This window comes from Octopus sinensis, linkage group LG3 (genome assembly GCF_006345805.1).
Source record: "Octopus sinensis linkage group LG3, ASM634580v1, whole genome shotgun sequence".
NCBI lineage: Eukaryota > Metazoa > Mollusca > Cephalopoda > Octopoda > Octopodidae > Octopus > Octopus sinensis.
This window is the reverse complement of record NC_042999.1, coordinates 11,444,732-11,516,820: the sequence shown is the minus strand read 5'-3', so window position 1 is coordinate 11,516,820 and position 72,089 is coordinate 11,444,732. Positions and strand designations below refer to the sequence as shown.

Genomic DNA, 72,089 nt, shown 5'->3' with positions numbered 1-72,089 from the left:
TATATGTATGTATATATATATTTATATATATGTATGAATATATATATATATAATATATATATATATATTATATATATATATATATATATATGCATATATTGTTTATTTACGAATCTGGTCTATAATCTTAGGCGTTCTGCAATATATTTTGCCTTGGAATTTGCAGTTTTCAAATGCTCCACATATAAAATAATGCACATTGAAAATTCCAATGCATGAAAGCTAAGATTAAGACAAAATACACAAATAATGAAAGTCTTTGTCCCCCAAATGTGGTGTTGAGTGTCCGTTCTCACTGTTTACTTTCACACACACACACACACCATGTCCCCTTTTTTTGTTCTTGCCTCTTACCCACTCGCATTCCTTTTTGCATTAACTTCCGTAAACAACCCTCATATTTCTTGATTAGCTTTTACTCTCCTCACACTTCAGTCTTAAGCTCTCTCTCCTCCATATTCTTCTTCTTCTTCTTCTTGCTAATGTAGTTAGGTCATTAGCAGATCAGTTTGTCATTGCAGCAACAATGATGTTTCTTCTTAATATCCTCATTCGGGGCCATTTTTCCATTCCCATAGCTCCATTCTTAAGTTTCACTTTCAAATTACTTTTTGTGTTATTCTATTATTACAGAACAGTTTTGTTGCAGCTTCAGAAATATTGGTAAATTTTCTATTCAGGTAGACATGGTTAGTGGAGAGTGTGTGTAAGAAAGAGGCAGAGTGTGTGTGTGTGTGTGTTGACTGTTTTGTTTTTTTGTTTTTTTTTTGTACATGGATGCATTTATTACAAATACACACAAACGACCCTGAAATGTCGTCAGATCTCTGAGATTGCAACCTGAACAGTATTTCGTGAATTGTTGAATGGAAAAGAATCAGTGGATGATCCCGATGCCATCGCACCATCAGCTTTCATCCTTCTTCCATCAATATTGATGAGACGTAAATACATTCACACAAACTGACACCAAAGAAGGTCTTTAGTCTTGTTAATCTTCCACCCACCCATCCAACCATGAACCACCCACAAAAAAATCACTTTTTTTTAACCAAATTCAAAGAAACAAACATCTGAAGCCTTTTTTTCTTCTTTTTCTCTGGGTTTTTTTTTTTTTTTGCATGCTGTTTTCTTTGGAAAGTTTTGAGAAAGTAAAATTAGATGTTTGTGTTTTGAGTTGCAACAACCGTAGTGAGAAGGCATTTTCTCTTGTTTGCTTCTTTCTCTCTTTCTTCTCTTTATTTATTTTATTATTTTATTTCATTTTTTTTTTCATCTGTTTTTCGTTGCATGGCTTTCATGCATTCAGTTTGCGAAATGAAATTTAGACTTTTGTGTTTGCATTTTATAGTTGTGTTGCCGAGAAAATTTAGATGACTTGGCCTTGGCTAGACCCTTGAAAGGGATCTCTCTTACAAAGGGCTGTTCCTTAGCGCTATGAGAGACATTTGTTTTCTAGTCCAAACAGCTAATTACAATTAAAATGTCTGTTGATTGAGTAAAACTGGTGGCAGTGTTTAGTTCAAAATATTGATTTTTGTTTCCAAGAAGCTGGGTGGGGGCAAAATTTAGTTACACATTATTATGATGGTTGAAAAGGTTTGTTCTATTATTATTATTATTTTCTATCTTTTCTTGAGTATAATCCTAAAGCGTTTTTCAATGTAGGGAGGTGGAAGTTTAGTTGTAAAGCTCAGCAATTTCATTTCCACTAAATGTGTGTTTGCATACACACACACACACACACACACGTAATCCTCATATTAGCATCCTTTCTCCTATGCTTGCATCAGTCAACTGGACTTCATTGAGGCAGTTTTTCTAGGGATGGATGCCTTTCCTGTAGCCAACCCTTGTTTGTTTCCAAGCAAGCTAATATTTTCTATGCTGTTATAGAAAAATGAACAAAGTGAATGTATACATACACATATATTTATACACACACAAGCCTATATATATATATAAACATGACTAATGACCCGAGATATTACTGGTATTTCATCTTCAAACCTTCTACACTCCTCCATGGCCAATTGAAACAATACAGTCTGTGCTTCTCGTCCCTCCATTTCCTGCTGCTTTATTCCTTCTCTTTCCGTTCCTTTCGCATTCATTTCTCTGTTAATCTCTTTTCTCTGGTTTTACTAAATCACACCCAATGGTGGGGTGGGGGTCAGGGCTTTGGGCGTTTTCGTTTTGTATTTCCTGTCATGGCAGCAGACACCATGCGTTTTGCCGTTACTTAACTTATTCAATCAACACCCAAAAGCAAAGATTAGGATTGACCATCTCCCCCCCCCCCATTCCCAATTAAACTAACGATTTCCTTTCAGTCGTTGAAGACTTTGCTGTTCACTGATTCAAAGAAAGACACATTGGAATGGTTTTTTGTTTTTTTTTTTTCTCTGATGCTTTTCCAGGCTCATATCGGAATTTTTTGATCTTCTGCTTGTTTCAGTCATCAGACCGCAGCCCATGCTGGGGCACTACCTTGAAGAATTTTAGTTGAACTAATTGACCCCAAGAGTTTTTTTTTCACTTTTTTAAAACCTGGTACTTCTTCTATCAGTCTCTTTTGCAAAACTGCTCAGTTATGAGGACATAAACACACACATATATATGCAATGGGCTTCTTTCAGTTTCCATCTCCCAGATCCACTCAGGTCTTGGTCAGCCCACTTCTAGAGTAGAAGCCTCTTCACCGAGGTGCCATGCAGTGGGATTGAAACCAGAACCATGTGAGGGGGAAGGAAACTTAAAGTTTTAAAATATTTTACTGGTTCTCTAATAATTTAGTTGGTTGTATCTCTTTAACCCAAACTAAGGGCAAAATTAGTAACCCCTGAGTAAACCCGCCTTTATGGATGAAGCTGCCAATGATCCTCACAACATCATCTTCCTTTCCTGAAACTCAATTCTTTCATTTAAAACAATGAAGATTGACTTTTGTTGTTGTTGTTGGTGGGGGGGGTCCTCTCACCCTCCACTCCTTCACCACCACCACCACACTTCATGTATAAAACCTGTGCCTTTTCAATTCTTATTTCAGACACAGTATATCCCTTAACCCTTAAACCGGCCCCTACATCCGACCCAAGTATTCTCCCTGTTTTATGTTGAAACCACCCAGATCCGGCCTCTCACACCTACCCTACAATGTCATTCTCAAAATAACCAATCATACCATCAAAATCTCAAAGCTACCAAGATAATGCATCATCATCATCATCATTTAACATCCGCTTTCCATGCTAGCATGGGTTGGACGATTTTGACTGAGGGCTGGCGAACCAGAAGGCTGCACCAGGCTCCAATCTCGATCTGGCAGAGTTTCTACAGCTGGATGCCCTTCCTAATGCCAACCACTCCGAGAGTGTAGTGGGTGCTTTTTATGTGCCACCTGCACAGAGGCCTTTGAAAGCAATGTGAATCTGTCCAGCCTCGTCCCATTCAAAAGAATCATCCGAGTGTTGCACGGTGGAATTGAGATTCTTTCCACCACCCCCTACAAAACCCCCAATTTATGTCTTGAGTGGGGGAATGCAGCACAGTGGTGAGAGGAGTGTTGCACTCATGATTAAAAGACCCTGGATGAAGGAGTGTGTTGTGTTCTTGAGCAGGACTCTCCATTTCATGTTGCTCCACTCAGCTGAGTTATACACAACCCTGCAACAGACCGGCTCCCTTGGGCAAGTAGATTCAGGCCAACCAGGGGCCTTGTGAGTGGATTTGGTCGACAGAAACTGAAAGAAGCCTGTCGTATTTATATGTGTGTTTGTGTTTATCTTGCACCATTGCTTGACAACCGGTGCTGGTGTGTTTATGTCCCTGTAACGTAGCAGCTCGGCAAAAGAGACTGATAGAATTAGTACCAGGCATCAAAAGAATAAAGCACTGGGTTCAATCCATTTGACTAAGAATTCTTTAATAAGGTGCCCCAGCGTGGCCACAGTCTAATGACAGAAACAAGTAAAAGACAAAATGACTACTAAATTGTCAAGCCAAATTAATTACCAATTAATGTCTGTTCATAAAAGCCTTTTTTTTTTTTTTAGTTAACGAATCTTGTTGATTGTTTGATTCCCTCATTTTGATTTAAAAGTCAATCATGTGAAACACTTTGAAAAAAAAGAAAGAACATCCCTCTTTCTCTTTCTCCCTTTAAATCTGGAACACAAACTGGTCAAATGAATGTTGTTCTGATTTTCTACTAAAATCTGCATTATCATAACAGATTCGCTGATTAATAATAATAATAATCTGTGAATTACATTGATAATTTGATATATATATATATCCAAATCTATATATATGTATGTGTGTATGCATATATAAATATATATATAAATTATATATATATATATATTTACCATGAAAAACACTTTTTTTAAAATTAAGACAAACCTTCAGATTTAATTAAATTGTATATTAATTACATAATTCTGTGATTTAAAACAAAGTCAAGAAACATTATTTTAATTAAATTTATAAGTTCATGGTAGATTATCTTGAAAAATTAAATTTCTTTTTTTTTTAATCCTAAAAGCAACTGAAACGAGTGAAAACTTTACTAAAAAGAAAACATTTGAAAGGCGAACAAAGCAATTCTCGATTTTTAAGTCTTAAAATGCGATCCATGGAGACAACCCTGTGTGGGCTCCATCATTTATTTGAAGGGAGTCACTTTTTCAAAGTTGGACACAGTAAAAGCTTAAACTTTTTCTTGTCTTTAAATTGAATTTGAAAAAAAAATCCACCAAAAACTTGGTTTTAAGTATAAACAAAAAAAAGACAAACACTTGAAAGATTTTACAATGAACTGAACAAGAAAGTAAAATATTTTTTCCAAATTCCTCTAATGTGTGTGATTAGAGAATAATGATTGATTCTATGTTGATTATTAATCAAAGGATGATGCTGACCCCTAAAACTGCTGCAAATATTTCTTTAAAGTGAGCCTCCTTTGATCTTTTATGTCTGATTCAATGATTTCTCCTCACCGATTTGCCTAATATTGTTAAACTCCCCAGGAAAACATCATCATCATCATCACCATCACCAGTATCCTTCATTTAACTGTTTTTGCTGTGAATCTATTCTGCCCCCCATCAGTTGACACCCAGTTTAGTATTTGTGTGGTTTGAACTTGTATCCCATCTTTTTGTCATCAGTTGTTGTTGTTGTTGTTATTAACCCCCCCACACACACATACCACACACAAATTGTAGTTAAATGTTTACAATGAGGAATCTAAACTATATTTTCAAAATGGCCAAGAAATTTCCTGTCAAAACTAAAAGAAAAGAAACTATTTTTTATTTTTACGATATATTTACTGTCTAAAAAGTAAACTCATTCTGAATGGACCCACCTTATTTTATATTTTTCTCTCTCACCCACATTTGTGTCTTGTCAACTTTTAATTACGAAAATTATGCCAGCAAAAACTCCTCTTCCTCTTCCTCTCCCCCACTTCTGCAGTAATTAAACGAAATGGTTTGAAAAAACAACTTTGTGTAAAACGAAAGTATTTTGTAGAAAAGTTACTGCCATTCACCTTCAACAAATAAAAAGAAACATTGGAATATGTTTACAGAGATGTGTGTCTGTGTGTCTGTTCAGTGAAAAGAAGAAACAAAATACAAGTCAAAACATGAGCAGATATTTTTTTCTAGAACAGTCCAGAGATAATTCTACATCGGTGGTCGTCTTAATTTGAAACTAACTTAATTAGTGTCATGCATAAAACTCTTGGCCATTTAGTCACTTTGTAAATTCTGTTAATTAAAAACTTGCTTATTGATAGGATCAGCAAAAAGAAAAAAGCATTCAACCCAGCAAGAGGTAAATATTATTTAATGGATTCATGAGATAAACATGAGCTACTTCAAGTTTCATGTTTGGATTGTGCAGTAATTTGACGCATATTTTAAATTTTATCTCATGACCTTTTTTTTTCCTTTCTTTAAATCTGTTCTTCATGACTTGAATTCTCTTTGCATTCCTATTTCTTGATAATTGGTAAAGTATTCGTGAAAACCATTTTGTATAGATGTACGTGTGTGTGTGTGTGTGTGTGTAAAATATACAGACTTCTTTCAGCAAATTCTTAAAATGATCGAAGACCAATATACAAACCACCCCACCCCACCCCACCCTCACCACTGCTAATTGCCTTATAACCAGAACTAATTGTTTCAGTTTATTGTATGTTAATTATTCATCTCCCTTCTGCTTTTAACAAGAAAGGGGAGTGGGGAGAAAGGGAGAGGAGTTTCTTCATTTTGAACTTTAAAAACTGCAGGCATTGCCACATACGGACAGTCTGAAGAACTCCCTGCTCTCGTGTTTTGTATGTTCTTTCACTTCAAAACCAATAATGGTCATTAAATTCTTTATTTCAGCAAGCAAGACTTTGAAACTGATGTACCATGGGATTTTTGTTTTTGATATCTATATATATTGTGTGTGTGTGTGTGTGTGTATGTATGCGTGAATTTGTGTGTGTGTGTGTGTGTGTTATGGTGTGTCATTGAAACCCTTGGAGACTGGCTTTGGATGTGGTAACACCCCTTGACCCCCACCTCAGAATGGAAAAACAAAAGTTTTTAAAAAATACAACACAACTTATTCTGGATTTGCCAGAAAACAGTGCCTTTTCACTGCTGCTTTACAGAAACGAAAAAGAAGAAGAAAAACCCTAAAAAAATAACAAAAGAAAAATAAAACAAATTAGACTATTTGAAACATTTTTATTCCATAAATTATACAAAAAAAAACCCAAAACAAAATGAATATAAAAAAGACATCCACTCATTCGTTAGTGGCAAACCAGTGCTGGACATTAATTAAAAAAAGAAAAGCCTTAATTCATTCACCTTTTACTTAACATTTTTTTTTTTTAATCCCTTTCATTTCATTCTAAATTCTGTCATCATCACCCACCCTCCCACCTACAAATAAAATGATTTTTGCATTGCTTAACCCCACCCACCACACAAACCCCTTCTCAGATCCTTTATCGATTTCATAAAAGCTGCCCCCCCCACATCCTCTTTTTCTTTACACACACACGTACATATATATATATATATAGGTAGGTATATGTATATATATATATATATATGTGACTGGTTCGGCCAACACTGGCCACAATGGTGGCTCTCCACTGCTAAGAACTCTTTTTATCTCCACTACAGAAATAACGATGGTGACCCAAGTGTACAAAGGATGAGACCCACCCCTGACCACAATTTGAGGCCTTAGTGTAAATTAACACTATATTTTGTCTTTGATAGATTCTATATATTTCTTGTAAAGCGTTTTTTTTTTTTTCTCATGAACTTTTCTTGAAAATAAATACATTTTCTCTAACAACACAATGTCTTAATAACAATTTATTATTGTTGTTTGTTGATATTTTAGAAAAATCTGTTTCGGATCTAAAAATACTAAAATAAATTCCTTTCAGATGTGGAGCTTGAAGAAGATAAAGCTGAAAAACTGGCATTTAGAATGTTTGGACAGAAAAGGCTGCTGGTAGCATCTGACATTTTCTATCGAAAGAGATTGTTTCTTCTCTGGGCCATTATTTGTTCTTTTATCCACAGTTGAAAGCAAATTATTTCGTTTCCCTCAAAGTTTCTTAATTCTTAACAAATTAACAACTTCAATTTTTCCTTTCTTATCAAAACAGATTAATGACATACCTTGTGGCAATTTCGTTTAGTTTTTCTGTGTGTAGGTTGAATTTCTACCAAGTCAATTTTACCATTTATACCGTCACTGTTGTGTGTTGTGTGCCATGCTTAAACTCGGCTTGATTCAATCACCTACCCCCCCCCCCCACCTTGTGCCAGTCTGAGAATTCCTTATGTAATGCAAGAAATGGTGCAGTGTTTGGCTGCCATATTTGACGGTGTGGTAGACTTATTTTCTTGTACACAAAAGTCTCAAGAATATTTCACTCTGGGTCCTACTTGCAAAGTTTGGCTTCCCATTAATTATATTGTCGGAAATATGCGCTGCTGCATTTGGGGTTCATCATTTGTGTCATCAGAAGGAGTAACTTAAATGCCAGCCCTGGCCCTTGGTCCAACTTCTTCATTCTGGACATGATTCAATTTTACCCACCCCCAACAAATATGCAAACCACTATAACAACAACAAAAGTCAGGGTGGGGTAGTGATGGGGGGGGGGTATCTCTACGGGTTCTTTTTTAATTCTTACTTTGATTTAAATATTGGTTTCAAATTTTGGCACAAGGCCAGCAATTTGGAGGAGTGGGAGCTTTGTCGATTACATCAACCCCCAGTGCTCAACTGGTCCTTATTTTATCAACCCCAAAAAGATGAAAGGCAAAGTCGGTCTCAGCAGAATTTGAACTCACCTGATTTTCTGGCCCCTTTTAAACCCTTTCATCTCAGCTGGTTTTCTAGTGTATATAATAGCCCCTTACCTCAGGGTCTCTGTAATACCCTGTTCACTCAACTCGTGCCCTGTTGCTTCATGTAGTTCTGCAAGACCCTTTCACTCAACTGGTCCTATACTTTGTTCTCACAACAGCTACTTAAGCACACGGCTGCTCTATTATTCCCTGTTGCCTCGCAGATCCAGCAGGACTTTGTTTTATAAGCAGATTCTGTAGCACCTTGTTTCTATAACTAGTTTTCTAGTACCCTATTGCCCCTTGTGTAGTACCCTATAATTTCAGCTGGTTGTCTAGCACCTCCTGCTTCAGTTGGATGCTTATATCTTATTTATTCAACAAATCCTGCAGTAATGTCTGGAACCCTGTTGCCTCAGCTGATGGACCCGTCATCAGCTGTTTACCCCCAATGAGTTGTATTGTACCTTTTCCCTTCAGCTGGATCCCTTGCACACTCTTGGCTCACCTGCTTTTGTCAAGAACCCTGTTGCTTCAGCTTGTTCTGTTGACTCAAACCATTTGTCTAGTTCTGTTATTCCCAATGTGGGGCAAGAGAATCAGTTGTTAAAAAAAAATTTCTTAAAATCCTTTCTGTGGACAACTTTTTCAAATTTTGGACATTTTAGAGACAACAGATCTTTTTCATTGTATTTCATTACATTCATAAGATCTGATGTCACTAAAGAGGAAATAGATTATTTCCTTTGATTCAGTGGTCTGTGGAAACATGTAGCAGTTGGTCAGTACTGAAAGCGATGCCATCTTAATAAACTGGGGTCAGACTTATGTGTGCGGGTGTGTCTGAATATTGACCCTTTTTTCATTTCTGGCAACAAAAATCTAGGAAGACAAGAAAAATGTGGTGCTGCAGGGTGTTGGGTGGGTGAAGGGTGAAAGAATTGAATGGTGTGGGAAGGGTCAGGGAAGGAAGAGAGAGAGATTTATAAGTACTGATAAATGCACACACGTGTATGCTTTGAGCAGAGGTGAAAATTAAAAGGTCATTTTATTCCCACCGGTCAGTTTGCGAATTCAGCAAAAAGATAGAAAGAAAGGCTTTTGCACCTGAAGAAGATTCACGGAATATTTTTTGGTTTCTTTTTGAGCAGATTTTCTGAAAGTTTATACTGAAATCTTTTTGCAGAAATTGTTGAAAAATGAGTTCATCAATATTTAGAGGAACATTGAAAATTTGGATTTATATCCATGATAAATGGTCACCAAATTATGGGCAAAAAACTCAGATCTTGTGAATTTTCTGAAGTCCCCCCTCCCCATTACTTTCTGCACATTTTTTTTTACGTTACACTACTTTTAAAAAATTTTGTTTCCAGGTAATATTGTAAACATTAACCAAATTTTGAATAACAAAAATTAAATATCACAAGGGGGGCATCAGGATTTTCGAAATGATTCGGTGGGGCATGGCCAGAAAGCCTAGTTCCCAATCGCCTCAGATGCTCCATTAGTTCACTTTTGCTTTGACTCGTTTCCTCCAACTTTGTCAACTCACTTTAGCTGAGTCTGCAACACCCTGAGACCCCAAAGGGTTGTCTGCTGGCTCCTGCAGACCTTCTTTACTCACCTGGTTAGCCTCATACCTTCTTCATTCAGTTTACATGTTCAATACCCTGTTACTTCAGCTGGTTTCATAGCAACCCCTTCACTAACCACTGCCCTTTTTGACTCAGCTCATTTCACAGTACCCCTTTTTTTTTTCTTGCTGCCTCACACCATTCTTCGGTCTGGTTTTATAAGACCAACTTTCATCTACAACATTGATGTCCAACACCTTTGTTGCTTCCGCTGATTGCTCAGCCCCTTATCTAGTGTCCTTTCATTTCACCTTTTTGCCTCAGCAAGTTCTGTCAATTAATTGAAAGAATTTCAACAGATATACAGTAACAAAGGGGTCAATAAATGAGCTTATAATTCCAATCGTTAGAATTTCCCCAATTATAAAGGTTCATTAGTCTTAATTAATTTCCATTTCATTACTCACTCATTATCATGTTTTATTATTTTTTTAAAAAAGTCTCCTGACACAACTTTCTAATTCTTTGCCTCTCCAAAGCATCTTCTTCCGTTTCCCTTCAACGTTGTCCATTAGTTAACTCTTGCTTCATACATCATCATCATCATCATCGTTTTAACATCCGTTGTCCATGCTGGCATGGGTTAGACAGTTTGACTGAGGAATGGCAAGCCAGTCGGCTGCACCAGGCTCCAATCTGATCTGGCAATGTTTCTACAGCTGGATTGCCCTTCCTAATGCCAACCTCTCCGAGAATGTAGGGGGTGCTTTTTACATGCTACCGGCGCATTCTCAGTAAAACAGATTTGCTTTCCCCAAGTGACTGTGGTGAGGACAGATGATGCATGGCACTGGGGAAGGATGGCAAAGAAATAGAGGAAGAATCCCTGACAAAATCCCTATTCCATCCCCATAAATATCTTGGTTTACAAGTCTTAACAAAAATGGATGTGTTGGGAGAAACAGTGGACATTGAGTCAGATACAATGTGCAAGGGAGGAGACTTTGTTGGTCATGGGATGTGGGAGGAAATAGAATGATTTTCAGAGAAGCTGACAGAGGACCAAAAGGACCTGTCCATCTCAACAAACGTGAGATCCTAATTACATTGGGTTTATCTCAGCAGAAATCTTTTTGCATCAACACCCAAACATCATTTTCCTCTCCATTTTTGCATGGGTCACTGTCTGAGGCAAATATTTTCCCAGGCCAGATGAAGCTCTTCTGCCACCAATGCCCAAATAAGGTAATCTTTTCAGAGGACCGCTTGTATGACAGTGATACTCATTTACAACTTGCTTGCATTATAAAGGCAAGGACACACATGACACACTTCTTTTGGTTTCTCTCTACGAAATCCACTTGCAAGACATTGGTCAGCCTACGATTACAGTAGCAAACACTTGTCCAAGATTCCACAGAATGGGGTTGAACCTGGAACCATGTAGTTGGAAAGCAAGCTTCTTAGCACACAGCCTGCACCTAAATAACACAAAGAACTGTCGTAGATTGAGCAGAGAAAAAGAAAAAAGAAAAAGACAAGAGTTGTTGGGAGCAAAGAAAAAAGTGATTGTGTTCCTGCAAAGTCGGTGAAATCTCTAAATGTTTTTATCTTCTTTGATGCTGTTTCATTTCCATATGAAATGGTCCCGTATCAAAAGCCTGTAAAAATATAAATTGGCCAAAGTGTGACAGTTTTTGTTAAAAAAAAATTGATTTTATTTTTATTGGAAGTTTTTAATATTTATTGAATTTTATAAAATCTATTCTTCGATTTTGAGAAAAAAAAAAATCAAAAAAAGAATAATAATTTAAAAAGTGGGTGTCAGCAATTTAACTTCTTTATCACAGTTACTGAAATACAGTTCTTTCACCCCATTTTTTTTTAAATAGCAAAATACTTCTGACATGAAAATCTGATGAAACCCACCGACAAATACGAATCGGTCTCAAAACCTGCTGCTGCTGCTGCTGTTCTGCAAAGAAAGCACTGATGCCAGAACCCCTACTAACAAGTCTCAAGCTTTCTAGGTTTTAGAGGTCCTTTTTTTTTTTTTTAATATATATTCTTTAGACAAGAAGTTCTGATGCAATGAAAGTATTATTTAGGGAGATTAATTACTCTGTCTTAATTAAAAAGTTATATTTTGGGCTGTTTTCTTGGAAACATTAATGATAGATGAAAACATACAAAAGGGTTTTTTTTTGTAATTGAAAATTACAAAATAAACTGAGAAATAATATTTTAAAATTTATTTTACACGGAGGAGTATTTTTTTTTTCTTGTTTGGCGCCAGTGAAAAAATTTTCCATTTTATGATAATAATTCCCACCTAAAAGTCAATTGCTGAAAATGAGAAAATTTAATGTTGGATAATATTCAACTGTTTCCAAGTTTACGTAAGAAGAGAACAATCATTTGAAATTATTGGAAAAGTTACCCAGAATAAAAAAAAAAAAAGAAAAGAAAACCATTTTGTTGACGCTAACAACGTCTGCTGCAGTCTTTTTTTTTTTGTTTAGTTTCAAACACAAAATGATTTTTCAAGTTTGCTCTCCTGATCAGCATTCCCTGAAAGTCTCAAGATATTTAGAGATTAAGAAGTGAAAACATTACGTTTTCTCCCCAAATAAATAACTTGTTTTGATTTGATAAGGAAAAAAAATATATAATTTAAATCCAAGAAACAAATCGTGAAACTGAAACAAAGAAGAAGAAGAAAAAAACACAGGGAAAGACAAGGATAGATTTTTATCAAGACCAGAAGAGAAAGGCTTTGGGGGGCAGGGGTGGGGCAGAGAATGGTTGTCCAAGTGGTGTGTTGAGTGTGGAGGGAGAAAAGATGGATTTGGGTGAAGTAAAACAGTTGTCAAAGCAGAAGGAAGAAGAAGAAAGCTGACGTCAACTTTGTAGTAGTAGTAGTAGTAGTAGTAGTAGTAGTAGTAGTAGTAGTAGTAGTAGTAGTAATAATAGACATATTATTAGTAAGAGTAGATTGTTGAGTAAAGAGGAAGAGAGAGAGAGCAAACGTGTTGGGAAGTTAGCAGAGGAAATAAAATCAGAAAAATGATAAAACATTTGGTTTCCCTCTGAGTCTGCAGCTTATCTCTAAATATTAGTAGATTGTATCTGGATACAATGCAAACGAGCACTAACATTAAATAGGTTCAAAAAACAATTTCTTTAAATCCATAATTAATAAAACTTTAAGACAATCCTGGATTTACAAACAATAATCCAGCAGGTTGGTCATCCTTGGACTTAACAATTTCTCTGAAACTTAAACATTATTTTTCTTTTTCATAAAAATTAATGAAAATCAAAACAACGAAAAGAAGAAAAAGATTAGAAAATGTGTTTTTTATAAAACACCACAGAATTAAGATTTGATGACTTGGAACCATGAAAAAAAGGGTCAGGTTTTTTTTGTGATTAGTATTTGGAGTCGGAAGAGGCGATAAAGAATGAACTGTTTGATGGCAAAAGAGGAAGACTAGAAAATAGACGAGGTGAGAACTGAAAAACCATTGATGTTGGATGAAGATGTTGACGAGTGTGAGAGACGGGGAAGGTTGAGATAGAAATGTCTTTGTATTTTGTAGAGCAGGAATCCTTATGTTCACAGTTGCACAGGTACAAACGTACAGCCTTCATCAATTGTATATACACACCCAGACTGTATATATACACACCGGTGTTCATAAAGAGTGCATATGATGTTGTGTGCATTGAACAAATAAAAAAAAAAAAAACATACACTTATCAGAAACTGAGAGTTGCACACAAAACAAAAAAAAAAAAAAGAAAAGAAAACCATTTTGTTGACGCTAACAACGTCTGCTGCAGTCTTTTTTTTTTTGTTTAGTTTCAAACACAAAATGATTTTTCAAGTTTGCTCTCCTGATCAGCATTCCCTGAAAGTCTCAAGATATTTAGAGATTAAGAAGTGAAAACATTACGTTTTCTCCCCAAATAAATAACTTGTTTTGATTTGATAAGGAAAAAAAATATATAATTTAAATCCAAGAAACAAATCGTGAAACTGAAACAAAGAAGAAGAAGAAAAAAACACAGGGAAAGACAAGGATAGATTTTTATCAAGACCAGAAGAGAAAGGCTTTGGGGGGCAGGGGTGGGGCAGAGAATGGTTGTCCAAGTGGTGTGTTGAGTGTGGAGGGAGAAAAGATGGATTTGGGTGAAGTAAAACAGTTGTCAAAGCAGAAGGAAGAAGAAGAAAGCTGACGTCAACTTTGTAGTAGTAGTAGTAGTAGTAGTAGTAGTAGTAGTAGTAGTAGTAATAATAGACATATTATTAGTAAGAGTAGATTGTTGAGTAAAGAGGAAGAGAGAGAGAGCAAACGTGTTGGGAAGTTAGCAGAGGAAATAAAAATCAGAAAAATGATAAAACATTTGGTTTCCCTCTGAGTCTGCAGCTTATCTCTAAATATTAGTAGATTGTATCTGGATACAATGCAAACGAGCACTAACATTAAATAGGTTCAAAAAACAATTTCTTTAAATCCATAATTAATAAAACTTTAAGACAATCCTGGATTTACAAACAATAATCCAGCAGGTTGGTCATCCTTGGACTTAACAATTTCTCTGAAACTTAAACATTATTTTTCTTTTTCATAAAAATTAATGAAAATCAAAACAACGAAAAGAAGAAAAAGATTAGAAAATGTGTTTTTTATAAAACACCACAGAATTAAGATTTGATGACTTGGAACCATGAAAAAAAGGGTCAGGTTTTTTTTGTGATTAGTATTTGGAGTCGGAAGAGGCGATAAAGAATGAACTGTTTGATGGCAAAAGAGGAAGACTAGAAAATAGACGAGGTGAGAACTGAAAAACCATTGATGTTGGATGAAGATGTTGACGAGTGTGAGAGACGGGGAAGGTTGAGATAGAAATGTCTTTGTATTTTGTAGAGCAGGAATCCTTATGTTCACAGTTGCACAGGTACAAACGTACAGCCTTCATCAATTGTATATACACACCCAGACTGTATATATACACACCGGTGTTCATAAAGAGTGCATATGATGTTGTGTGCATTGAACAAATAAAAAAAAAAAAAACATACACTTATCAGAAACTGAGAGTTGCACACAAAACAAAAAAAAAAAAAGAAATTAAGTTAAAAAATTTTTTTTTTAAATCTAAACTGTTTTACTTCAGCTGTTGATGGTTGTTGGAAGGGGGGGTGTCTTTTAATTGTCCCAAAAGTCAAGGATAGAAAGAAGGAAGGAAGGAATTGTCTTTGAGAAGCATCACTGGGTCTCTCTCAACTTTCCTAGAAGTTTGAGTGTATGTATAGGAGTGAGTGTGTGTGATGACAACGACGGTGGCAGCAGTAACAGCAGTGGTGGTGGTGGTGGTCGTGGTTGGGCCGGAGGAGAAAAAAAAAAGGTGGCTCAAACGGATCTGTCGGTCACTTAAGGGTTATCAGATCAATGAGATTGCCTTTTGGTTGAGTCATATTTTCAGGGAAATAATTCACCAATAAATCAAACAGTCGGGTCCGACTGTGGAAATGTTTGCTTACTTCCACATCAGCTGAAATAGAAACAGAAATGCAAATAAACTCAACACTTTTAAAAACAGATTTAAATATTTAAAAAGGAAAAAAATAGTTTACAACAATAAAAAACACAATACAAACAGAGACCAAGATAAGGATTGAATGTGGACTTTGGGGATTTGGAAGTTTCTTAAATCCTATGTGGAAAATTACTTCTATAAAAGTTATTTCCATTTTGTTTTTTTCCATTCATTTTTCTCACCCTGTCCTATCTTCTGTTGATGGCTTCTCACCACTACAACACTCTGCTATCCATCTCTCTCTTCATCCCACCACCACTCCCCCCACTTTGGTTTATTATTATATGGCCACTCCCCACCTCTCCCCTCACACATCTCTGTCCTTGTTCTTTACAACTGTATGAGAGCAGAACCGAAACCGAAAGCAAGAATATTCTGAAAACATGTCGAATCATACAGAATCCTAAGAGCAATTTTTAAATTCCGGCAACAACTGAAGAAACTTTACCAATGGACTTTGGGTGCATTTCACTCAGTTACAGTAAAAACGGCTGGGGTTGATCTCTGTCAGAGCAAATTGCAGTTTTTGGCCCCGTGTCCTATATTATGAACTTTCTGTGTGGCAAAGAGGAGCAGAATTATGGACCCTGGTTGGAAGAAGGTTGAAACTGGTGTCGTTGTGGTTGATTGCATCTCAATCACTGCTACCTGTGTCTCATAAGTATTTCACTGAGGTAAAGAAGGGAGGCAATGGCAGATGAAGGATCAAAACACGTGCAAAGATGTTCCCTCTCATTTTCCAATCCAAGGACAAAGAGTACAAAAAAACTACAGCAACTCAGGGAAACTAAACCAGAACAACCTGCCACCCTCTACACACCATCATAAACTGCAAGCAAGGTACAAATTGTTGTCCTTAAATGCTCGCAGTTTATGCAACAAAATACATTTGTTCAACGCCTACGTCAGAAGTATTGACCCTGACTTCATCACTGTCACGGAAACATGGGCGCATTCCTTACTCTGTGATGGGGTTTTCAACATTACGGGGTACAACCTCTTCCGTAAGGACCGCATTAACCGCCGTGGTGGTGGTGTGATGGTCTACGTTCGTTCAAATTTTTCGGTAATTCCTTGTGCCGATTTGAACGAATCACAAGAAGAAGTTTTTTTCTGTGACGTACGTATGACCATGTCAACACTCCTGCTTGGCGTTGTTTATCGTCCCCCAAGTTACCATCGGGACACACAGCTTTGCAATATTCTCCGAGCTGCTGCCAGGAAAACAGCCACTTATGTTTTTATTGCAGGCGATTTCAATCATCCTGAGATCAATTGGGAAACCTTCCATTGGCCACAGAGTGCAAACGATTTTGTTGAGCTTGTACTGGACTCAAACTGGTCACAAGTAGTCACCTCTCCAACAAGAGGCGACAACACCTTGGACCTGCTCTTCACCACAACTCCTGAAGCGGTTATCAATTGCACTACGGAGGAACCTCTAGGTGACTCTGATCATGCTATGATCATCGCCAATCTGGCTCTTGCGGGCAACAAAAACCTGAACCATCTCCAATCTGCTTCCTTCGATTGGAAGAGAGCAGATTGGAACCTGTACCACACTGAACTACAGCACCCAAACTGGCGTGAATTCTACAACTCTGGAGATGTGAATACTATACTCCAGAGTATCCTGGACTCAATATGGGTAGCATGTGCAGCATCAGTGCCACGTAAACAGAAAAAGAAGAACCGCCCCAAAAGGGCAATTTGGGAAACTTCAGCGGTCCGACTTGCCAGGAAGGAACGTCGGACTGCTGAATGGGAATACAAGTTGCATAAATCAGACACTAACAGGAAGAAGCGGAATAAATCTTCCAACCATCTCAAGCAAGTGACAAAAAAAGCAGTGCTTGAATTTGAACAGTGCATAGCAGCCAATCCTGACAGCAAGGTTTTCTGGAAATATGTGCATTCAAAGCAGAGACCTCACTCTCCAGTGGGCCCTCTTCGCAACCCTCACACAAACCAGATCACTGACGACCCTAAGGAATGCGCAGAACTCATTGCCGAGTGCTATGCAAACATATTCACTGTTGAAAGTCAAAATGTACCATCTTCACCATCACTAACAGCAAATTCCATAACAACTATGGAATTTACACCTGCAATGCTGCGACGTCACCTTCAAAATAAGCGCAACTATGCCTCCCCTGGTCTCGATGGAGTTACATACCTGCTTCTCAAACGTGGCAGGTACTTCCTTTTACACCAGCTTTCTATTTTCTTCCAGTACTGTCTCAACAATGGTGCTACTCCGGAGCAGTGGAAAACTGCCAGTGTCATTCCTCTGTTCAAAAAGGGCGACCGCACATCACCTGTCAACTATCGCCCAGTCAGTCTCACTAGCTGTATTGCAAAACTGATGGAATCGTGTGTCAGAGAAACACTCTGGAACTTCTGGAGCTCTCACAGTCTCATCTGACCCTCACAATATGGATTTGTCCCTAACTCCAGCTGCAGTGATCAGCTTGTCAAGTTCCTTGAGGACATTACTCAGATCACTGACAGTGGCTCATGGGTGGATGTTGTCTACCTTGACTTTGCTAAGGCTTTCAACTCTGTGCCACGCAAAAGGCTTATGGTGAAACTCTCTGCAATGGGTGTGAGGGATGACCTTTTTAACTGGTTGAAATCCTTCATTCTCAGCTGAAAGGAGGTAGTCACAGTTCTAGGAGAGCATTCTACACCATATGAGATGTCATTGGGTGTACCACAGGGATCTGTCCTTGGTCCCCTCTTGTTTGTGGCATACATTAATGACATAGATGCCATTTTAAAGAATGCCACAGTATTGAAATATGCAGACGACATCAAGCTGTACCTTGAAATCAAGACGACAGATCCTGATGTCTACAACTCTTTCCTGCAATCAGACCTAGACACAATGCAGCAATGGATCACAGACTGGCAACTGAAACTGGCTGTGGACAAGTGTACCACCATGCATTTTGGGAGAAAAAACCCTGCGTCCACATACTCCCTCCACAACACTGATATCAAGAAATCCTCTTGCGAGCGTGATCTAGGCATCACTGTCAGTAGTGATTTGCGTTGGACAAAGCATATCTCTAAAATTGTCAAGAAGGCCGAGGGTGTCTTGGCATCACTCAGCAAGACTTTTGTTAGCCGCTCTCCAGCCATCTATTTAAAACTGTATACAGCTATGGTACGACCACACTTGGAATTCGCATCATCAGTTTGGAACCCCTATCTTGCTCAGAACATTGACCTCCTGGAATCTGTCCAGAGACATGCAACCAAACGCATACCCTCCATCAGACACCTACCATATTCTGAGCGCCTTGTTTTCCTGGGCATGGATTCACTGAAGCTCCGGCGTCTGGCGACGGACTTGGTAAACACCCACAAAGTTATCAACCACCTCACCAACAACAACACTGAACACCTTTTTGATCTCCATGTGTCTAACACACGTGGACATGCCTACAAAGTCAGAAAACAACACAGCTCCCATGACTTTCGGAAACATTTTTTCACGCTCAGAGTTGCTGAAGCATGGAATAAACTGCCTGCGTCAGTTGTTGACTGCCATGACACTGCATTCTTTAAGGCCCTCATGCTTTCCGAAATCAGCTGAAACTACACCTGATTATACATACACTTTAGATGAGTTGTAGTGCACCTGAGCACTGTACATTATTATTATTATTATTATTTAAAAGAAGGGGTGGCAAGCTAATTAATTAACCCCTTCATGGAATCGTTGATAATTGATCAACCCCCATTGTGTCATCATCAACATTTAACGCCTGTTTTCTATGCTGGCATGGGTTGGACAGCTTGACAGGAGCTGGCATGGCCAGGGCCTGCACCACGTTTCAAAGACCATGTACAATTCAAAAAGTATAATAAATAAAAACATTTCTTCATTTACAAACAATAATTCCTTTCATCTATTGTGTCTTTACCACTTTTTAGTAAGAAATACTTTTACAGAAATTTAATGAACATACTTAATGAAATTGATAAAGAGCAATAAAAATTCAGTGATATTGATATAGTTGGAATATTCAAAGTGAAATACACGTTTGGTGAATACTAGTTTTTGGCAGAAACTTTAGCATGTCAGGCAAAATGCTTTGCGGTATTTCGTCTGTCTTTATGTTCTGAGTTCAAATTCTGCTGAGATAGATTTTGTCTTTCATCCTTTCGGGAGTTCGATAAATTAAGGATCAATATCTGTGATATTTAGGCTTTAAGAAATGTGTAGATATTTAAGTAGGATACACAGAATATTCCATCATCATCATCATCATCGTTTAAGGTCTGTTTTACATGTAAAACGTTTCTCCAATGTACAACAGAACATACCTTCAGGCTGTCTTTTATCGGTTGCTGCTGTGTATAAGACAAGATTCTAACCTTTTGTCTTGGACAGAACACTTTCATGTGTTTCCATTCTCACTGGTGGCACGTAAAAAGCACCCACCACACTCACGGGGTGGTTGGCGTTAGGAAGGGAAACACTGCCAGATCAGACTGGAGCCTGGTGTGGCCACCTGGCTCTCCAGACCCCACTGCAACCGTCCAACCCATGCTAGCATGGAAAACAGACCATGCTGCCTGGCCATTTAACCACATCCACTTGAATACGACACAGAAACAGTGTTTCACTTTTGGTGAGGTGGAAAGGAGTCTTTCATTCCGTCTCTCTCTCTCTCTCTCTCTCTCGTATGTTATTCAATTGCACATCAAAGTAAAAATGGAAGAAAATCGATTCTTACTCTCTGTCATCTCTTCGTCTTCTGATTGATCTTTGAACAACGTCGATGCCAATAACTGAAACTAAACAACAATTAAAAGGCATTTTAATCAAAATAACAAACGAGAGTTTACTTTTGACATTTCAACAAAAAGATATTTAATTGAAGATCCAGACAATATTTATTATGTTCAATGGTGGTGGTCGTTACATACATGGTTGTGTGGTTAAGAAGTTTACTTCACAAGCACAGGCTCTCTGGTTCAATCCCCATGTACAGTACTGCAGACGACTTTCTACTTTTACACTCGGGCTTAACCAATGCCTCTCAGCGAATTTGACAGACAGAAACTGTACGAAGCCTGTCGTGTGTGTGTCTACATGTACAAGAATAAATATTGAAAGCAGTGTGTGATTTGCAGACAAAAGAGCCCATGAGCAAATTGCTGAAGACTCTGCTTTGGGTATTCCTTCCAACACTCAGTGACAACATGACAGTATGACATAACAAAGGACTTCTTTAAAACAAACCTCCAAAGCAGCACATACCTGACACCTTTCATAGATGACAGCAATTACAGAACCTGTTAATTACAGCACCCCATCTATTATGGGTCTAACGATGTATGGAAACAATTTTGTAATGATTTTAATTAAAAATGTAGTACAATCCATTTTCTATTACTCATGCCTATATATATATATATATATATATATATATATATACACACACACATATATGTAGAAGGTTGAAAAGGAACACACATGAGTTGATATGTATAAGGAAAATAAGACAAAGGTAGAATCCTTTTATCCTGAAGAACATTTTGGCACTGGTTTCAGTCGTAGCAACTTCTTCAACATGAACTAAAGGATTTAGACATCAGCCGGAACTGCCTCCCCTCACTAACTCATATCGACTTACAACGTGCCCTACAACTCAACATGCACAAATTCAGACATTCCAAACTAAAGAAGGATTTACAACCAAAAGCCTACCATACATCTCCACACACAACCCCCTTCACAATGAAGCCTTCAACACCATCTTCCAGAACATTCCTCTGTGATTTCTCCTCAACTAAAAAGGGACCACAGAATGAATTTAATCCTCCAAACGTACACCATCATAAAGAGGAAAAAAACAACCCAATTCAACGACAAGTTTTCTAACAAAAGCCCAAGTGCACTCGTCAACCACATTGAAACCTTCAGTAAAAAATGCGGATGACCTATCTGTGGTATATGCGTCAACCTAATTGAGGGGTCAGAGTTCTCCTTCAAACAAGGTCAATGTTTTACAGTGAAAAACAAACTTCATATGTGCTTTGGCAAATCTAATAACTTGCTCAGGGTGTCAAGAGCAATACAGAGGCCAAACCAAAAGACAGTCTATGCCAGATGATGACCCTACATAGATCCCAGATTAAAATTTGGAAATACAGAAAAATAGCATTTAGGGAACACATCAACATTTGTGTCACTAAAAAACAACCCAAATTCAGAATTTTCCCCTTTTATAAATTCAGGGACGATACAACCTATAATCAGCGCATTAGCAAAGTGTTATATTCTATTGCAAAATATAAACCCCTTTTGAACGCGTCCACCACAAATGACACTACTACAAGGGCCTTAGAATAATACCCACGCAAATATTAAAAATGATGAATTTATTCAGAACAATTCCAATCACAACTGTTTTAACCACAACTGGTCACTTTTAGGTCACTTGACCATTTAAGAAGACTCTACCAACATCCACTCCCGTCTTTTTCATCTTCTTTCTCTTCTTTTCCTACTCCTTCTTCTTCTTCTTCTTCGTTGTCCCCTTCCTTGGCTACTCACATCCCTCATATCAAATATTCTTTTACATCTGCTACCAAGAGTTCACAAGAGTAAAAAAGAGACAGACAGACAGAAAAAAAGGAATATGTCCCTTGAAGACTATGGAAATATTTTTAAAAAACATTTCATTTAATTTTTTTCATACTTTTATTCTAAGTTGAAAAAAGTCAGAGAGACTGAAACCAGTTCGAAAATGTTCTTCATGATAAAATTGTTTCAGCATTTTCGACCTTGCTTTATTTCCCTGTTTATAATCATTGTTTAATGTCTGCTTTCCATGCTGGCAACGGTCGGACACTTTGAATAGAACTGGTAACCTGGAGAGCTGTACTAAGTTCCAGCCTGGTTTGGAATGGTTTCTATGGCTGGATGGCCTTCCTAACGCCAACCATTTCCAGACTGCAATGGATGCTTTTGCTGTGCCACTGTCATGGGTGCCACTTACCTGTGCCACTGGCCGTGACTCTGATTTCACTTGGCAGTCTTCTCAAGCATGGTCTCAGTCACTTGTCATCGTGCTCAGTGAGGCCCAACGTTTGAAGATCGTGCTTCACCACCTCGTCCTATGTCTTCCTGAGTCTACCCCTTCCACAAGTTCCCTCCACAGTTAAGGATCGGCACTTCTTTACACAGCTGCCCCCATCCTTTCGCATCAACTGCCCGAAGCCAACCGTCACCTATTTCCGACGAAGCTAATTACTTCCCCATGGTCAGACATGGACTCACCCGAATACTGGAAATGGGTGATACTGCTTTTATAACTGTGACAATCCTTTTACAAAGACACACACATGAGACAGGCTTCATTCAGTTTCCATTTACTTAATCCACTTGGCCAAGGTGCCACACAGTGAGACTGAACCTGAAACCATGTGTCTGGGAAACAAACTTCTTAACCACTCAGCCACACACTCTCTGCCTCAGATTCTACAAAAAGCAAAAGAGAAACTCCACATGGATTGGAAAGAGAGCAGAGACTACGTAAGAGAGAGGGAGAAAAGGAGGAGAAGAGAGAGAGAGAGAGAGAGAGAGGGAGGGAGGCTGTCTCACTTGTTTGGTTTCTTCCGGATCTGTATGATCCACCATGTCTGCTAGTTCTGTTTGTAAATATGTAACTGCTTTTACTGGGTCATCATAAGCTATTTCTTGAAACTTGTATTTACGTATAAGATATATACACCTACGTAGTAGATGTTCCTGAGATGGCCGAGACAACTGGAAAACAAAAAAAGCACAAAAGGCATCAGCTACTTTCATAGGCATTTAATAATAATAATAATAATAAGTTGTCAGAGATCACAAAGAAAAAAAATGCTTTCTAATTGATGTATCAATACCAGCAGATGACAATGTGTCTCTAAAAGAAATGGAGAAACTTTCAAAATACAAAGACCTGGAAATAGAGGTAACTAGAATGTGGAATCTGAAAACAGAAACAATCCCTATCATAGTAGGCACATTAGGTATGATAAAAAAATATTCAGACAAATACATAACAAAAACACCAGGACTTACAAACACATATAACATACAGAAAATTGCACTACTAGGCACTGCACACATCCTACGCAGAACACTTTCCATACAATAACCATCAAAGCATCACAACAAATCACAGCACATACCCAAGGCACACAGAGATGCACTCGGTAGTGAAGTGAAAGCACGCTATAAAAATAAAACTACTGAATGATAATAATAATAATATTCCTTTCTACTCAAGGTACAAGGCCTGGAATTTTGGTGGAAGGGACCAGCCAATTACATCGACCCCAGTATTTCACTGGTACTTAATTTATCGACCCTCAAAGGATGAAAGGCAAAGTCAACTCTGGTGGAATTTGAACTCAGAACGTAGCGACAGATGAAATACCTATTTCTTTACTACCCACAAGGGGCGTAACACAGAGGGGAGAAACAAGGACAGACAAAAGGATTAAGTCAATTACATCAACCCCAGTGCGTAACTGGTACTTAATTTATTGACCCCAAAAGGATGAAAGGCAAAGTCGACCTCGGCGGAATTTGAACTCAGAATGTAACGGCAGACAAAATACTGCAAAGCATTTCGCCCGGCGTGCTAACGTTTCCGCCCAGCTCGCCACCTTGCTACCATAATAATAATAATAATAATAATAATAATAATAATAATAATAATAATGATGATTGGATGTAGAAGTAGAAGAAAATTGTTTTTTATCTTTTTTTTTTTTTTGGTAATCCAACAAAAGACTGCAACCAGACCCCAAAACAAAACAAAATGGTGTAATACAAGACCAGGAAGAGTTTTCCCTCTCCCAACAATAAAAAAAAAAATAATACAATGCTGCATGCACCTCAGCAACATGCAAGTGCTGCAGGCGATGCAGTAGAAATTTGCCTAATAATAATAATAACAACAACAACTGTTGAGTTGTTTATAGAATTTTCTTTCATTGTTTTTGAAATGTCTTTTCTGCTGGGATCCTTTTTTTTTCTTCATTCATTTTATACCTGACACTGCTTCAATTCAATGTCTCGGTTCCTCTTCTGCGCCCCATGGTTGTACTTCCTTTGCACTTTGTCCCTGTGTGTCTCCCCCCCCCCCCGGCTCTCCTGTCCAACTTCTCTCTCCAGCTGTCCTATTTGGTTCTCAATAACAGATTCTGCAATTCCCTATGGAAGCAGAATCAATACCACACAAACAGAAAAGAAATAAACCTCAACAAAACGAATTTGTGTTACATTAAAAAAGAATTGAGAAGAAAACTGCTTTGAAGATTAGGAGAAGAAAAGGCATCAAAGAATACCTTCAAGGCCCAGAAGTCATCAAGCCTCATCTTAGGAAGACTGTCTTTTCCAGGGTTTCCTCCAAATAGATAATGAACCTGGAATATAGTTTTAAACACAGTTTTAAGCAGGTAGAAAACATTGTCATACATTTATAGATTATAATATAACAATTGATTTTAGAAAGTTTGAAATTTTGAAGGATGTGGTGGTGGTGGTGGTGGGAGGGTCAGTTGATTACACCCCCCCCCCCCACCACCACCACTGCTACATGATATGTACTTTATTTTATTGACCTTGAAATGAAGGGCAATGTTGACTTTGGTTCAATTTGAACTCAGAAACCTCCCAATGAATCTGTCAGTCGATTGCTCTTAGCAGCAGCAGCAGGTGTTGCAGGGATTTGTGATATTACATAATCCAGCTGATTTGCCAAACCTGCCAATCCAACAAAGACTCTCCATTCTTTTTGAATTTTATTCATTTTAAAAGTCATAATCAAAGACATGGGGAATTCTCTCCCAGGATCCACCATCTTCTCAGATATTTTGATCAGTTGAAGAGAATCAGAGAATAATTGCAAACTTGAAAGTATGAAAACAGAAAAACTACAGCAAATGGTGTGGTTAAGCGGCTCCCTTTGTAACCAGAGGGTTTTAGGTTCAGTCCCACTGCATGGCAGTGTGGGCAAGTGTCTTCTACCCTGGTCCTGGATTAACCAATCCCTTGTCAGTTAATTTCGTAGATAGAAACTATATACAAGCCTGTTACATATATATATATATATATATATATATATACATACACATACACACACACACACACACACACACATAAACAAATAATTGTATCTGAACGTGGATGATGCCAGCGCCGCCTCAACTGGCCTCCGTGCTGGTGGCATGTAAAAAGCACCAACCGATCGTGGCCGTTGCCAGCCTCGCCTGGCACGTAAAAAGCACCCACTACACTCACAGAGTGGTTGGCATTAGGAAGGGCATCCAGCTGTAGAAACTCTGGCAGATCAGACTGGGCCTGGTGCAGCCTCCTGGCTTCCCAGACCCCAATCGAACCGTCCAACCCATGCTAGCATGGAAAGCGGACATTAAACGATGATGAGGATGATGATATGTATATATAGTAATGTTTCTATGCCAACAGAATGTGGCAGTCCTGTGAAGGACGATGTTACTGTTGTTTTAGCCGCAGGAAAACATCTCTTTCAGCTGGCTAATGACACGCATTCTGTGTCAGGGTATAGCAATTGCAAGGGAGGTCATCGCTTCCATCTCTAGCCTTACATGATACTCAGACTGAGGTTTCTGAATGCTATCCATCCTCAGTATGAGACAATCACCAGCCGGTGACCTATATATATATATATATATATATATATATATATACATACATACATACATACATACACACACACATGCATATGGAAAAGACAAATTGCTTGGTTCCCCTCACAACTTTCTCTCAGAGTCAAAAATCTACCAAAACAGTTCTTCAAAGTCCTTAAACTAAATTGCCCCAAAACACCATAAATACGACCCTATATTTAAAAAACATTCTATCATTAATAAAATTCTGCTCCAAATAACTAAAAGCATAGATCAACATAAGATACGCCATACGAGTCCAAATAATATTAATATAACGAAAATTACAAATAGGAATGCAAAAATGTGTAATTGTGGAGCCCTGAATTATGTCTGCTGGTGGGTTTATGCCTATGCAAAAATATAATCTATAAATGTACAGTGACAAATGACAAACATGAAGCTAGGGTATACGTAGACTTCAAGAAATGATACAGAACACATGTAAATTCCTTTAATAAGTTAAAACATAAAAATTCTACAGTGTTAGCCAGGTACATACAAGACTTAGAATTACAGAACATTAATTATACATTGTCTCGGTGAATCATAGATGAGGCCCCACCATACAATACGATTACTGGCAGATGTCGAGTGTGTAATAAAGAATCATATATGATCCTTTGTGTATTTAATTCCAGTTTTAGATAGGTTTTCTGGTGCTATTTATTCGTACAACCATAGATACTATTCAACTTTCATGAAATGATTTAAATTTGAACCCACTTACCAACATATCACCAATACAAATATAGATTTTAAGAAACTCCGTACACAATCTAATTTTTCTCCCATCAGCCCTCATAAGGCAAGCCAAATGAGATCGAAGTTGTGGCCGATGCCAGCGTCGTATAACTGGCCTGGCCAAAAGCACCCCTCAATCGTTGGGCAAAATGCTGTGCTTGAGAAGACCTGTTGAGCCAAACGAAATCATAGTCATGGCTGATGCCACTGCTGCCTGACTGGCACCCGTGCTAGTGGCACATAAAAAGCACCATTCAAACATGGCCAATACTAGTGCCACCTAACTGGTTCCCATGCCAGTGGCACAGAGAAAGCACTCACTACACTCTCTGACTGGTTGACACTAAGAAGGGCATCCAGCTGTAGAAACCTTGCCAGATCAGATTGGAGCCTGGTGCAGCCTCCTGGTTTGACAGTCTTCAGTCAAACCATCCAACCCATGCCAGCAGGGAAAGCAGATGTTAAACGATGATGATGGTATGTATGTATATCATCATCATCATCATCATCATATACACATCTATCTGCGTTTGTCCACTTCCCACTTGACATCTGGTGTTGGTTTGTTAACTTCCTGTAACTAAGCAGTTCAGCAACATGAGACTGATAGGATAAGTACCAGGCCTTCAAAAAAATATAAACCCGGGGATTGATTTGACTAAAACCCTTAAATGTGGAGCCCCAGCATGGTTGCAGTCCAATGATTAAGACAAGTAAAAAAAAGCTAATGAAATTGCAGACGATTTTGGTTCTTGTTTTGCATAGAATAATTCTTGAAGGGAAACATAAAAATAATCTTCATTTCTTTTGCATTTGTAGAACTTGTTCTTTAAATTACTGAATAAAACTGGAATAAAAGCTAAATGAATATTGGTTGGGAAGTTATTCCAATGAGATTCAGTTTTGCACTAAGCTATATATCATCATCATCATCATCGTCCTCATCATCCGTTAACATCCATGTTCCATGCCAGCAAAAGAGTTGAATGATTTGACAGGACCTGATGGGTCTGAAGACTGCATCAGGGGCCAAAATGTCTGCTTTGGCATGGTTTTTATGCCTCTCCTAAAACCAAACAGTTTACAGCATGGATTGGGTGCTTCTTTTCATGGCACCAGCACTAGAGAAGTTGTCCTGCAGCCTGAAGGACTAAGATCTCCTTTGACTGAGGAAGGCACAGTAGAAGGGTGGGGAGGTGGACTTAAGCTGTGAGACGAGGGCCCCTATGAAAGAAGGGGCCAGAAGAGAAGAGGTTTTTTTGTTGTTGTTGTTGTAGAAGAGCCACAGCAGGCAAGAGAGGTAGGGCCTGTCAGGGTGGAGCTGGACTGAAATAAAGTAGTTGTGATGAAGTATGTGGGTTGACCATCAAAACAGAAGGTGAGTAGAAGTGAGAGGAGAATATAAAGTGTGGGTGGGGGAGAGGGAGAGATGGACAGAGCAACGTTTCCAGAGACCCTCAAACTAAACTTCTAACTTCTCATCCAATACAAAAAGGGAGACAAAAACAGGAAATCCTTTATCTAAGATTGGTGAAATACAAATTTAATCACAAATTTCGTTTCCTGAAAGTCCATTGTAATACGTGTGGTGCTTTTGCAATGGTTGTTAAAATTAACTCTTTTACTCTTTTACTTGTTTCAGCCATCCGGCTGAGGCCATGCTGGGGCACCGCCCTTGTTAAAAATATGGAACGCTTCACGAATTTGCGTGTCATCCTTGCGCAGGGGCCATGCTAATCTTCTCTGTATCGTTCCAATTTTAGTATATGTATTGCCGGTGGGATTCTTTGGTGCTACTGAAAGTATAACAACAATAACAACACACAAACAAGCAAACAAATAAAAGCCAGTGTTACCAACCTTCCTGTGGTGGTCATAGACTAATTGATGTGCAAAACGAGGAACCGGTTCCACATGCTGCATCTTATTCCAATACTGTTGCCCCGTGTTCTCATTTTTGTATATACAGGACCTGAAAAGGGGATAGAATACATCAGGCAGCACAACGAATTCCACTCAGTCATCACAATTCCTCTAACATTTGACATTATTTTTACACAATATCAAAACAGACAGAATCAAGTCTCAGGTCACCATTGTTCCAAAACAGAGGTTTTTTTTTTTCTTTTTGGCTGTGGAAGCTGAACACACAAGTATAGAACTATGAAGAACACGTAACAACATTTTATCATCATCAATTGAACATCCCCTTTTCCATGACTGCAGGGGTCAGGGTTAGGGTTGGATTTGTTGAGGCAGATTTTCCTTGGCCGAATGTCCCTCTTCTCAACAGCCATCCCCTATTCACAAGCGAATCCAGACTGGAAATGAACGAAACTATTTTTATGAGTGCCACTCATTTTCAAATATCACACACAAAGGGCTTCTTTCAGTTTCCATCTACCAATCCACCTACAAGGCTTTAGTTGGCTCAGGGCTACAATATACACAGTGGCATTGAACTTGAAACCACAGGGTTCAGGAAGCCAACTTGTTAACCATACAGCCATGCCTCCCCCCTAATAAACTGGTTAGAATTTTATTATGAGGTTAACTTTCAGATTTGTGGAAATCTTTCACCACATTCTTCTATTCCATGTGTTGAGGCTGATGCCCCAGTTGAATCAGTAATTAATTAACGTCTATAATTATAGGCAGAGACTGAGTGACTTGGCTAAACACACACACACACATCATAATATATTACTCTCTTTTACTTGTTTCAGTCATTTGACCGTGGCCATGCTGGAGCACCACCTTTAGTCGAGCAATGTTGGAGGGGTGGGGGCAAACACAGACACACATCATCATCATCATCATCGTTTAACATCCGTTTTCCATGCTAGCATGGGTTGGACGGTTCAACTGGGGTCTGGGAAGCCAGAAGGCTGCGCGAGGCCCAGTCTGATACATATATATATATATACGACGGGCTTCTTTCAGTTTCCATCTACTAAATCCATTGACAAGGCTTTGGTCAGCCTGAGGCTATTAGAAGACACTTGCCCAAGGTGACACGCAGTGGGAATGAGCCCAGAACCATGTGGTTGGTAAGCAAGCTACTTACCACACAGCCACTCTTGCACCTATTGTAAGTATTTGTATTAAAGAATTGAAATAATAAAACAGATAAAAGTTCAAAACCCCAAAGATATGGAGATTATTTCAAAACTGATTTTAGTGAGTTTCAATACAATTTAACATTGAACCGTGAATATAAATAACCAACTCTTGATTCAAACAAATAATATAACAACAGCACTTCATAACAACATTCAAAACTTTACAATAAAAAATTTGATTCCATAAAACGAATTTAAAAATTCATTCTCAATATATTCCAGTAAATTCAAACATGAACGTCTGATTGATGTCGGCTTTTTGTCAACTGAGAACATCTCTTTCCTTTAGATGATGTGTACTCACAGCACATGTAATTCACCAGTCAAAAGGGGACTTTGAGACGACCATGCTGTTTCAACCTCATTGTATGTCTCTTCAGTCAAAGCTATCCTCCCTGGCAGAGGGTTCGAACACAAAAGCATAGACATTATTTGCTGACCCCTGCCAAACAGAGAATCATTCATGGGGTACACACAGAACATCCTGGCAAATTCAAACAGGAATATCTGATTCATGTTGTTTTCTATCATTAGAACATCTCTCGTTTGATGATATTTGTCCATAACACACACAATTCTTTGATGTAAGGGCAATTTGAAATATTAATGTCTTGACTTCGTTGCATGTCTCCTCACTCAGGGCCACCCTCCCCCTCACACACACACACACCAATCAATTATTGATTTAAAAGACTGAATAACAATAATTACCATCGGTTCTTGTCGATGTCATAGACCCAAAAAGAATTCTTGACATTGTCTCTTTTATCTTTGTCTTTACTTAAACCCTGGAAAAAATAACAGAAATACAAAAAGATATCAAGAATTTCCCTGTGTATAAAAAGGTGGTCGTAATAAAAGAATGGAAAAAAAAAAATAACTGCCAGGTAACCGAACACATAAGAAGCCAAACAATGATGTCTGTTGAGGCTGAGGAAGAGAAAACACAGACACATTGACATGCAACAAAGACTGGTGGCAAGGACTGTTTTATAGATTTAAGAGATGAGCAATTATTTACATTGTTTACATTTGACGGGTATTTGTCCTCATCTTGTTTGTTGTTAACGTTTCGGCTGATATACCCTCCAACCTTCTTCAGGTGTCTTGGGGAAATCTCAAACCTGGGTTCCTACGGTATTTTTTCAAAGTTGTTATTATTATTACTATTCAGGTCACTGCCTGGAATTGAAATTGGAATCTTGGGGTTAGTAGCCAGTGCTCTTAACCATGCTACCAACTCCAAGATTCCGAGTTCAATTCCAGGTAGTGACCTGAATAATAGTAATAATAATAATAATAACATTGAAAAATACCTTAGGAATGAGAACTGAGGTTGGAAATTCCCCCAAGACACCTGAAGAAGGTTGGAGGGTACATCAGCTGAAATGTTGTGTTAACAACAAACAAGATGAGGACAAATATCCGTCAAATGTAAATAATGTACTCTTTTATATATTGAAATATTAGCATCAAGCAGTGTTTAGGCATCAGCAAAGTTTAGGCGAGTCGAAATATGCTTGCATCATATCTCAACTGATATAATATATATATATATATATATATATATATAGACAGGGTGTCCCTCTTTGACTTCCCAGTACTCATGCATTTTGTGTTCAAGTAGATGTTTATTGATATACATACAATCCTAAAAAAGTAAAATTAAATTCAGAAAAATAAATTGTTGTAGAAACGATTATTTATTGTCCTTTAGAATTATTTAATGTTCTCTCTCATTCCTGCGTGTTCGCAAATGTTCAAACTGCCTTCCTTCATTCTCCAAACAAAGCTGATAACGTCCAGCAATGGATTCGACAACATTGCCAAACATTTCAGTTGGAATTGCAAGACATTGGATTCGAATTTCAGTTTTCAAATCATCAATTGTCCCTGGTTGTGCAGCGTAAACCTTATCCTTGAGATGTCCCCATAAAAAAAGAATCCATTGGTGTGAGGTCTGGGGAACGTGCAACAATACATTAGTAAACAATATATTAGTAATAATAAACAATACATTAGTAATCGTCTGTCAAAGAGTGAGTTTGTCTTTTTGCTGCAGGTGATGGCTAACTGTATCGATTAGTATTTAATGTCTCTGACTACCATTAGATGTCACTGATGCTGTAAATTTTTCAGATGGGAAATTCCGTGTTCGCTTCCCTGGATGGCAATAGAATCTGGGAACTTGTTCATCCTCAACATTTATTTCCTCTCATTTTAGAATTTCATATTTCTATGGTTGCTGCAACCTAGACGTGTTTCCACTTCACAACCATAACAATATGCTGCATGAAATTAGAAAATAAAAAGAAAGAAATCTTGAGGATGAACAAGTCTTCATATTCTATATTGTGATAATTATATACATACATATACATTGCTGTTAGGGACACTGTAGTTCATTTAGCAAATGAACGAATCTACTGCCAAGTATATTAAAGGCTTCTAAGTCAACATGGTGTCGCATCTGTGTGGGTGATGCTATTTAGTCACTTTCGGAAGTTACCTCCACAGATAAATCCGATTGTCTTACGACACCACATTTGGTGTCGTAATGAGTTCATGGATGGTTAATGTGGTGCTGAGGAAAGAGCAAGAACTCCTGAAATATGTATATACATCCATTTCCTATCTTTGACTGCATTGTTCACGTAGGCATACTCATATACGAAACATCGTAACTTTCAGTGTTGGCTCTAGTTTCGGTGGGAAATCAGTCGAGAGAACTTTATATATCAAATGTGTAGAATAACAAAAGTCAAACTAAGCCAATTCAGTTTAAAGTTAATTCTATTAATCCCTTTGGTTACTGGATTTCTGTTGAAATACTCTGTTTGTTCCAATTAATTTTGAAAATAAGAATCAAAATAAATGTCCTTATTAAGTTGGTGTTTGGAACAAAGATTAACAAGAAATTTTGATGAAAAGTTTTAATTTAGTTGACAGGAAATTTGCATCAGAGAACCAGGAGTGGTCTTCTGAAGGTTGGTATCAAGAAAGGCTAATTCCAAAAGTATATACATACATATATAAATTGGCAGATGACAAGCCTGAAGCAATTATTACAAGTTTCATGCTCAATTTGTTTTCATGTTTATTTTGTGCTTTGATGTCATGAAGCAAAATGAATGATTGTTTCACATTTTGGCACAAGGCCAGAAATATCAAGAGTAAACCCAATAGTCAACTGGTGCTTGTTTTATCAACTGTGAAAGGAGGAAAGGCAAAGTCAACCTCAGCGGAATTTGAACTTAGAACCTAAAGATTGATGCAATGCCACTAAGCATCTGGGCTTGGTGTGCTGACAATTCTGCCAGCTCTCTGCGTTCAGTGGATGATTTATTGACGGGTGACAGTGCTCGGATACCGTGACTTTCTTTGAAGCATACACAAATATAAACACACACATGCACACAATAGGCTTCTTTGCAGTTTCTGTCCACCAAATCCACTCACAAGGTTTTGGTCAATCCAGGACTGTAGTAGAAGATATCAGACACTGGGACTGAACCCACAACCATGCTTTTGGGAATCAAACTTCTTCATACTCCCCACCCACTTCAACCATACCTGAGTCTTTGGAACACCAAAGATCATCTCACTTGATCTCTTGTTTAAAAACAATACAAATAGAAAAAAAGAAATAATGATCTCATTTAAACATTAAACTTAATTCTAAACCAACAGAACAGGTGTGGAACAGGTAAAACTGAGTTTTGCTAAATGCTGTCTCATTGGCCCAGGTGTGGCTGTGCGGTTGAGAAGTTTGCTGCCCAACCACAGGGTTTTGGGTTCAGTCCCATTGCAGGGCACACTGTGAGCAAAAGTCTTCTAATATAGCCCTGGGCTAACCAAAGCCTTGTGAGTAGATCTGGTCAATGGAAACCGAAAGAAACCTATTGTGTGTGTGCGTGTGTGTGTGATGACATTGTGTAAATGTTGTAAATAAATGTCATTAATTTCCAATGCTTTGCAAAAACATGTCTGGCCATGGAGGAATATAATCATGCTTGAAAACAGGTGAGGGTTAGTGACAGGGAAGGCCACCACCTGTAAATACAGAGGCTCAATAAATTTTGTTTGACTCATGCAAGCATGGACGTTACTTACTGATAAAACATGAATTTCATTTAAGCCTGGATCAATAGTGGCTCTCTGTGTGAATCCAGCAGCTGGGACTGTAAGGTTAGAAAAAAAAAAGAATTAGACATTCTCATTTATTCTTCATGAGAACATTAAATTTCTAATGGTCATGCATGAGAATCGGTCCCTTTTGTAAGGTTTCATAAATTTCTGCCCCAATTTATTGTATGAAATCTAATCTCTTCATGTTCCCTTGTCTGTTTATGTTCCAAGTTTTACCAAACCACAGAACCTTTTAACGACATCACCAAACAGAGTATAAGTTTACTTTAATCATTGAATGTCAGTGAATATAGAAGAGTGTTTGGCCTTGACACTGAGGAGAATGTATAAACACTATTTATGAACAACTAGAGTGAGTCTTTCAGACATGACAGAGAAGTCAGGTAGGTATTGTGGATGAAATCTTTGTGAAATGTGAACACAAAACTAATCTGTGAGAGAAAACAAAAGACAAATCCATGCCAAATGTGCTCCCCTTATATAAGATCCAGTATCTATGGACTGTAAAAGTTTGTTTTCCATGCTGGCATGGATTGGGCAGTTTGATAGGATCTGACAAGCCATAGGACTGTGTTGAGTTCCAAAGTTTTATTTAACATGGTTTCTATGGCTGGGCGTCCTTCCTAACACCAACCACTTTACAGAGTGGACAGGTGCTTTTTTTCATTGTACTGGAACAAATGAGGTCAACAAGTAATTTGCAAGAAAAGAAAAGAGAAAGGAAAAAGACCCCTTGTCTGAAGATGGGGCAGGGGTTTCATATTAGGTGTGATAGAGGGATGAGCAGAGGTGATTTGCTATTGAGGATCTCGATGGCTATCCTTGCATTGTACTGGGAGGACAGGAGAGAGTCAAACATGGTCAGGGTGCCAGAGTACACTCACAAGGTACAAAACAGTGAATATAAGACCAATTGCCCGAGGATTCAAAACAATGACCCCAAAACAAACAAAAGACAATATAATCCCTTAACCCCTTCCCCACTAACGTTTTTTTTGGAGAAAATGCTTCATTTTCAGACAAATTTTCTTTATCAGATGAGCTTGCACTTTCATCTGATGTATTCCGAGCTTCTAATAGACAGTTCATACTCATTGTCATCTGGATGTAATTCATAAAAAGGGAAAAAAAAAAAAACAGATAAAAACTGAGAAATGCCAAGAATTGATGTACAAACTCGTCTGTGGCTGTTTTTGAAATTACATGTTTTGGATGAGTTTACTGGTTGCACTCTGAAAAAGACAAATTGGGTGAAGACAAGTGAACTCATCTTGGCTGGGTGAGGGGTTTAAGGAAGCCTCGTGTACAAAAATGTTATAGACATACTTTGTGAAGAATCTTTGCGAGTTCCATCAGTTATGACTTCAACTCTGTGGGAATCAACATCATACGTAAAAAAATCATTCAAATATTCCTTTGATCTTTGACCAGCAAATATATACAGCAACCGTTTTTTCTGGAGAAAACAAACAAAAAGAAAAGAAATACTGAATGAATATTTAGAAATTTCCTCCTCCTCATCATCAACATCATCATTTAATTGTTTTTCCATGCTGGCATGGGTTGGACAGGAGCAGACAAGGAGCTGACAAGCTGGAGACCTGCACCAAGCTCCAGTTTTAGCATGATTTCAACAGCTGGATGCCCTTCCTAATGCCAACCACTCTGAGAGTGTACTGGGTACTTTTTATGTGGTACCAGCACAAGTGCTTTTAACCAGCACCCGTGGGGTCACCAGACAGCTGAGAGTGGGGGGGTGGGGTGGAACCAAAAGAAGTGGCCATCTACCAGATGAGAGATTGATGTATGATAGATAGGGATAGCTGTCTTACTAGAGAAGAGATACTTGGCTACCCCAGTAGGGCAAGGAAGGGGAACAGACAGAAAGATAAACATTCATAGTGAGAGAAAGAGAGAGAGAGAGAGAGAGAGAGGGCCTACCTACAGGGAACAGAGATGGAGAGAGAGAAGGCCTGCCCACAGGGAACAGTGATGGTGGGGGGGGACATTGAAAACAATTTTCTTAACCCTTTAGCATTTAAACCGGCCATACCCGGCCAAAAGTATTCTGCCTGTTTTATGTTCAAACTGACCCGATCTGGTCTCTCACACCAACCCTACAATATCGTTTTAAAAATTAACAGCTTCCTCATCAAAATCTCATAGCTACAAGATAATGCATGATTAGTTCAAAACACTGTGGATAAAAAAGCATTAATTTTGGCAGAATAATGCGAACACTAAAGGGTTAAATAATTCTTTTAACAATTACAACAAATAATGAAGTCAGTTTAACGAATAAATTTCTCAAGCATCATCATCTTCCATACTGGCATCGGCTGAACAGTTCAACAAGGTCCAACAAGCGATGCCTTTCCTAATGCCATCCACTTAACAGCGGGTCAAGGGTGCTTTTTCTTTTATGACACTGGCACAAGTGAAATCACCAAGTTATTCAGGAGACAAAGAAGAAACCCCGTCTCGACTAAGCGGGGATGCAGTATTGACATTACGTATGTCTGTATCAGACACTGAGAGGTTAAAGCATGATAGAGAGAGGTAAGAACATGTGTCTTGCTATAGGTGAGAGACATAGCTTTCCCAAATGGAAGGAGATGGTGAGGGTGTCTCTTCAGAGTACAAGGTGATTATAAGAGAGGGAATAGGGAGAAAGGAAAGGGTGGTGGGTAGGCAAGTTTGCAAAAGCATAAAAAGTGTGGGACAGGATTTCATCTTGAAATAGAAAGGATGTCAATACGGTTAAACCTTTGGAAGTTGTTCTGAGAAATAGATTTCATTAGTTGTTGCATCATCATCATCATCGTTTAACGTCCACTTTCCATGAGGGCTGGCAAACCAGGTGGCTGCACCAGGCTCCAGTCTTGATCTGGCAGAGTTTCTACAGCTTGATGCCCTTCCTAACGCCAACCATTCTGAGAGTATAGTGGATGCTTTTACGTGCCACCAGCACGGCGCCAGTCAGACGGTATTGGCAACGATCAAAGAAAAATAAATTAGAAAAGCTTTTCTTGTAGAATATTCTGAAGAATAAATAATAAAGAAATACAAGCAAAGGTATTGCTAGGTTGTTAAGAAGTCTGCTTTGCGACCATGTGATTTGGGGGTTCAGTCCTACTGTACGGGACCTTAAGCAAGGGTCTTCTATTATAGCCCTTGGTTGACCAATGCCTTGTCAGTGAATTTCATAGGTGGAAACTGTGTGGAAGACTCTGTGTGAGTACACATCTTGGTTTGTTCCCACACTGCTTGACAACCAGTGTTGACTGGTTTTCATACTTGTAACCTAACAGTTCAGTAAAAGTGACTGATATAAGTACAAGACTTTAAAAAAAATTCTGGGGTCAATTTGCTTAACATGGTGCCCCAGCATGGGCACAATCCAATGACTGAAACAAGCAAAAACAACAAAAACAAAATAAAAATGGTTGGAACTCACTGGATGGAATAACATTGAATGACCAATGCGTGAGCGAACTTCACTGCAATCTTCCTGGAGTTTACGCCACGTGTTTGTAGGTACATGATAAGAAAAGAGACCACTGAAGGTTGGTTCATGACTTCTTTCTCCTTCACCGGAACTTCAAGACACAAAAAAAAAAAGAAAATTAAAACAAAGAATTTAAAACCAACATCATCATCATCATCATCTTAATATTCACTTTTCCCTGATTGCATAAGTCAGACAGAATTTCATCATCATCATCGTTTAATGTCCGTTTTCCGCGCTAGCACGGGTTGGACGGTTCGACCGGAGTCTGGGAAGCCAGGGGCTGCACCAGGCTCCAGTCTGATCTGGCAGTGTTTCTACAGCTGGATGCCCTTCCTAACGCCAACCACTCCGCGAGTGTAGTGGGTGCTTTTTACGTGCCACCTGCACAGGTGCCAGGGGGGGGGGTCTGGCATCGGCCACGATCGGTTGGTGCTTTTAACGTGCCACCGGCACGGAAGCCAGCCAAGGCGGCGCTGGCATTGAGGTAAATTTCTATGGCTGGATGCCCTTCCTGCTGCCAACCCTTACCGCTTTCCTGTAAGGTAATATTTCCCCCCGACAGACATCCTAGCAGAATATTGGTGCCAGATGAAAAGCACCCAGCACACACTCTGAAGTGGTTGGCATTAAGAAGGGCATTGAGCTGCTAGTCAGGCTGGAACCTGGTACAGCTCTGGTTAAACCCTACAACCCATGCCAGCATGGAAAACAGACATTAAATGATGATGATGAATCAGACTGCTGGCATAACAATTAGCAGGTTGGGCTCATCAGTCTTCATTGATAATCAACCAAACATAAATAATACTTCATAATTAAAAGATTATTTCTTTTAGAATTTCTTTGTTTTGACACACAACAACTAAACTTATTTACTCAAACAAGTGGCTGTTATGTCACTAATTGAATCACTTTGTAATTAAACACTTTTGTACCAATTCCGAAGACACTAAACATCTGCCCATCTTTTTTCAACTCTTTTCATCCCAACCCATCTGCTTCTATCACACAAATTTCCCATTATAAACTGGTCTTACATTAAAAACTTACATTACCTAATTTTCAGCTAATAGTGTTAAGGAGTGTGAAGTAAAATGGTCTTCTTTGTCATTTTCTATCAAATATGAGAGACAACACCAAATAGGTTTCAGTTTAATTCTAACCTTATCAGTTAAGCATAGCTTTTGCCATACTTCCTGAAGTGATGTGTCTTTCATCAGTGTATATGCATAAGATTATACACTTATTGATATGGGATAAGTTCGCTCAGAATGAATTTTTAAATTCAGAGTCACCATCTGCATGAAAAACCAACAGGTAAGTCTATGCATGTAATGAGGATCTATAAAGAATGATTGCATGGATAGTCATCCTGTTTCATCTTCAACAACAAGGGAACTACTACAACAAATAGAAAACCTCTTTAGTATCAAGATTGAGAAGTACAAGCATATAAAAATTTGTGAGGCCACATCACTCTCGGAGTGGTTGGTGTTAGGAAGGGCATCCAGCTGTAGAAACTCTGCCAGATCAAGACTGGAGCCTGGTGTAGCCATCTGGTTTGCCAGCCTTCAGTCAAACTGTCCAACCCATGCTTGCATGGAAAGCAGACGTTAAACGATGATGATGATGATGGATGATGATGATTAAAATCTCATGGGGATTTATGCTCTAAACTTCACATTAATAACGATAGAGTTACTTTACTAAATTCTTTATTTTCAAATTAATTTCAAGTCCACAAAGGCAAAATATTACAATAAAAGCATTAACAGCTTCGTCTTCCAATTTTCTTTATTACGCAAATCAGTTGAGATTGTAACTTGCAGCAGTTTAGTCAAGTCTTTTGCATCTTCTTACTAAAAGACGGCGCAGGAGTGGCTGTGTGGTAAGTAGCTTGCTTACCAACCTCATGGTTCCGGGTTCAGTCTCACTGCGTGGCATCTTGGGCAAGTGTCTTCTGCTATAGCCCCAGGCTGACCAATGCCTTGTGAGTGGATTTGGTAGACGGAAACTGAAAGACGCCTGTCGTATATATGTATATATATATATATATGTGTGTGTGTGTCTGTGTTTGTCCCCCTAGCATTGCTTGACAACCGATGCTGGTGTGTTTACGTCCCCGCCACCTAGCGGTTCGGCAAAAGAGACCGATAGAATAAGTACTGGGCTTACAAAGAATAAGTGCCGGGGTTGATTTGCTCGACTAAAGGCGGTGCTCCAGCATGGCCGCAGTCAAATGACTGAAATAAGTAAAAGAGTCATTGGCCATCAATCATCCTATTTTTTTGCAGATGACCTATTGACCCTTTAACAATCAAATGAGACTCTATCGAATGTAATACTTATTGATATTGTTTTGAATTAATCATGCATTATGTTGTAGTTTAGAAATTTCCATGTGATTGCTTATTTTTACAGTGACATTGCAGGGTAGGTATGAGAGGCTGGATCAGGCCAGTTTGAACAGTAAACAGGGAAAATATTTGGGCTGGATTTGGTCAGTTTAAATGCCAAAGGGTTCATTTTCTCTTCAGTCTGTTTGAAAATCACCATTTTTTTCTCTTTAGTCCTTCTTCCATGCTAGATGGAGTTGGACAGTCTGAGAGGATCTAACAGGTCTGAGAACTGCATTGTGCTCCAGTTGTCTATTTTGGCAAGGTTTCTACACCTGGAGGCCCTTCCTGACACCAATCACTTTACAGAGTGTGGACTGGGTTTGTTTTACATGGCACCTGCACCATACAGCTCACAAGACTAAGGCCACAATAGAAACAGTGGCTCAAATTAAGAGAGTTTAAAAAGTGAGAAATCCAATTTACCTGGTAAGAACTCGACCACCAAATACATAGATTGTCTGTTCATCAATGTCCATAGCCATTTGGTGGTCAAATACCAGCTTTGGTCCACCCATGGCAGAAGTATCTTCTGTTATTAAAGTCCACTTGCCAGATGTAATATCATACATATAGAAGTCACTCTGAAACAAACAAACAAAAAAAAAAGAACTTATAGAAAATATATTCTTTAAAATCAAAAACAGTTCCTGAATTCTCCCATCAGTGATTTCCTTGTGGTTATTGAAGAATGATTGATTTAAAGAACCACAAAACTAAATTTCATTCTTCAGAGGGGAAACAAAAATATACTGTCATCATTAACAACATTCGTTTTCCATGCTGGCATGGGTTGGATGGTTTGATAGGAACTGGCAAGGCCAGGATCCACACCAAGTGCCATAGCCTTCTTTGGCTTGGTTTCTAGGTCAGATGCCCTTCCTAATGCCGACCATTTTACAGAGGGGACTGGGTGCTTTTAACACAGCCCCATCACCAGTGCTTTTTAGGTCAGTTGGTGGGTCTTCTTGAGTAAAGCAATGGGCCACGTATCTCAGGCCTTTGTCATCTCCTTCTTAACACTCACTATTCTGAGATCAGCCTTCACTTTATTTTGTATAATTTACATTTTAATAAGCCATATCATCCTCATCACTGACATCCATGTCCCATGATGGCTTGGGTTGGATGGGTTGATAGGATCCAATGTGCTCAAGCACCACATTTTGCTCCACTGCCTGCTTCAACATGGCTTCACTCTCTGCTGGATGCCCTTCCTAACACCATCCACTTCACAGAGAGGGCCCGGTGTGTTTTCATGCTACCCCATACATCAAAGGTAACAGAGGTTGGTAGGGTGTTAAGAAGCTTACCTCCCAACTACATGGTCTCGGCTTTGTGACATCTTGAGCAAGTGTCCTCTAATTCCAACTCAGGGTTGGCCAAAATCTTGTGACTGCATCAGGTAGTGTGTGCGTGCGTGTGTGCATCGATACAAGTTTTGGCATTGACATTTCGGCAACCATCACTGAGTAGTGTTGTTGATGTTTGTTCATAATCGTCTCCAGAAAACATTTGGCCGCGAGAAATATTGCCTTGCTTGGAAACAACAAGGACATCCAGCTGTAGAGAATCAGCTTCAACCTGCCCCTCTGACTCATGCAAGCATGGAAAAGTGGTCGTTAAAACAATGATGATAATGATTACCTGACTTAATCTCCTTTCTTAATTCTCAAGCAATAAACATAGGTATATAAAAATCCTGACTCCTACCTTCAAATTTTCAACCGATCGCAAAGTGGAATCCAAATAACGCCCTAAACTGAAGATTTGCTTCCGTTCATAGTCCAAGCATATTTTATGACATGACCGGGCACTTGGGCCACCCTGAAAATCAAAACAGAAACTTTTTGAATTCTCCCTCTATAAATAACACAAATCATAAGTTACATACAGTTGTGTGTCTATACAGACAACACTTCATGAAACTTGTTCTATGTAACACCATCCAGTTTTGTATAAAATGAGTCAAGTTTCAAGAAGATGAGAGAATTTCTACAAGTTTCAAAGTAAATCTAAAAAGATTTCATATCAAGAAACATTTCTCAAACAGTTTAGATTAAAGACTATGAATAAAGACTATGATTAAAGACTATGAATAAAGTTTGGTTAAATGTTTGTTCCTGGATCCAATTGTGAAATTTTGTGAAAGGAAAACAAAATCATTTCTGCCATGAAGGTTTCTTTCCTCCAACCTCATCGCTGTTACCATTCTTAGTTTTAACTAAAAACAAAGCAATTAAATCTCACAACAGACTTAGTAAATTTGTTAATTGGTTCTAAATGTGTGGCTGACCTACCTCCTCTTCTGTATCTTTTGATAAACAAGTCCAGGATTGAGAAGGGACGTGGTAAGCCCAGAGATCAGCCAAATCTTGGTTGCCATCCCAACCACCATACAGATACATGGTCTCTGCAGAAAAACAGACAAAAACAGACATAGTAAAAAAAATTAAATTAGAAAAAAAAAGAACATGAGAAAACTGGTCAGTTGTAGTGTTTTTACATTCACTTATCCATGCTTGGTTGAGGCAGATTTTTCTGCAGCTGGATGCCCTTCCTGTTGCCAACCTTCACTTGTTTCCAAGTGAAGAAATATTTCCTTTTGGTCGGCAATGTCTGCATGGAAGACTGGAAACAAATGAGACACCACTTGTATGATGGTGATGTTCATTTACAACTACCACATGATATTAATGCAAGGAGACACACACACACACACAGAGCAAACTTCTTTCAGTTTCTATCAACCAAATCCACTAACAAGGCTTTGATCAGCCCAGAGCTATGGTAGAAGACACATGCTCAAGGTGGGACTGAACCTGAAACCACATGGTTGGGAAGCGAAATTCTCAACCACACACACACACACAAGTCTATATTGATATATTTTCAAGTAATTCTTCAAGGGAACTCTTTTCTAAATATGATTCATGCATAAAAAACAAAGAAAATTAGAAAATAAAATCACTGTTTCCTTTACAAGAAGACAGAATACTTTGATGAGAAAAAAAAAAGATTGAAACCAAATCCAAATGATTTACCTGTAAGAGGATCAATACACATCTGGTGACCTCCTCGCATACCTGGCCGGTGATCAAATGTTGTGTTATTACCTACAGAATTGACAAAACAATGGTTATGTTTGTAAATTGTTTTAATAAAACTATCTGTTTAAAATCCATAGAAAATGTAGAGGTGTAGCAATTCAGCCATAAAAAAAAAGGAATATGGCACAGGTTAACCCTTTCATTACTGAATTTCTGTTGAGATGCTCTGTGTTTCTTCCAATTATTTTAAATATAACAAAGAATTTAGTAAAATAACATCGTTATCATTAAGCTAGTGTTAGGAATATAAATTGTGACTAAGGTTTGGTGGAAGATTTGAATTCAAAACTTATGAAAACAAGACATTTGTACTAAAGAGCCAGAGCCGGTTTCAGCCAGGTTGGTAACGAAAGGGTTAAAGTAATCAGATGAAAATTAATTGGTTGTCATTTTTTAAACAAGATAATAATACTAAGATGTTGCTCTGCTGATTATGACTAATAAATCAATCTGAATTATTGCTGGCCTCAACTTTACTGAGAGTTTAGAGTGAAAACTATGACAAATAATACAGTATATCTGTAGAGAATGGTAGCAGAAGGAAATATTGGTTGGTTGATATCTGCAGTCATGCTTCACATTGGTTAGAGAGAGAGGGGCAAAGAATAAAGGGGAAAAATTGAGAGAGAGAGTGAGAGTTAAAATAAGAGGAGCAAAATGAGTGCACATACTATGCTTAGTAGCAGGCAATGAGTAAATGAATACCCCCTCCCCTCCCGCCCACACAAATTTTAATTTCAATGACTTCCTTTTTAATTTTTTCAATCCTGTTTTCTCTAATTTCATTTCCCACATCATCATCATCATCATCATCATCATCATCAAAAACAAATATTGCAAAATAATTGAACATTCTGCCAATACCTTTACTGATCGGTTCAATGGGTGTCCACTTTGGTTTGTAGTCCTGCTGGCTTATGTAATGGTGGAAAAGACCATCTATCAGACGAGAAGACATTATGTAGAGATTTCATCAGACGAACCACAGAATGCAAATATTAAAACAGAAAACAACATTTAATGCAAAGAAAATATTTTAATTGGTTTTGTCAAAATAAATTTATTCAAAAAAAAACCAAAAAAAAACACTGGAAGGGTACAGCTTGATCTAATGTTATTACAAAAAGTAAATTTTGTGGATTTTTCAATACAAGGTAGAGGAATGGCTCATAAGCATAGGTGTGGATGGTTCTGGGTTCAGTCCCACTATGTGGCACCTTGGGGCAAGTGTCTTCTAACTATAGCTTCAGGTCAACCAAAACCTTGTCAGTGGATTTGGCAGACAGAAAACCATCACTGCTTGACAACTAGTAGTAACTAAGCAGTTCAGCAAAAGAGACTGATAGAGTAAGTACCAGACTTGAAAAACAAGGACTGAAGTTGATTCATTCAACTAAAAACCCTTAAAGGTGGTGCTCCAGTATGGCCACAGTCTAATGACTGGGACAGGAAAAAAAAGATAAAAGATAGAATGATATTTTGCTTATTAGGGAGAATGGGTAAGAACATTGCTTCTCAACCACATTGTTGCAGGTTCAGTCCCACTGCATGGCTCCTTTTACTAAAGCCCTGGGTCCAACCAAAGCCTTGGGAGTGGATTTGGTAGACAGAAACTGAGAGAAGCCTGTCATACGAATATGTGTGTGTCTCCTTCTCGTGACATTGCTTTCATATTTTAAATGATGGATTAAGCAACGTTACAATACTGTTATCTTTACTTGTGTCAACCAGAGGCTGTGGCCATGCTGGGGCACCACCATTATGTATAATCTATATATATAAAACTCTAGTTGTGTGAGTGTCTGTCCCCTTCGATTTAGATTCCTAACTCCTCCCACATTTTGCGGTGCAGTTTAACCAAATTCGGGTATCTTATAGTCGTGATTCATATCGAGCCCGTCTGACTATTAGCGCGCGTCAACGATGAGTCTACGATTTTAAAAATAATTTAACATCATTTTTTATTCCATTTTAATGCATAAAATGCATCGTGTGTCGATGGCGGCGGAGTTGGCGTCCACGCTCACAGCTGCACCTGTTTGCTTCTCCCCCTTCCCTCCCTCGTGAAGTTGTGGGGAAGGGAGTGTAAAGAAATCAACGTCGTAATGCGTTGTGAAGGAGACCAGCGTTCTTTTAGAACAACGACTTCATGGCTTGAAGACACCAAAACAAAAATGGCTAAGAAAGCCCGAATTTATAAGGGAAGTAACTCTCTAAAAATGCTTATATAGTTATTTCCCTTACAAACCCGAGCAACGCCGGGCGATACTGCTAGTTTTATATATTTTTGTTTTCACTTTTTAGAAATGTTTCTTTTTGTTGTTACTCTTTAAATTTTATTTTGAAAACAAAAATGATTCATCAATGTATTTGAATAACGTTTTTTTGTGCATTTTTAGTCAGCATTTTAAATCAAAGCTAAATGTTTTAATACCGGTGAGAATATATAACAAAATGTCTTTTGTTCTTAGATCAAATTTCAAAATAGATGAGGGGCAAATATCCTCCTGGATAAGACACAGGACTAGGTAACATTTCAAGGTGATTTGGAATCTATTCTGAACAGCTGAGGGCAGTAAAGGATATATAGAATTAAATGTGTGAGCCAAATACACAACAAAATGCCAGAAGAACTTTGATCAGGTGTGTCTCATCATCATCATTTAATGCCCCACCATCCGTTCGTGTCCGTTGCCAGCCTCGGCTGGCCCCCGTGCCGGTGACATGTAAAAGCACCGTCCGCTCGTGGCCGTTTGCCAGCTCTGTCTGGCAACCGTGTCGGTGGCACGTAAAAGCACCATCCGTTCGCGTCCGTTGCCAGCCTCGGCTGGCCCCCGTGCCGGTGACACGTAAAAGCACCGTCCGTTCGTGGCCGGTTGCCAGCTCTGTCTGGCCCCGTGTCGGTGGCACGTAAAAGCACCATCCGTTCGTGTCCGTTGCTAGCATCGCCTGGCCCCGTGCCGGTGACACGTAAAAGCACCATCCGTTCGTGGCCGTTCGCCAGCTCTGTCTGGCACCTGTGCAGGTGGCACGTAAAAAACACCCACTACACTCGCGGAGTGGTTGGCGTTAGGAAGGGCATCCAGCCGTAGAAACACTGCCAGATCTGACTGGGCCTGACGAAGCCTTCCAGCTTCACAGACCCCAGTTGACCGTCCAACCCATGCTAGCATGGAAAGCGGACGCTAAACGATGATGATGATGATGATGATGATCCCTAGTGGCATGGGCGGGACAGTTTGACAGGAGTGGAAGAGGAGGAGAAAAGAGACCCGGGTCTTGAGTGCTAAGGTGGTAGTGTTGCATGACCAGGCAGCTGCGAGGAGGAGGAGGAGGAATGAATGTAGGGGTGGTAAGAGGAAAGACAGAAAGTCTGTGAGTCAGAGATCAAAGTGTGTTGGGAACTGACTAATATATCAATTAGTCAGGTAAACCTTTCTATGGATGCAGTCTTAGACGTGTGTGTGTGTGTGTAACAGCAGCACCATCCCAGGCACAGAAGCACAGTATACCATTGTATGCAAGACAAAATACACACTGTTGCAGAGAATATCAAGGAGCAAAAAATTTCACAATAAATAAACAGATTTTTAACTAAATTTACAAATCAAAGTAAAGAAAAAGTCTAACGACACATACCTTTGCTGGCACAGGTAATCATTTTTTCACACATGTCAAAGTCTCCTTGCATTACCTGAATTAAGAAGAAATTTGTACTTTTAGTTGAAAATAATATTTCCTTTTTTTTTTTTCAATGAGAACATATTTTTGAAACCATTTCATCAAGAAATACAACTATCATCATCATCATCATCTATTTTCTATGTTGGCCGTGGTTTGGAGAATTTGAGAGGAGCTGGTCAGCTAGGGGACAGTGCCAAGCTCCAATGTTTACTTTGGCACGGTTTCTGTGGCTGAATGCCCTTCCTGGTGCCAACCACTTTACAGAGATTACAAGGTGCATTTCACCTGGTACCATCATCATCATCATAAGCAAAGTCACCAACTCACAAAACCGGACCCCGACCCCTCAAATGATGGTCAGGGAATTGAGGGAGGTGGCCAAATGCCAATATATTTAATGTAGTCATATAATCAATTACACCCCACCCCATGGCCAGACATGTTTGGACAGAATATTGGGAATGAATGACACTGCTTGCATGACAGGGACATTCATTTATATCTACCATGTGATGTCAAGACAAGGAGACAGACAGACACACACATGTGTGTGTATGTATGCATGCATATATATATATATATATATATATATTATATTAAATTAGAGATAAAACCACTATTAGGCAAATCATACAATGAAAAACTTAAGCCAATACATAAGATTATTTAATTTATATTATTTAAATATATAACAAAATTATTAAAAAAATATAATTAATATAACACTACGATTGTTTCATGGATGTTAATTTCTTTAAATTTTCGAGTTACAGTCATTCTTTTATTTGTTTCAGTCATTTGACTGCGGCCATGCTAGAGCACCACCTTTAGTCAAACAAATCAATCTCAAGACTTGTTCTTTGTAAGCCTAGTACTTATTCTATCAGATCTCTTTTGCTGAACTGCTAAGTTATGGGGACATAAACACACCAACATCAGTTGTCAAGCGATATGTTTGTATATATGACATATATATATACGATGGGCTTCTTTCAGTTTCTGTCTACCGAATCCACTCACAAACCTTTGGTTGGCCCGAGGCTATATAGTAGAAGACACTTACCCAAGGTGCTACATAGTGGAACTGAACCAGGTATGCAAGCTACTTACCACATAGCCACTCCTGCACACATATATATATGTGTTTGTGTATATGACATTCTTTTAGTTTCTCACAAGGTTTTGGCCAGCTATAGCAGAAGACACTTGCCCAAGGTGCCATGCAATGGGATTGAACCCACGGTTGGGAAACAGACTTCTTAACCACACATCCAAACCTGTGCTGCCTTTTGTCCGTGAAGGCCGAGATGCTTCTGAGGGTCTCTACATACAGCTTTTACTATTTACAATTTGAAAAACAAAATAAAAAAAAAGCAACAAGAAAACAGACAAAATATATCACATCAACAAAAAAAAGTAACCTACCAAGATTTTATGGAGTTTTGTCAAGATTGGATGTTCAAGAGAAATATTTGTCTTCCTTTGCAGAGCATCATAAGCTTCTTTGTAATGATGCTGACGAAAATATTTCAAACACAAACGAATAGCTTCTCGTTCCCGGTACTGTCAACAAAAGAAATCGGTTCAGGTATTAAAATACCAAATAAAACAAATAACTGAAGGAGGAGGATTTTAGTTTCATAATTAACAATAATTTCATCTAAATTAGATTCTCCCAACTAAAATCAACACTGAATAATAAAAGATGTGAGTTTAAAAACTAGTTTGGGTCTATTAAGAGTAATACAAACAAGAGCACCAAGAGAGTGCAAACCTCCGTCAAGGCAACACCAACATCCTCTCAACGATTAGCCAGAGATGACTTTTAAAATGAGAATAGATGAAATAAACTCGACCGGTTTCACAAAAGGGAATACTAAAAATTAGGTAAAAAAACTGGATTGATCCCAAAATCTAATCAGTTTGTGTCAGTCACAAGGCAAAACATCCCTGAAAGTTTCATCCAAATCCATCCAGCGGTTCTTGAGATATCTTGACCATGGACAAACAAATACGACTGAAAACAATACCTCCACCTTTGCTAAAGTGGAGGCAATAATGATTTCCAGTTGCGGCAGAGGGTCAACGGTTTTTGAGGAAAGCCGATTACATCAACCCCAATGATCAACTGGCATTTGCTAAATGATATATATATATATAAGACAACTGGAGGTCTCTAAGGGACACCTTGCTAAGAGCCACTGACCAGATCTGTGGTTGGTGCAAAGTCCCCTCAAGACCCAAAATAACATGGTGGTGGAACAATATTGTTGACAGGGCTATTAGACAAAAGAAACAGGCTTGGAAGGACTGGAAGAACGGTGGTAGCAGGGAAGTATATCAGACTGCCAGAAGGGAAGCTAGGAGGCAGGTGTATTTAGCCAGAGGGGAAGCAGATAAGAAAAAAATTGCCAATGTTCTGCGCCGTGAGGATGAAAGACTTGAGGTATTTCGTGTTGCAAGACAGGGTGTGAGAGAGAATCGTGATGTGGTAGGAGAGAAATGTGTTCGCATGGAAGATGGTTCACTTGCGCTAAATGAGGATGCAAAGAGAGAGGTTTGGAGACACCATTATGAAAGGTTGCTGAATAAAGAAAATGAATGGGATAAAGAGAGTCTGCCAAATGTCGACCCAACAGAGGGACCAGCTATCCAGGTTGACAGTTCCTTGGTAGTTAAGGCAATTAGAAGTATGAAGACAGGGAAAGCCCCAGGCCCATCAGGAATTACTGCAGAGATGCTCAAAATATCTGGCAGTGTCGGCTATAGCCTTGTCACCCATATAGTTAACCAGGTGATACACGAAGGAGTCATTCCCAATGACTGGTGTAGCAGCATAATAGTCAACTGCTACAAAGGTAAAGGTGACGCCCTAGATACAAATAACTACAGGGGTATCAAGCTGTTGGATCAGGCAATGAAGGTTACGGAGAGAAGGGTCATAGCCCAACTGATTAGGGAGAGAGTCAGCTTAGATGAGATGCAGTTTGGGTTCGTGCCAGGGAAAAGTACTACTGATGCTATATTCCTGGTAAGACATCTGCAGGAGAAATACCTAGCCAAAGATAAGCCCCTGTACCTGGCTTTTGTTGACATGGAGAAAGCCTTCGCCAGGGTCCCCCGATCCCTTATCTGGTGGTCAATGAGGAAACTAGGGATAGATGAATGGTTAGTGAGAGCTGTGCAAGCCATGTACAGGGACGCTGCTAGTAAGGTGAGGGTTGGCAACAAGTACAGTGAAGAATTCCGGGTAGAGGTTGGGGTCCACAAAGGTTCAGTCCTCAGTCCCCTTCTATTTATCATAGTCCTCCAAGCAAAAACGGAGGAATTCAAGACAGAATGCCTCTGGGAGCTCCTCTATGCTGATGACCTTGCTCTAATTGCTGAGTCACTATCAGAACTGGAGGAGAAGTTTCAGGTGTGGAAGCAAGGATTAGAATCGAAGGGCCTTAGAGTCAACCTAGCCAAAACCAAAGTCCTAATAAGTAGGAAGGTAAACAAATCACAAACGCCTTCAGGTAGATGGCCCTGCTCGATCTGTAGAAAAGGTGTAGGTAGAAACTCTATAAGATGCACCAAGTGTAAGCTATGGACACATAAGAGGCGCAGCAATGTCAAAGGAAGGCTAGCTAGGAAAATAGTTTTTGTTTGTGGCAGATGCTCAGGAGCAATAAACACTGAAAATGTGCAGAGACCAACTTCTACCACATTCCAGGGAGAAAAACTAGAAGTAGTTGATAGCTTCCGCTACCTAGGTGACCAAGTCAGTAGCGGGGGTGGGTGTGCCGAAAGTGTAACTGCTAGAGTAAGAATAGCCTGGGCAAAGTTCAGAGAGCTCTTACCCCTGCTGGTGACAAAAGGCCTCTCACTCAGAGTAAAAGGCAGACTGTATGACGCATGTGTACGAACAGCCATGCTACATGGCAGTGAAACATGGGCCGTGACTGCTGAGGATATGTGTAAGCTCACAAGAAATGAAGCCAGTATGCTCCAATGGATGTGTAATGTCAGTGTTCATACTTGACAGAATGTAAGTACCTTGAGAGAAAAGTTGGACCTAAGAAGCATCAGTTGTGGTGTGCAAGAGAGACATTTGCGCTGGTATGGTCATGTGACGAGAATGGCTGAAGATAGTTGTGTGAAAAAGTGCCACACCCTAGAGGTTGAGGGAACCTGTGGAAGAGGTAGACCCAGGAAAACCTGGGACGAGGTGGTGAAGTACAACCTTCGAATTTTAGGTCTCACCAAGGAAATGACTAGAGACCGAGACCTATGGAAGTATGCTGTGCGTGAGAAGACCCGGCAGGACAGGTGAGACCACAACCCATGGCCTCTACCTGGTATGTAGCCAGTCGACTTATGCATACCTTTCCTTCTTGGGACACAAAACTCCACTTGTGAAGACCTGTTGAGGCAAGTGGAAATCAGAACCAAAATCGAAGTCGATCAACATCAATGGAAATTGCAGCTGTGATACCAGTGTCGATGGCACGTAAGCGAACCATCCAATCATGGCCGTTGCCAGCCTCACCTGGCCCCTGTGCCGGTGGCACGTAAAAAGCACCATCCGACCGTGGCTGTTTGCCAGCCCCATCTGGCACGTAAAAAGCACCCACTACACTCATGGAGTGGTTGGCGTTAGGAAGGGCATCCAGCTGTAGAAACACTGCCAGATCAGACAGGGCCTGGTGCAACTTTCTGGCTTCCCAGACCCCAGTTGAACCGTCTAACCCATGCTAGCATGGAAAGCGGACGCTAAACGATGATGATGATGATGATATATATATATTTGCCATGTTGGACCACTGAACGCAACACATTTTTTTTCATTCTCTCTTTCTCTATTTCCTCTTATTCGTTTCTGTCGAAGCATTAAAGGACTTAACCATTTTTCCCAAGTGTCAAACTAATACACTTACTTGTTTATACACATGTCTTTGTCTTTTGTTTTTCTGAAAATTTCAAACCCATGCTAGCATGGAAAGCGGACGCTAAACGATGATGATGATGATATATACATATATATATATATATATTTAGGGACAGTTTACGAAAAAAAACAAAAGATGAAGACAGGTGGTGTACAAAACAAACATGTATTAGTATAATGCTCAGGAATAGAAAAAGTCTGTGTGTATATATATATATATATATACATACATACACACACACATACACACGACAGGCTGTTTTCAGTTTCCATCTACCAAATCTACTCACAATGTTATGGTAAAGCTGAGGCTATAGGAGACACTTGCCCTGCCCAAGGTGCCATGCAGTGGGATTGAACTTGAAACCATGTGGTTTGGGACACAAACTTCTTAATCATATCTCTCATCATCATCATCGTCATTTAACATCTATCTTCCATGCTGTCATGGGTTGGATGGTTTGACAGGAGCTGACAAGTCTGCAACAAAGGCTACTTTGGTCTGCTTTGGTGGAGTCTCTACAGCTTAGTGTCCTTCCTAATGTCAACCAACCACTTCACGGAGTGGCACTGGGCACTTTTTAGATGGCACCAGCCCAGGTGATTTTTATGTGGCACCAGCATCAGTGGGGTCACCAAGTAGCTCACAAAACAAAGACCTCTCAGCTGAGAGAAGTAGAACTGAGGTGACTGGAGTATGACAGAGGGACGACAGAGTTGTTTTATTATAGAGGAGATACTTGCTTACCCCAGGAGGACAAGGAAGGTAGGAGAGAGAGAGAGAGGGGGAACAGTGAGGGGAATATAAGTAGTAGAGGGGACAGAGGGGGGATCTGCTTTAGTGTGGTTTTTAGGGCTGAATGCCCTGTTTCACTAAATGATACAACACGAACGAAAATCAATGTAAATAAATATGTTGTCCTACCATATTATACCAATTTAAACATGGTTTAACAGCAGCTGCATCATCAGTGCCACGGATTTCTATATACCATATACTGAAATTAAAGCTTGGACCCCAAGCCTGCAATGGAACTGCAAAACGAAGAATAAATAAATGTCAGTCACTAATTAGGAAGGAAATTAAAGAAATATATTATTAAAATAATATATTTTATATTCTTGTCTTTGGCCATACTGGGGCACTGCCTTGAAGAGTTTAACAAACTGAGCCCAGGATTCATTTTTTAAGTCTGATAATTATTGCATCGGTCACTTTTATTAAACTGCAAAATTACAGGGATGTAAACAAACCAACACTGGATGTCAAGTGGTGGTGGGGACACACATACAAGCTTCCACACAGTTTCCATGGACAAAATCCATTGACAAGGCATTGGTTGAGCCAAGTCTATAGTAGAAGGCACTTTCCCAAGGTACCTCCCTGTGGGGGCGGGACCAATACAATCCTTGAGAACAGATACTTTCAAGAATGGTTTTATTTCTTATGAAGAATGACTTCTATTTGCCCTTTCAGACAACACTAAAATGACCATTATGGTTTCTGAGAATAGAAGTGAGAAGACTTACCAATTTTGAGATATCTTACAGGGAAGTGATTATCATCTATTTCATTCAAAGGATAAAACGTCTCAGGTACATGATCATTCTTCAAACCACTGCAAAGACAAGAACAATCTTTGAACGGAAACGGCAGCCGGAAGGGATTTGTGTTATAGAATAGGAACTGCTTAAAGACTAAGATATTTCCTTTCATCAGAGAATGGAGAGAGAGAGAGAGAGAAAAGAAAAGAGAAAGTGAGAAGAGAGAGAGGGGGAGAGGGAGGAAGAGCAAGTGAGAGAATGAGAGAGAGAGAGAGAGAGTTAAAGTAGAAACTGGAAATGTTGGAGGTTATTGCATAATAAAGATGAAGAAAAGGTTTTGGAGGATTTTCTTTTAAATAAAAAACTGCAAGTTGTTGTTTAGACCCAGGTTAGCATTGACTGAGTACAACTTTGATCAAAAGCATTCCATCAATGACCATCATGTCTTTCTCTCAAGCACAGTACATCTGAAAGTAGACTATCTAAAGTGTTGTCCATTTTCCAAGACAATAGGGTATAATTTGAAGGAGATTTAGCTGTTGTTTCCAGTGGACCAGAGGCTCCCTTATCATTTGTAAATAATTGTGAATGAAGGGAAGTCGAAAGAGAGGTGGACTGAGCTGGTCGTCATCATTGTCCTTTAACTGATGCTGGCATCAGTTGGATGGTTCGACAGGATCCAATGGGTCCAAGGACTGCATTGGGCACCAGTGCCCCTCCTTTGGCATGGATTCCATAGATGGATGCCACCCCCGACACCAAGCAGTGTACTGGGTGGATTTCTTGGTGCCCTAGAACTACAAGTGAGGTCTCCATGCAGCTTGCAAGTTCACAAACTGCAGAGAGAGGCAGACATATGCCAGGAGATGAGGAGGTTGCCAGAGCAGCAGAAGAGATTTCTTGCTGTTGAGGAGCAACATGACGACTTGGATTTTAGGAGAGACAGACAAACAGACAGAGAGAGAAGGATTGAGTGGATGAGAACAGCAAAAGAGACAAAATGAAGAAATGGAACAAGTGGTGAAAACTGTAAAAAACAACAACAAAAAAACAAGTGAATAGTATATTTCTAAATGCATTGACAGAAGACAAAAGCTAGAAATATCCTGAGATCAATGATGTGCACTTAAGCCCTTTAGACCATCATTAATGGCTTTATTATCACTAAAATACTGGCCTTGAAGACATAGCTATGTTGTTTGATGCACTTATTTAGCAAAGGATCAAAAAAAGGACACAGTCATGAAGAGTACTTGATGACCGTGTCGAATATTGTAATTGCTGACCTTTCTAAAAGTTCAATCATGTGGTCATCTGTTGGGCCGCCATACACTTTAAACTTTTTCAGATTACACACATGGGTTTTCTCGTATTTACCAAACGTAACAGTTTCAACAATGGCAGGTCTCTCTAACTTCAGCACCAAATACTGAAAGAAACATTTTAAAATAAACATTACCAAAAATAATTCATTACAATTTAAACCACATTAATTTTATGATTAATTATGAGGCAATTATTATTATTAAAAGGATTTACCCGAGTCTGTCTCAGCACTTTTCAGAAATACCAACTTAAGACCATCAATACTAAAAGCAAAATAATTACTTCTTTTTTGGAACATGGATCTCGAAGTACATGAAGCTATAAACAATAGCAAGTAAGGACTGGGTTGAAAACCCTTTTTTGATATCCCAAACGGTTTTGGATTTATTTAGAGAACAGAATTATTTCATGTCCTCTCAAAAGTTTAAAAATTCATCTGACAGCTAGAAAATATTTACACTTTAATGCATAAATATTTTCTAAAATCTATTGTTATTTAAAATACAATATTTTGTATGATTGAGTAAATGGTAATTGATATTAAAATGATTTTCTGAGTTGCATCACCACTTTAAAGAGAATACCAACCTCAAACCATCTTTAATTAGGAGACGACAAGGGACCAAGACTTCTGGAGATTTGCTGGGCTTGAGAAGACACCCTAAGCAAAATCATGGCCATCCATACATACAGGAATGTCCTTTATGGTCATGCCCCCCCCCCATTTCTATCCTCTCTGGCAAAACTCACTCCCAACCCATCACCCCCACTGCAAGCCTCTTCACTTCCTCTCCTCCCCCCTCATACTCTTGTGGAACATCTCTTCTATCCCTTCTGTACTACTTGTATCCCACCTCCACTGTTAACTTGTGGGTAGACCCCCCCCTTCCCTGTCCTACTGGGGTGGCCAAGAATCTCTTCTCTAGTATCAGTTATCTCTGTCTCTCTATCTTACTCTAACGTCTTGCGCCTGACACATGGCCACTTCTCTTGGTTCCATCTCTCTCAGACACGACATCCTTGTCTTGTAAGCTACTTGGTGATCCAGTCGGTGTTGGCACCACGTAAAAAGCACCCAGTCCACTGTGTAAAGTGGTTGGCATCAGGAAGGGCATCCAGCTGTAGAAACTGTGCCAAAACAGACAATTGGAGCATGGGGCAGCTCCTGTCAGGCCATCCATGCCAGCAAGGAGAACAGATGTTGAATGATGATGAGACCAAAGTTTATGTAAAAATCTATAGTTCCATTGGTTCTTCTTAAATTAGTAATTTATATCAAGAGACTCCTTGCCCCAACTGGCTTCCGTGCCGGTGGCACGTAAAAAGTATCATCGGAATGTGGCTGATGCCAGCACTGCCTTGACTAGCTCCCGTGCCAGTGGCACATAAAAAGCACCATCCAATCATAGTCAATGCCAGCCCCCTCTGGCACGTAAAAAGCACCATTGGCATTAGGAAGGGTATCTAGCTGTAGAAACATTGCCAGATCAAACTGGTGCAGTCACCTGGCTCTCCAGTCCCCAGTGCAACCGTCCAACCCATGCCAGCATGGAAAACAGACTTTAAACGATGATGATGATGATGATGATAAAATGGAAGTTGAAAATTTCACTAAGATTATTGGTCCTTTATGAAAATTACAACTCTGGCAATCTCTTCTGACCAAAATCTAATTTGAAGAACTTTAACCCTTCAGCGTTTAAACTGGCCAAATCCAACCCAGATATTCTCCTTGTTTTATGCTCAAACCAGCCAAATCGGGTTCCTCATATCTACTCTACAATGTCATTCTAAACAAAAACCACCTCATCAAAATCTCAAAGCTACAAGACAATCCGGGATTAATTTAAAACGATGTCAATGGATAAGTCTTACATCTAAGAGATAAATCTGAACACTAAAGGGTTAAAATATGAGAATCAAATAATTTTTAAAATTTCAATAATTTAAAAGTAAAACTTTGAAAATAAATCTGGCATCAATTAGGAAATTTAATCCACAAAATTACTTTTACAATTAAATTTAGAAAGACATAAATATTAAAAAGACATTTAAAAAAAAAAAATGAGATGTAAAGAAAAGAAAAAGGAAGATAAAAATGTAACAAATTATTACTTCAACAAATATAAAAAAAACAAAGACCAACCTGTGGTGAATTGTTAGAATCAGATGACCACCTTGACGATTGCTCTTGTGGACGGTCATGGTAAATGTTTCTGTAGAAATAAAAAGCAATAATGTATATAGGTGTGTTATTTCTCTTCGGCATAGCAATACTAATAACCAGTTGTTAGAAATCGCTGGACATATGCTTTAGAATAATGCATTAGGTGAGTGAAGAGCAAAATATTAATTAATAAATGGAAAGGGAACAGGAGTTACATGATCAACTTAATTACCTTACAGCTGTTTCTGCTATAAAAAGCAGTGCACTCAAGAGCTAGGTGCTTGTACAATATCTAATAGCTTCCTCAGAGCCCAGTACATTGCTTCTGAAGTTAATTATGTAATTCTTGTTCCATTGTCATTCATGAATTAATAACATGCAAAAAGATGCATATATATATATATATGTATATATATATATATATGCATATATATATATATATATATATGCATCAAAATCAAATTCGATGACTGGCATCTGTGCTAGCAGGGTGCAAAGAGCACCGTACGAGTGTGATCGTTGACAGAGCGGCTAACCGGCATCCTTGCCAGTGGCACATAAAAGGCACCATTCAAGCATGATCGTTACCAGTGTCGCCTTACTGGCAAATGAGCCTCGTGCTAGTAGGGTGCTAAGAGCACCATCGGAGCGTGATTGTTGCCAGAGCGGCTACCAGGCTTCCGTGCCGGTGGCACGTAAAAGGCAGCATTCGATTGTGATCGTTACCAGCATCGCCTTACTGGCATCTGTGCCGGTGGCATGAGTAAAAAGATTCGAGCGAGGTCGTTGCCAGTACCACCTGACTGCTCCCCCCCCCCGTGCCGGTGGCACATAAAAGTACCCACTACACTCTCAGAGTGGTTGGCATTAGGAAGGGCATCCAGCTGTAGAAACTCTGCCAGATCAGATTGGAGCCTGGGGCAGCCATCTGGTTCGCCAGTCCTCAGTAAAATCGTCCAATCCATGCTAGCATGGAAAGCGGGCATATGATGATGATGATATATATATATATATATATTAAAACAAAATCAAACACACATACACAGGGTATGTGTGTTGTTAGTTCATGGGTCGGTTGCACATGTGTGCTTGGTTTTGTCTATATACTTTGAGCTGCTTCTAATTCATATTTGAATATATATATATAAAAATATATATATATATATAAATGTATATAATTCATAGGTGAGAATCAGATCTTCTTTGTATAGAATACACTTAGTAGTGTTCAAGAGATTTAAACTTGAGCAGGTATAGAAGTAAATGTAGCGATAAGCCATTTAGACAGATCAATATACAAAGTATATTAAATACGTGAAATACAAAAAAGTAGAAGATATATATATGTTTAAATACAAAAACCGTCCGATTAACACAGAACACAAATAATGTAGATGATTAAAGGGATTGGAGAAAAGTATTACAGATTCAACAGCTGTTTCTGGGGGCTCAGGGGTCCACAATAATGTTTGTAGATTGATCCCTGAGAGCTACATGCATCTGTGGAGTGCTCAGCCACTTGCATCTTAATTTCACGAGCAGGCTGTTTTGCTGATCAGATCAACTGGGGCCCTCATCATCATAACCAATGCAATGCCAGTTTATATCAAGAGAACCAATAGATTCTTTTGGGCTCTCTTTACAGACGAGTTCTTTCTTTCTTTCTCTTATTCAATTGTAACACTAAGGTCAATTAGAATTACATCAGGCATTTAACAATAGAAAATATTTACATGTCTTCAATACATTCACTGTCATTGTCAGCCATTCTCTCTCTCTCTCTCTGCATATATACATATGTGTGTGTGTGTGGGGGGCACCAAAATCAATAGAGTAATCCCTCTTGTGAATTCATTTGTCTTTCTCTACAAACACCTCCTAAAGAGTCGTTTCCTGCCTTTTAACATTCCAATCCAAACAAATAAAATTATCAATATAATTTACTGGGTGAATCGAAATGCCACTAACATCTGTTTTCGTCTTTACTACACTTAATCACACCATCATCATCATCATCATCATGTTAATGTCTATTTTTTTCTATACTTGCACGGGTCAGAGTTTTTGAGGCAGATTCTCTCCAGCCAGATGCCTGCCCTTCCTGTTGCCAAGCAAGAGAATGCTTCTTGGCTGCAAACAATGTTACTGCTTGCATGATGCTGATGCTCACAACCATTGCACAATCTCAAGACGCAGGCATGAACATAATCACCATTTCCTATGGGCATGGGGTCAGAATGGAAGTTTTCGAGGCAGATTCTCCATGGCTGGATGGCCTTCACCAACCCCCACCTGTTTCCGCATAGTCAGATGTTTTTCACTGAAGACTGGAAATGAATAATCTTGCTTGTTTGATGAAAATGCTCATTCACAACCATCATGTGTTGTCTAGACAAAGGTACACAAACAGAACTTCTGAAAGAAAATATTAAGTCCTCATTATACCCCTGGGTGTCTCAGACAAGTGCAGAGTTCAGATTTAATGTGAAAACCCACTTCTCATAGATCTCATACAAAACCTCAAAATTGTACCAAAAACAACCATTAAAATCATTTTTACAGCAAAGTCACATTGAAAATATTTTCAGTCATCTTTTTCAGTAGATGTACAGCTTGGCAATTGTAAAATTATCTTTCTGTGATGAAATTAGAAGAAAAAGGCAATTCTATAATGGCTACCTCTGATGAGTGCTGGGTTACATAATCAAACTGTTAGCTAACACTCCACTTGAACCCCTAGTGCAGAACCAAATGGTAAGATCGGTTATAATGGATATATAATACTGTACGGCGCAGCCTTCCAGTGTGCCAGCCCAGTCAAACCGTCCAACCCATGCCAGCATGGACAACGGACGTTAAATGATGATGATGATGATATATAAAAATCATCATCACCACCGTTTAACGTCAATTTTCCAGGTGTGGTCATGGTAAGAAGCTTGCTTCCCAACCACATGGTTCCGGCTTCAGCTGTGTCTTCTACTATAGTCTCGGACCAACCAAAGCCTTGTGAATGGATTTCGTAAGCAGAAACTGAAAGAAGCCTGTCGCGTATATATGTCCACTACACCGCTGGTGTTGGTTTGTTTATGTTCCCGTAACTTAGAGGTTCGGCAAAAGAGAAAGTACCAGGCTCTAAAATAAAAACGGAGTCGATATGTTCGACTAAAATCCTTCAAGGCGGAGCCCCAGCATGGCCACAGTCTGATGACCGAAATGAGTGAAAGGTGTGTTGAACTTTCAATTCTGATAAAAATGACGCATGAGATTATATAAGCAATATCTATCGAAGCGGTAATTACAAAACCAGTTTTGTGTTACAAGGGTCAGTGACAGGTAAACGAAAACTGGCGTTCGTTGAAAGAGTTAAGCGACATCCCCTGCCGTGATGCAGGCCTTGAAATCCTATTCAAATACGCCAAGAAACTTTTATTCTTCCTGGCTAATCTTCAGTTTTTTTTAAATGCAAAAAGAATTAGATTAAAACAAACAAATTACGAGTAAAACAAACTTAGAAAATCAATTATTCTTATTATTTTGTAGAATCGGGAACGCGTCGGACAAAATATTTAGCGGCATTTCTTCTGATTTCAGACCCGCCGAGGTCGGTGGGGGGGGGGTCAACATTTTGCCTTTCAACCCTCGGCAGTGGGGGGGGGTCCGATAAAATAGAGAACCATTTAAGTACTTTGGTCGATTAACACCCTTTCCTTAAACTTGCTGGCTTTGCGCCAAAATCTGAAACCACCACCCCTCATCCTTCGCCCTTGTGGCAAATAAATGAAATCGTTATTATTGTTGTTGTTGTGTTGGAATTCCACCCATAATTGTTATTTATACATCAAGTATTATTTACAGAGAAACTTATACCCCCGAAAACATGAACCGATCAAACGAGACAGAGTTTGGTAAATGTTAGTTTGTTGATAATAAACCGTAAGAAAATATCAGGTTTAAAAGCTTAGAATTAGATTCAATCGAATTTGGAAAATTCTTTACGAAAAAAGCGAATCTTCAAAGAAATTCTACAAGAATTTAGCGAAGTTGGTGAAAAGGAGTTGAAGACGTCCGATTACTTTAAATTGTAGCGTTTAAGTTTTCATATATACACACACACACATATATATATATATATACATACATATATATATATTACACAACGTTAAGGAATTGTGAAAAGGTAAAATATAGTAAAACATTAAAAACAAATAATAAAAGGAATAATGTTTTGAGATGGTTTAGTTGTAAATATGCGGGAAGACCATGTAAGGATGAGGAATTCAGAGAATATTGGAGAGGATTTCTTTAAATGTTATTCCAGTAAAATAAGGAAAAAGAGGATTAAAGATTAATTAATCCCGGATTAAAGCAGATCTAAGGAAAGAATTTTATTTATGAGAGAGAGAGAGGGGAAAAAAAAAGAAAGAAACGGTAAGGAAAAGTGAGAGAATGGAGAGAATCGGTTGAGAGTTTTTCAAAAATCTTGCAAGGTAAATAAACAGAGAAGAATTTTGGTGAACGACGACGACGCATGGAACAAGAAGAAGAAGATTCTTGAACGAAGGACATTGGAAGCTTAGCAAAGGCAAGTTCACTAAAAGTATTTGGAAATTATTAGGATTAATGTAAAGTGTGGAAAGTTGCTAATTAATAAACTTTAATTAATTTAGCGCGATTATTTTGGGTGGAATTGCGGCTGAGGAGAGAGAAAAGAGTTGGGAATAAGTGTTTGGTGGTAGGACATGGCTACGCTTTACGGCTTCTAGCAACAAAGAACGAAGATGGATGAAGATGCGAATGGCATAGAAATATATTTAAAGCCTGCTGTATGATTAAGAAATTCCTTCTACTCACTCGGGGACGTAGTTTGAGGAGTAACTCGACCATCGATATACAGTGTATTTCAAAACGTGGCTTTCACCCGCCATCTTGGCATAGTCCGTCACTCCGACACAAACCTCTCCTCATAGGTTATTTATTCGCATCAAGGGGAAAATAATTACAAATCTTTTAACAAACTTCTCTCTACTTTAAAAATATCTTTATATATTAAAATAGTCTTCGTTATAATTTTAGACACTCTTTTATATTCTTTCAGGAACGTATATTTTTTTTTTAAACAAAGGTCAAGTTAGGCAGGAAGTGACTTCTCCTTCCATTGGCAGACGACATTTTATGTACCAAGACAGAAAGATAAATAAAATGGAATAAATTTTGTGTTTAAGGGTTTTAGCATATTATATAAAACAAGAAGAAATCGAGTCATATTTTCATTGATAGGTTTTCGTTACTTTTCTCCAGGGAAATAATGTTTTGCTTCAGAAAAGTCGCAAATGAGATTAATAAAGTTATGAGAAAGTTATTTAACTTGAACTGTCTTAGATTTAGCTTATTTTTCTTTTGCTCATTTTAAGATATCAATTTCATAGGGAACAGTCTCCTATTACACACACGATTATCTAACAAACACAAGAATGTAAATAGCTCAAGCTTAATAAAGACATTCACAGACAGGCAACTACATCAGAGGGGGGGGGGTATTGGTATTGTTCCGTTCAAAACAGCCTACTTGTCAAATCCGATCAGATGGGATCATATGATCGTTCGTGAATTTCCGTAAAATTTATCTTATTTCTATACTCCTCTTTGGAAGGTGATATTTGCTTTGAAGTGAAAGATGGACGTGTGTGGGTGTGAGAGAGAGAGAGAGAGAGAGAGAGAGAGAGCGAGTGAAGGTGTGTTGTCGTGTATCTTTTTGCCTGTATGTGTAAGGGACACTCTCTTTCATGCACACGCACACATACATGCATACAAAAAAAGATGTATGTATGTGTATATGAAAAATAATGCGTGTGAGTGTGAGAGAGAGTGAGTGCCATTTACACATACATACACAACACACACCTTCACTCATTCTCTCTCTCTCTCTTTCACACACACACACACACACATACCAAAAAAGATGTATGCATAAAAAGGAGAGAGGGCAGTTGCATGCAGATGGGACGAGGACGGTCGCATAAAGAAGCGTTGACCATTTAAAGAGGAGGGAAGTTGTTGGAGGGGGAGACCAAGGAAGACGACATAGGACAAAGTAAAGGAGATGAGAGAGGAGGACGGAGATACGTGGTGCTTTGCTATATTTGAGAAGACCTGCCCACCACAACAGAATGGAGATCCTAAAACCAAGGTGCCATGTGAATAACATTGGGGTGGGTGCTGGTGCCATGTCAGAAGAATTGGTGATGGTGCCACATAAACAGCACCCAGAACACTCTGGAGGGGTTGGCATTAGGAAGGGCTTCTAGCCGTAGAAACCATGCCAATATAGACAATGAAACCATGTCAAGTCATTCAGTCCATGGCAGCATGGAATAACACATTAAATGATGATGATGATGAGGATGATGATGATGATGAAGAAGTCACTTCAGCTACGTTTTATAACAAAACTAAACTGGCACCCAAATGTGTGGAACCAAGTTTGTGCCTCTCCCCAGAATTCCAGGCTTTGAGCCTATAATAGAAAGGGTTCTATGTTTTATGTCTGGTATTTCACATACACAAAGTTGGAGGCATAGCTTTGTGGTAAGGCAGTTTATTTCATAATCGTAGGGATCTAAGTTCCATCTCACTGCATTGCACTTTGAACAAGAATCTTCTGTTGTGAATTTTGGTGGAAGAATTGCTTAGGAGTGAAACTGATACGTGGAAATTGTATGAAAGCCTGTCATATCATCATCATCATCGTTTAACATCCGTTTTCCATGCTAGTACGGGTTGGACGGTTCGACCAGGGTCTGGGAAGCTAGGAGGCTGCACCAAGCTCCAGTCTGATCTGGCAGAGTTTCTACAGCTGGATGCCCTTCCTAACACCAACCACTCCAAGAATGTAGTGGGTACTTTTTACGTGCCACCGGCACTGAAGCCAGTCAAGGTGGCACTGGCCATGTTCAGATGGTACTTTTTATGTGCCACAGGCATGGGTATCACAACTACAATTTCCATTTGATTTTTATTTTGATGTTGATGTACTTGACTCAATAGGTCTCCTCAAGCACAGCAGGGCACCTTACAATCCAAGGTAAGCACAGCAGGTCGTCCTATGATCCAAGGTACTTTTCAATGGGCCGGGGCTTATTATGCAAAACTGGTGTAGAATACAACCGTGAACTCACTTTATTTGTCGGGTCTTCGTAGTCACAGCATACCTCCAGAGGTCTCGGTCTTTCGTCATTGCCTCTGTGAGGCCTAACGTTCGAAGGTCATATATATCTATATCTATCTACATGTATATATATATCAATTTATCCTGACTGACCACTAGCCAGCACACTTTCCCTCTCTTCATTTTTTTTTTTTTCTCTCTCCCCGCTTTGCTTTTTTTTTCCTGTCTTCCTGTTTTTGATTGACCTTACAAATACATTCCCAACTTTTAAATCACTTCAAATAAACCCTAGATTCAATAACACCACTTACAAACTCTATGCTTGGAATGACTAATTTTAAATACTATTGGAACTTACTCACAAGGTATAGGAAACTTATATGTATACCATTCTGCCTAAATAATGGAACTGCAGATACAATATCCCTGCATATCTCACATCTATTTTCATTCCTCCACTTCACTCTCTATTTCATATCTTCTCTAGAATAACTATTGCTTAACCATTTTCTCACATCGTCTCTGATGAAGGGGTATATAAAATATCCTGAAAACAGCTGTAAGACCTTCTCTTTATAAATGTTCTGAAATCTTTCACAGCCTTGGATTTTGATCTCATTCTCTTAATTATATATATATATATATATATATATATATATATATATATATATATATATATAATATAATTAGGGCTTAGTAAAATAAATTACTTTGCCACATACTGAACTTAGTAGAAATAGCAGCCAGAAAATTTTTTCTTAGCATCTCTACTACTTAAAGAAAATTTCTCTCAGATAATGCTTACTACAGACAGATCACGAAGGTTTGGGGGTAAATACAGAAAAATATCACAAGTACATAGATCGTTTGAGTACGTCAACGTTTCAAGATTAGCCAAATAAAATCAGCATTTCTTTCGTCAGCTCAAAATTTCTTAATTTGGATTTGGAAACACTAAAAAGAAGGAACTTTACCTATCAGCGAACTTGGTGAACACTTGGTGAAATTGATTAATTAATTAATTTTACCCTCAATTGTTGATATATATATATATATATATATACCGGAGTAAACACATAAATGTGAAACAAGGTGGAAAAAAGAGTACTCAAATACCAGTGGTAGAGTAATATGCTTTATTTAAAGCAGCAGAAAATTCAACAAAACCTGTTACTCTGAGTTTCACGTTGCCGTTCATCGGACAGTTTTTGCTAGAATAGAATCGATATATATATATTCTTTTACTTGTTTCAGTCATTTGACTGGTCATGCTGGAGTACCACCTTTCATCAAAGAAATTAACTTCTGGACTTATTCTTTGTAAGCCTAGTACTTATTCTATCGGTCTCTTTTGCTGAACTACTAAGTTATGGGGACCTAAGCACACCAACATAGGTTGCCAAAGAATAGTGGGGGACGAACACAGACACAAATAAATATATACATATATATATGTATACAACGGGTTTCTTTCAGTTTCCATCTACCAAATCTACTCACAATCTTTGGTCTGCCTGAGACTATAAGTAGAAGACACTTGCCCATGGTGCCACGCAATGAGACTGAACCTGGAACCATGAGGTTGTGAAGCAAGCTCCTTACTAGCCAGCCATGCTTCTATGTGTGTGCGAGTGTAATATTGTGATTTTGTTTAGGCATAGTGATACAGATAATCTCCTGTCAGGTCTCCATCTAGAAAGGGTTCAGAAGGGCCATGAGATGGCAGAACCTTCAGCTTATTGGACGAAAGGCTTAAAAGCATCTCATGCGTCTTTACATTCTGAGTTCAAATTCTGCTAAGGTCAACCTTGTCTTTCATTCTTTTGGGGTAGATGAAATAAGTACCAGTGAACTCAGGGGTTGATGTAATCGTGGGGCCTCCTCCCCCGAAAGTGTTGGCCTTGTGCCAGGATTTGAAATCAATATACATTTGCTTTATTTCTGTCTCTATTGGCAAGAAATCTTCAAATAAATTGAATAAAGACATCCATACAACCCTTTCACTGCCTCATCATATTGTCACAACTTGGAATGGTTTGGGGCAAGTCTAAGACCCTCGTTAACACTATGGACAAGGGTTTCATCCCAGATGCAGCACAGTTGCTCATCCATAACGTTGACCCTCCAATTCCTGGCCAAAGTTTAGCCTTAAACTGCCAGTATGGTGTTCTCAGTCTCTTTTTTTAGTTTTTCTTTTCTTCAGCCAATCCCACCTCTGTTTTCCAGCAACTTCTATTGGGGCCACATGGAATTGATTGTGTGTCCCTTGTTCCATGATGCTTCTCCAGATCCTTTTTATACTTCTTGCCTTGTTTTCCCCTTTCCCTCTGCTTTCCATACTTTCTCATTCCTAACTGACATTAGCAAGGTTTCCTTACTTTGGAATTGGTATCTCAGTAAGCTCCTGAGTTTCATACGTATGCAGTCTTCCACACTTTTCAGTCCCCCCACCTTCCTCCATTTGCTCTCTTCGTGTATTGGAAATCCGTGTCTGCACATGGATGATGGACTCCATCAATTGTTAGAAGAGGTCCAGTTAGAATTTTCTTCATGTTGAGTAGCCAATTCCACTCAAAAGGTCCCTGAATAAGAATTATTTAAGGATGATAAATGAAACTCCCATGTCATGTTTCCAGGGGTGAATTAATCGAACCTCAAAAAATCCTTCTTAACACATGGCTATGATGCTCCCCCAATATTTCTGCTCATGATCAGAGATGCACATATCGTCAGCCACTAAGGGACATACATGCTCAAGTAGTTATGGTCAAGCAACTGACAAGCAAATCTGTGGTATTGAGCAGAATATTTGCTGTAGCCTGTCTTATATACCAAGACAAAACAATGTACATGATAACACTTCCAATCATTTAAGATCAGACGCCATGAGAGCCACTGCCTGGTACTGTATCAGGGTGTGTGTATGTATGTCATTATTCAATTTATTTCAAGATTTCTTGCCAATAGAGAAAGCGCCTGTTTCTAGTCGAGATCTAAGTTGCCTTCATTGGAATTTCAACATCAACAACAGGGTATTTTTGTATGTATGTATGTGCAGGTTTGCATGTTTTATATATGTATTCTCGTGCATGTAGTTACATATCAGAACATGCTCATACGTATTTAATTGATAAATTTCTGGAAAGTTTTACAGACTTTTACAGTTCCAGTGATAGATTGGATTTGTAGTCTTCAAATTAGCTTTCTCCTTTCTGGTTTTGAGAAGCCTAATTTCTCAAGATTGGTATTTAGGCAGTGTGTTACATATCCCATGGCCCCAATAATTACAGGTATAAACCTGAACTTGTAATCTGGATTGAGTAACCGCAGATTTCTCAATAGTTCAGCATAGGTGTTCTCTTTTTCATTGATCTTCATCTTCATGTTAACATCCGCTGGGCTGCTAATTTCCACAACTGTACACAGTTTCTCTTCTCTATCCCAAATCCTAATATCAGGTCTGTTGTGCTTACATTTTATTGAGGTTTTCACTGGTACATTCCACCAGTATACTTTTTTCTTATGAGTGGCTATGTCTTCTACCATATTCTGGGTTCTTATTTCTTTGTCCTTAGGATTATCCTTCCGACGGATTTCATTATAGAGTGTCCTACCTACAACATCATGTCTCATCAGTAGATAATATTGTAATGACATTTATGGACAACTGCTTATGGTGTGGGTGATTATGTATGTGTGTGAGTACATACATACATACATACATACATGCATACACACATACATACTTGCATGTACACTACAAATAATCACGATATCTGTGTCTACAAATATCTGCAAAGCCTTCTTGATATTTAAAGGATGACAAATAAAACATACGTATGTGTACATACATATATACATATATATATATATAATATATATATATATATATATATATTTATGTATTCATGAGCCCATGTGTGTGTCCCCGTGTGTCTATATAGGTAAAAAAAAAATTGCAGCAGCCAGAAAATAAATATGATTTTCAGTAAATATGTATTTTTCAAGTTGGATGAATACGTACAAAAGGAATTCATAATTTGACCAAATTGTTGGTTGTGTGAGACTTACTGATGAGATCTTTCATTTTGTTATCATAATAAATAGATAATTATTATTTTCTTTTAAGTTGATGGTAAAAACTAAAACGTTATAACGTGTTGCCTCCCGTAGCCTGATTATCTCCCTTGCGCCGTTAGCCGACCAGATGCCCGTGGGTGGGTCGAAAAGTTCCTCGGTTGACGATGAGGGAGTGATGGCAGAGTTGTGGAATTTTGTAGGCATTAATTCTTATCAACGACACTATTGTTTCTTTCCAGGTAGACTGACACCTGACTGTTCAAAGAGGGCTTCCATAGTAACTAATAGCGTCTTCTCTTCGGTGTTATCAAGTACCTGCAGAAAAAGGGTTTAGCCTCCCCACCACCCAAGGACAGTGATGCAGACATGATTGCTACATTAGGAGATGATGTTCCAGCTTTATCAAAAGTGCAAAAAGGGTCAGCTGAATCGAAGAGGGGAAGGGAGATTCTTGAAGATGACCCAAGGTCTGGACGTCCTGCAACTACCACCACCGAGGAAAACATTGATTGTGTAAACCCCATGGTGATGGATGACAGGCGATTGGCTCTAAATCAAATAGCCAATGCTATTAGCATTTCCGGTGAGAGATTTGAGAATATTCTGCAAAATGGAGTTGGCATGACCAAGGTTTCTACTCGGTGGGTGCCACGTCTTCTGGCACCTGATCAAAAGCGAACCCAGGCTGACCACATCACGACGAAATCTGACATTGTTTGAAGCAGATCCAGCTGGTTTCCTTTAATATTTCCTAACACAGGATTAGTGTTGGGATAATCTCTTTGAGCCAGAGACAAAGAAACAATCTATGCCGTGGAAACACCGCTCTTCACCTGCGCAGAAGGTGATGGCTTTAATGTTTTGGTATGCAGAAGGCAATTGTGTTTATTGACTATCTTTAAAAGGGCCTCACCACTAATGGACAGTAGTATTCCAGTTTTGTTGAGGCAGTTACGAATTGCTATCCAGACCAAATGCTGCGGAAAACTGCCGAAAGGGTTTTGTTTCATAAGGTCACTGCTCCAGCTCAGTGGTTTCAATGACTTCTGTGCGTGACAGTAGCTTTGAACTGGTTGATCAGCCTCCTTATTCTCCTGATTTGGCCCCATCTGGCTACCATCTCTTCACCAACATGAACAATCACTTGGCTGGGAATCACTATCGCTGTGCTGACGACGCCATATCTGCTGTTGATGACTTTTTAACCGACAGGACGAAAGCTGGTTCACTAATGCGATGCAATCACTGCAACACAGATGCAAAGAAGTGTGTGAACCGCAAGGGGGACTATGTTGAAAAATAAACCCCATTTGGTCTCATTCCATAAGAGTATCTTGGTCATCCTATGAACTTTTCTGTCGACCCTCGTACTGAATTTTCGCTGCCCAAAGAAATATTCCAGCCATGTTGTCTTTATTATTAACATTGCGACTATCATTAGAGAAAGAGATTAATTTCTTCATTAGAGAAAGAGATTGTCGAGCAAGGTTTAACTGAAGCCTTTGACCTGAGGCCAGCAAAGTTAGCTCCCTTCACTTGTAAGCATTATCTTTTATTTTTTTTATGGCCGAAAAGACGTTCCTCACTTTTAACAGCACGTATTCAGGGAAAAAAAAGTTATAAGCTTGTGAAAGTTTATAGGAAAATCAACTTCGTTGGACGAATTTTTTGGAAAAAAAGTGCGTTATAAAAACGCCAACAATTAGGGCGTGCGCACGCACACACAATACATATAGTGTGCGTGTGGGAAGATTTTGGTGTGGCATTACGATACTAAAAACCTGTTGTTAGAATTTCTTATAGGAATAAGCTTCAGAATAAAGGATTGGGTGAATGTAGAGAGTGAAATTAAATATATGTCAAGGAAACAGGAATTACTTAAATTCAGCTGTTTGTAAAATAAGATGCAGTGAACTCATGATTATCGTTTTTTTTTTTAGAAGCTCTGAGGAAGCTATAAGGTGATGCACAAGCACTCAGCTCCGAGTGCACTGTCTTTTAGAGCAGAAACAGCTGTAAGCTAATGAAGTTCACCACATAATTCATGTTCCCTTGTCATTTATTTTAATTTATATAAACTGTATATATGCATGTATAGAACAACTAACGGGGGATTATCAATCCGGGCAAAATACTTCATAAGCTCTCAGGTGGCACACCTGGCTAACAATATTATTTGGATTAGTGAAGAACTCCAGGTAATCTTTTGGTAAGGTCCAAGGTTCATCCCAATTCTATATTTAACTCCAAGGATGGGCTCCAGACAAACTGGTTTTTATTCAGAGTGATAGATAAGAGATGCGTTAAAAATAATGGTCATTCCATTTAATTCCTTTATTGGAACAAACTTGGCTTACAGCTGTTTCCAGTAGTCATTACAGGTTCATTACTGATAGGTTCACTCAATCAATCGAGGAAAATTGAAGAACCTAAGAAAATTAATGCCACTTTCACGAGAGCCATTTCTGGTTGTTACCAGCAGAGCACTGAAGGAATGGCAATTGTATGGGGAAGGTGGGAGGAGAAGATGGAAAGATGCAAGTAGAATAGAGAATAGAGGAAGATGGGTTACAAAGGGGGTGGCAGTAAGGGGATGGTATAAGAGTCACTTAACAGAATCAGGGGGCATTGTATTGCCAAATTTGGAAGAGAGACAATCATAATACATTTTTGTTAAATACTCCCTGATTCATATTTTGTAATTTTGGAAATATTGGGAGGAATTGTAGACAACAACATAAGCTGGGTCGTTCATATAAACAACAAAGTTGACATGGCTCACAGAATGTGTTCCTGGGTTCTCAGAACTTTCTAGTCAAGAGACATCTGCACCATCATCCTTCTCTTCTCCACTTTTGCTCAACCCCACCTTGAATAGTTGTCTGCTGTGGTCTCCCCCACAAGAAAGAAAGCATCCTGAAAGTTGAAGCACCTCAAAGGACAATTGCAAAAAAGATAGATGGCATGACTTGAGGCCTTGACTTTTGACGTTGACTAGAAAAGCTCAAGCTTTATTCCCTTCAATGCCACCATGAGCCCTATGTCATCTGCACGATGTGGAAAATGATGTTAGCATCACCTTTAAGATACACCCAAGACTTGGGCCCCGTGCTATCTGCCCACAACAAAAATCATACTCGCATCACATATCAACAATATAGCACAAGTATTTCACCTCGTTTAGCCCTGCTCTCTTTAAAATTACACCAAAATACATTAAAGGAGAGACAGACCCCATAAAGTTCAAGAAGTCTTTGGACAAATTCCTTCAAAAAATCCTGAATAAACCTCCTACACCTGGATATGTCTCCGTAAACAATAACTCTCTACTTGAGTAGGCCATGTTTTCCAATTCCTGATTTGAATGACTTTGCCAGATGGTGCTATTAAGTGAGACATGGCCTCGGCCAAGACTGGCCGAAACCTATGAAAGTATCAAAGTACACACACACACATACATATGATGGCTTAAAAGACCCATGGACATACTAGACACATTCCAATTTCAGGTCATATCCAGGGGGGAAATAAAGAATGGTTTTTAGTGCATTAAAACTTATGGGAGGTTGAATTTTGCATGTGGGACTCTGGGGTGATACTTTGAGACATTTTGGAGAGGACGACGTGTCTTAGATGCTGCCAAATGTGGTATTTTCTCCGCACTTTTACTCTTTTTTCCTTAAGTCTGAGTAGACAGAAAGAAATAAGGGTATTAAAAGTGAGAAATAATGAGAGTAGGACAAACAGATATGTGAACATTGATGCTTGTGTGTCAAGGTTAACTTAGTATTCTTTTTGCCACACACACACAGCTATAGATATATATGTGTGTATGTGTGTGTATACTGAGCAACAGTTTTG

At 38.9% G+C, this 72,089-nt stretch overlaps 1 protein-coding gene and 1 non-coding gene across 2 annotated transcripts; both read right to left on the bottom strand.

The window, feature by feature from the left end:
• Positions 1-13,828: 13,828 nt before the first annotated feature.
• LOC115209277 (muskelin) lies at positions 13,829-61,969 on the bottom strand. The gene is made up of 21 exons (XM_029777586.2): positions 61,835-61,969; positions 56,960-57,029; positions 54,774-54,916; positions 53,473-53,561; positions 52,868-52,977; positions 48,438-48,575; positions 46,968-47,022; positions 44,193-44,267; positions 43,263-43,334; positions 42,519-42,631; positions 41,932-42,045; positions 40,645-40,802; positions 37,769-37,910; positions 35,638-35,767; positions 34,276-34,343; positions 30,874-30,950; positions 28,901-29,012; positions 24,935-25,012; positions 23,196-23,360; positions 20,320-20,380; positions 13,829-15,526 (listed from the first exon to the last, which is right to left on the bottom strand). Exons 1-21 carry the CDS (start codon positions 61,906-61,908, stop codon positions 15,402-15,404), a joined length of 2,169 nt encoding a protein of 722 aa, XP_029633446.1. The 5' UTR covers positions 61,909-61,969; the 3' UTR covers positions 13,829-15,401.
• Positions 28,721-28,826, bottom strand: LOC115210013. Its single transcript, XR_003881377.1, has one exon. It is a non-coding gene; the product is annotated as a U6 spliceosomal RNA (small nuclear RNA).
• Positions 61,970-72,089: the final 10,120 nt, after the last annotated feature.

Excerpts from the sequence above, each read along its gene's own strand:
- LOC115209277 (XM_029777586.2), bottom strand. The coding sequence starts at position 61,908 with ATGGCGGGTGAAAGCCACGTTTTGAAATACACTGTATATCGATGGTCG. Across the intron at positions 48,576-52,867 it reads GTTTAAATTGGTATAATATG|TACCGGGAACGAGAAGCTAT; the intron begins GTAGGACAACAT and ends TTTTGTTGACAG. Across the intron at positions 34,344-35,637 it reads TCGCAAAGATTCTTCACAAA|TCCCAGCTGCTGGATTCACA; the intron begins GTATGTCTATAA and ends CTAACCTTACAG.